This window comes from Somniosus microcephalus, chromosome 14 (genome assembly GCF_052327205.1).
Source record: "Somniosus microcephalus isolate GS21.2 chromosome 14, FLI_Smic_1.0, whole genome shotgun sequence".
NCBI lineage: Eukaryota > Metazoa > Chordata > Chondrichthyes > Squaliformes > Somniosidae > Somniosus > Somniosus microcephalus.
Genome location: NC_141000.1, coordinates 80,758,355 through 80,830,443, shown reverse-complemented (window position 1 = coordinate 80,830,443; position 72,089 = coordinate 80,758,355).

Genomic DNA, 72,089 nt, shown 5'->3' with positions numbered 1-72,089 from the left:
ACTTTATACAATGGCATGCCATATTATTAAAAGTATATGTGCTGTAAAATTAGTTAAAATCTGTTTCATTCAAACACAATTCTTTATAACAAAAAGAATTGCTGCCTCTATACTCAAAACAATTTTACATTTTTTTTTCAAACAATCAGTTTATGACTAAACTGTGTACTTATTCTTGAAAGACCGAAGAAGTGTTAGGAAGTCACCCAATCCTATCTGCGGCCCCATGTGAGGACGGCTCTTGTATGCATTGGGAATTATGATCCGGAGCAGACTGACCAGTAGAACCACCCAACAGGATAGGTGTATTAGTCAGGCTGAAGGATGTGGATGGTGACAGTGAGTCTGGCTTTGGGGGTGCCAAATAAAATTCATGGTTTAGTGCTTGCTTGGTTTTCAATTAAGCTGCAGAGCATGACGCGGGAAGTCAAAGGCGACGTACTCGTGGTTCTCAACAAAGTTGAAATTGTTCTGTAATTGTACTCTTCATATTGTGCTCTCGGAAGTCAAACTTCAGCTTCAGAGCTAGAGAACACACATTTTAATCAACTGGTGCCAGGAAGTTTGAATTTATTTGAAGATCAGCACAACGCAACACCATTTCTTATCCCCTCCCTCTTTTAGCACTCCGCAGAGAGATTTATGGCTAGAAATTTGATTTCCCCCGAAAACGGTCGTGGGGCTTGTGATGCGGGATTAACCCCGTGCCCGTTCAAAGTAATACAGGCAGCATGCTAACTTCGTGCTGCCTGCTGATTAACAAGATTGTGGCCTGCAGCTCCATGCTGAACGCACTGCTGAGTGGCTGTACGCTCGGAAGGAAGCCCAAGTTTGTGTGAGGCTAGCACCAATTAAAGCTAGCCTGCACTTATAGAGTCATAGATAGAGTCATAGAGTTATACAGCACAGAAAGAGGCCCTTCGGCCCATCGTGTTCACGCCAGCCATTAAGTCCTGTCCATTCTAATCCCATTTTCCAGCACTTGGTCCGTAGCCTTGTATGCTATGGCGTTTCAAGTGCTCATCTAAATGCTTCTTGAATGTTGTGAGGGTTCCTGCCTCTACCACCCTTTCAGGCAGTGAGTTCCAGATTCCAGCCACCCTCTGGGTGAAAAAGTTTTTCCTCAAATCCCCTCTAAACCTCCTGCCCCTTTCCTTGACACTATGCCCCCTGGTTATTGACTTCTCTACTAAGGGGAAAAGTTCCTTTCTATCTACCCTGGCTACGCCCCTCATAATTTTGTACACCTCAATCAGGTCCCCAATCAGCCTTCTCTGCTCTAAGGAAAACAACCCCAGCCTGTCCAGTCTCTCTTCATTGCTGAAGCGCTCCAGCCCAGGTAACATCCTGGTGAATCTCTTCTGCAATGCAATCACATCCTTCCTATAGTGTGGCGACCAGAACTGCACACAGTATTCCAGCTGTGGCCTAACTAGCATTTTGTACAGCTCCATCATAACCTCCCTGCTCTTATATTCTATGCCTCGGCTAATGAAGGCAACTTCTTAAAGGCATTCTGCACCTCTTAAAGGCGAGGTGCATTATGCCTGCAGCAGGTGATGGAACTGGCTGGGGAACAGAGCATGAGTAGGACAACAGGGGAGAGAGAGCGTGTTCTGAGGTTCTCGGATGCAGCACTGGAGGCCTTGCTGCAGGAGGTGAACAGGGGGGAAGAGAGGTCCTGTTTCACAGGACCACGAGGAATGTGGAAAAAGCAATAGGAGCAGATAGCCATCGTGGTCAATGCCAGCAGTGTAGCCCCGAGGACCTTGACGCAGTGCAGGAAGAAGTTTAATGACCTCACACAAGTGGTCAAGGTCAGTGAATTTATCTTCAAATGCCATATCCCACCATCTGCAGCACTAGCCTCGCACACTGCTCAATGCACCACACCCCTGTCATTCACCTACCAACAATCTCTACCAAACACAACTCATACCTCACATTCATATCTTCACCTCACCCTCAGACACTTACCACTGCTGCAAGCCTCACATCCACATGTCGCAGCTTGCACACATTATCAGCTATTCAATGACGACAGGCATATCACCCAAACACATTGCACCACACTCACTGACACACTTCCCTTTCTCTTGCAGGACAAGCTGGCTCACAACTGGAGGCAGCAGAACGTAACTGGCAGAGGACAGGCGCACCTACATAACCTGACCCCGATAGAGGAGACGATGCTAGCCATTATAGGGAGGGCCATTGCTGAGGCTGAAACAATATACGATGACGGTATTATTATGTCCGTGAATGATTGAGACACGGACAGCAGGAGTTGAACAAAACAAGTCTTTACTGATGGAAGTCAATAGTGAAACTGAAAACAACAGAGGCTCACGAGCGCCTTTTATACAGGGGTGGTCACTGCCGGTACTGCAGTCTGAGACCAGTTATTCTCTTAAAGGTACATACACAACAATTCCTCCCCTTTTAGATAAACAGTACATAACATTCATTTAACAACTAAATGATAGCTAATTACAATCACAATTATGGTTGCTAGATACATTGGTTAAGTTTAAGCAATTATAAGTTCAGTCTTTGAGGAGGCTTCCTGATTCTGTCTGGATAACGCCTCTCTGGGGTATCAGGTTCTTCTGGCAATGTTGAGTCGGGATCAATGTCGTTGTTTCGTTCATCTGCTTCCAATATCACCGGTTCTGCGGTAGCTGCAATTGGTACGTCGATTTCATTGCCAGGTGTATCAGATCGTGGTGTGGAGTTGACGTTTTCCAGTGACTCTAGAATCTGGTCAGCATGGCGTCTTACAATGCTCTCTCCAACGTCCACGGTATACATGAGAGGTCCTTGCCGTGTACAAATCGTTCCTGGCTGCCATTTCTCAGTGCGGTAGTCCCGGGCCAAAACTGGTTGACCTTTCTTAAAACTCCTAGTCGGCCTTTCATTCATATTCTGAAACTGCCTGCTCTCCACATCTCTTCGGACGTTTGGCTTAACCAAATCCAAGCGGCATCGTAGTCTTCGATTGAAGAACATCATGGCTGGAGTTTGGTTGGTAACCGCATGTGTCGCATTCCGGTAGGCAAACAAGAAGTTGTCCACCTTGTATTGTAGGGGTATATCTTCATTACACATTGCCTTGATAGCTTTCTTGAATGTTTGGACAAACCTCTCAGCCAATCCATTAGTGGCTGGATGATATGGGGCAGATGTGTAATGCTTAACACCATTGTTCTTTAAGAACCTCCGGAACTCTTCAGACACAAACTGTGGTCCATTGTCAGAGCAAATCTGTTCAGGCAGCCCATTCCTGGTGAATATGGTTCGTAAAACTGTGATAGTTTTTTCCGTGGTGGTTGAGGACATTTTTATTACCTCTGGCCACTTTGAATGTGCATCCACCGCAATTAAAAACATCGAGTCCTTGAAGGGACCAGCAAAATCAATGTGCACCCTTTGCCATGGAGATGAGGGCCACTCCCATGGATGCAGAGGGGCTTGTGGTGGGGCGTTTTGGACCTTCTGGCATCCTGCACAGCTCTTGGTCATCTCTTCGATTTCTCTATCGATTCCCGGCCACCACACAAATGCTCTGGCTAAGTTCTTCATTTTTACCCCTCCCAGATGACCCTCATGAAGCTCATTGAGCACTCTATCCGTCAACTTAGGTGGAATTACTACTCTGGATCCACACATCAAGGTTCCTCTGCACACTGACAGCTGTTCTCTTCTCGGCGAGAATGCTGGCAGCAGTGGTTCGCCATGTGCTGGCCATCCCTTCACCGTTAAATCATAGACCCGTGATAGTGTCGGGTCATTCCGTGTTTCCTTTTCTATGTTTGCATTCGTCACAGGGAGACATTCGACTATGGTCGAGTGGAATAACTCCATTGGATCCACTGCAAGGTCTTCTTCTTCCACCGTCAGCAACGGTAGGCGTGACAATCCATCAGCATTCCCATGCTGTTTAGTTCCTTTGTACTCGATGTCATATTGGTGTGCCCCTAGGAAAAGGGACCACCTCTGCAGCCGTTGTGCTATCATTATTGGTACGCCCTTCTGAGGGTTGAAAATGAAGACAAGAGGTTGATGATCGGTTAGTAGAGTAAATTTTTGACCGTGCAGGTAGTGATTGAACTTCTTCACCCCCCACACTAGGCTGAGGGCCTCTCTGTCAATCTGGGCGTAGTTACGCTCGGCAGAAGTTAACGAGCGTGACGCAAAAGCTATCGGCCTCTCTAAACCATCAAGGAATTTATGTGACAGTACCGCCCCAATGCCGTAGGGAGACGCATCACACGCCAGCCTGATCGGCAGTGCTGGGTTGTAGTGAGCCAATACTTCCCTTGAAGTGATTAAGTCCTTACTCTTCTGAAAGGCCCGCTTACAATCATCGCTCCATTTCCATGCTACCCCTGTTCGTAGCAGGGCGTTCAGTGGGTGCAGAATTGTCGACAAATTCGGCAAAAACTTATGGTAGTAATTCACCAATCCGAGGAATGACCTCAGTTGCGACACATTTTCAGGTGCTGGGGCCTTAACAACCGCTTCAATTTTGTCAGGGGACTTATGTAACCCCTCTTCACCAATCACGTGGCCACAATACGATATCTGTTTCTTAAAAAACTCGCACTTGGGGCGGTTGGCTCGTAGCCCATGTTCCCGTAGTCTAGTGAGCACCTGTTCTAGGTTGTTAAGGTGTTCACTGTCATCTTCACCTATCACAAGGATGTCGTCCAAGTAACACTGAGTCCCCGGAATCCCTTGCAGGACTTGTTCCATCGCTCTTTGCCATATCGCCGGAGCCGATGCTACTCCGAATACCAATCGATGATACTGGTAAAGACCTTTGTGAGTGTTTATCGTGAGATACTTCCTAGAGGACTCTTCAACCTCCATCTGCAAATATGCTTGTGCTAGGTCAATTTTTGTAAAACGCTTCCCTCCAGACAGTGAGGCGAAGATGTCTTCTATCCTTGGAAGAGGATATTGTACTGTGTGAAGGAATGGGTTCACCGTCACCTTGAAATTCCCACAGATGCGAATCTTCCTTGGCTCCCCGGACTTATTGCTTAACATTTTCTTCATGACAGGAACGATGGGTGTCGCCCACTCGCTCCAGTCGACCTTAGACTACACGCCTGCCTTCTCCAGATTCTCCAGCTCTGCCTCGACGGCTGGGCGAATTGCATATGGTACCGGTCTTGCTTTGAAAAACTTGGGAATTGCATTCTCTTCTATTTTTATCGAGGCGGTTACGCCTTTAAGCGTGCCCAGTTCTTGTTGCAATACCTCTTTGGCGTTAGCTAAGATTGTTGACAATCGTCCAGGAGTGACGTCTTCATCTTTTTTACCGTCCACCGTCATTGCATGAATGGAGTGCCAATCTAAGTTTATCTTCCTGATCCATTCACGTCCCAATAATGGTGGCCCACCATTTGGCAGTATGTAGAGATGCAATTTCCGTATTTTCTTGCTGTTGTATTCGACAGGCACCCTTATTTTTCCTCTGGGGTATACTTTTTGCCCCGTATACGTCGTCAAGATGATGGATGTCTCTCTCAAGGGTATGTGTGAGAATAGCCGCTCGTAGTCTCGTCGATTCATGACGGTTAGCGCTGATCCTGTATCCAATTCCATTTTAACTTGGGACCCTGCTATTGTGAGGGTGACCCAAATGGTTCGGTGATCCTCTTTTACGATTACATTGTGAAGTTTGAGACAGCTTAGTCTCCTGTTCCCGGATTCACTATCGCTCATCTGGTCTTCGGAACTACTGTCCGTCATCTTTTGTACTTTCTTGTACGGTCCCTTAGTAGCCTTTTTGTTGTCGCTGGTCTTCTTCCCAGACCTGCAAACTCGTGCAATGTGTCCCATCTTTCCGCATTGCCTGCATATTTTGTCTTTGGACCAGCAGTCCTTCTGGTCATGGTTAGCTCTGCCGCAGCGATAACATTTTGCAAATCCCCGTGTCATTTCGTGGGTGCCGTATTCCTGTGGCTTTTGTTGAATTTCTGCAGCTCCCCTGGCTGCTGCTTCATACGATACTGCCACGCTGAAAGCCTTATCTAGTGTCAGCTCTTTCTCTGATAGTAACTTCTTCTGTGTTCCTTCACTCAGGAGTCCACAGACAAATTTGTCCCGTAGGGTAACTGCCAGTCCTTCTCCGAACTGGCAGTGCTTTGATAGCTTGCGTAGTTCCGTAAGGTACTCAGCATTGCTCTCATCTTTATGCTGAGTTCTCCTGTGGAATTTAAATCTTTCTGCTATCAACAGCGGTGCAGGGTTTAGGTGTTCCTGTAGGACAGCAACAATTTTGTTAAAACTCTTCGCCTTCGGTTTGGCTGGAGTAATCAGGTCCCGCAATAGGCCGTACGTTCTAGCGCCCATTACGTTTAGCAATACCGATGCCTTTTTCTCATCAGCTATTTCGTTTGCCTCGAAATATACCTCGACTCTTTCCACATACGTGGTCCAGTCCTCTATTGTATTATCAAAAGCAGTGATACAGCCAGTCTTCGGCATCTTGCAAATCTAAAATGGCGCCTCCCGCGCTTTGCCTTCTTCCCCGATTTAACAAAATGGCGCCTCCCGCGCTTTGCCTTCTTCCCCGCTGATTAAGATGGCGCCTCCCGTGCTTTGCCTTCTTCCCCGCTGTTGCTAGCGCTGCTTTCCGCGGTTCCCGTTGCAACCTGCAGCTCCTCGCGGTTTCTTGTGCATTTAATATTTCTTTTTTTTTAAAATTCTTTTCCCGTCGTGGAACAACCCTGTGGGACTCTTGCCTCCCTCTTCTCGGGTCTATACGCAGCTCGGCTTCATAGCACCGGCCGCGCCGTGTGCGCCACCCTCTCTCTCTCTTCTTCCCGACAACGCTGCTCGGCCCCGTTGCAAACCACCCGCTCGAGTTTGCGACCGCCACAGCCCAGGAAGGATCAGTGTACTACCTGCCATCAGCCCGATTAGCTGAAGCACCGTCGACAGGAACCAGGCCCCGCTTCCGACAGCTTCTCCAGCAATCTTCAACTCCGCTAACACAGGGGCGGATGCCCACGGTTGACGCCCGCTTCTACTGCCTCTTACTTTCTTTTCTTTCTGGCCTCGACCTCTGCTCACTTCGCTGTAGGAATGGATCCCAGGAGGTGGTGCAGACTGTAGGTAGGTTCGTATCTGCTCGTCGCCAGTATTATGTCCGTGAATGATTGAGACATGGACAGCAGGAGTTGAACAAAACAAGTCTTTACTGATGGAGGTCAATCGTGAAACTGAAAACAACAGAGGCTCACTAGCGCCTTTTATACAGGGGTGGTCACTGCCGGTACTGCAGTCTGAGACCAGTTATTCTCTTAAAGGTACATACACAACAGGTATCCTCGTATGTAATTCTCCTTCTCACATCCCACTTCCCCCTCATTCGACAATCTGTTCTGATTTACAAGCTGCACATGTTGTAAGCATGCACCTCTTGCTCGAGGTCACCCTGCAAAGCCATCTGCAGTCTCCCCCACTGAAAGTCAGCAGCCTTCCACCAGCCATGCTGCAGCCACTGGGGTAGCACTGCATAGGAGCATTAGGACAGGCAAAGGCACACGGAAGACAGGCCCAAAGGGAATGCACAAGGGTGATTAGTTGACTTTGTTATGTTATATTGGATGGATTGATGGATAAAGTTGGTTTGGAATGTTTCTTTTGTGGTGGCTTTTATTTCAGCATTGTGGCCAAGAGGATGCTGTGATGGTCCTGAACAGAGGGGATGGTAAGGTGTGTGATTGTTGTACAATGGCGATTTGGGGTCATGTTCAGTGGAACCGTAGTCGAATGAGGTGATCACGGACAGTCTGGCTGGAGACAGGATGTGCTGGTTGCCTCTACCCTTCCTCCTCCTCCTCCCCTCCCTCTGCAAGCAGCTTGTCCTCTTCTTTGCTGCCTCTGCTCCATCTCCTTGTCATGCTGTGATCCAAGGAGGATGGCAACTACAGCAGCCATGACTGGGTCTGAACCAAGGCCTTCTCCACTTGCAGCCCCATGCCCTGTAACCTCAGCAACTTTAAGCAACTCTGGAAATCACCAAACACTTCCACAAACATACACCGAGCCAGTAGAAATTAATCCGCAACTAACCTGAGACTGGTTGCTGATCCCTTTAAGTAGCGCTGGCGAGGGGTCCGCGCTGGCGAGGGGGCCGCGCTGGCGAGGGGTCCGCGCTGCTGCTGAACGCATATTCAGCTGTGCGAGGTTAAGACAGGGCATTGGCTCCAGTGTTGAGGACAAAAATGGCAGCGCTGGCGTCAAATCAGTGTTGCACGCTGATTCACGTCACGATCTGTCTACTCTGCACACTTCCGATGCACGCTTCTAATGCCTGCCCGTACCAAAATGGCATCCAGCGCAGCCTGCACCAGAAGTGTACACGCCATTTTTGATACAAAACGGCACCCAATCGCCAAAAAATCGAGCACTATGGAGCCGAATTTCTAGTCCATTAAATTCAGCTGTCAACACATGCAAATTCAAATGATAGGGAATTCTTCTGAGCTAAAGCACACATCCTTCTTGGCAGGAGTTAACCACTTCACAGGATTGAGCTGCCTGAACTGTCTACTTTGTAATCTAATTCTTATGCCTTTGTCCCACTTGTAATGAAATGGAACTTTACTACAAGTATAGCAAGCCTAATATACAATACAAGCCAAATTTTTCTTGTGTGCAAGAATAAAATGATAAGGCTTTCAGCTGCTGCAGAATATTCCATAGGCTCACAGCTGCCATCCAGGAAAAAATGGGTCAAGAATTTTGAGAAAAAGGCTCAGCAAAGAAAAACTATAAATAATTATAAATAATAGAGACAATCAGAGGAATTGAAAATATCAAGCAAAAAGAAAAATATAGCCATCTAGAGAGGGCTGTGAAAGAAAAATAGCAACAAATAAAAGCAAAAAAAGGGGAATAAAGCAGAGTAAAAGGAAAAGGTAGCCAGAAAAGGATAACACAAATGTCACCCAGCACACAGAGATACTCTCAACTTTCATTTTATGATTAAAAATGTAGCATTTTTATTTGTCTAGATTTGTCAGAGTGACTGTCCCTTTAAATCTAATCACAATAGCTAGGGAACTTAAAGCTAATTACAGTAAAGGAAACATACCCTTATAGGAATGTCTAGTTCCTATCAAGAGACTGATGTCAACTCAGGCGATCAAACAAACGATGTTTAATGAAAAACTAACAGAGTTTAACAACAAAATGCAAGAGAACTACGTATACAGGTCTAGTCAGTTCGGAGGCTCCACGAGGACTGCTAGGGCGGTCCCATGGGTGGCGTCATGACGTCATCACGTTTTTCCCGCTCTGTACATGCAAACAGCAAAAACAAAGATACAGACTCAGGCTGTAGCTAACATATTGTTAAAGGGAATTATATACAGTTGGTGTGAGTCCCTAAGTGGCTCCGCCACATGCGCCCCCCCAGAATTGTCTTTAACAGAAAAAGTGAAATGGCGAGGAGGCCTGACAAGCCTGTCAGAGCGACTTCTGTATGTTTGAAGTGGAAGCTGTTGGACGGCGGGCGGGTTGGCGGGCGGTTGCGCTTGATCTGGCACGGCGACTGTGGGCGGTCGGCCACGTTTTGGCGGCTGTGCGGTCTCGACCGGGCGGTCGAGGTCCAAGTGAGCCGGCTTCAACCGGTCAACCGAAATGTGGTCCGGTTTACCCCCGATGTCCAATGAGAAAGTTTTGTCTCCCGGCTCTAGCACGCGGAAAAGACCAGTGTAAGGGGCCTTGAGCGGATCCCGATGAGCGTCGTGGCGGATGAACACAAATTTGGCGTTCTTCAGCTCTGCTGGGACGTGGGAGCTCTGAAAGCCATGATGTGACATTGGTACTGGTGCAAAACACCTGGCAGCCTCCTGGTGGCTGATGAGTTGCTTGGATGCGGACCATGACTCTGTTGGAGTCGGAAGTGTTATGTTCATTAATAACTAGTCGTTTTTATTACTAACAGCTAGCTTTTGCTAGACACTTTATTGAGCACATGTGGACTAGGTACAGTATCTGTAGAGGCCTCCATCTTGACTGCTGCCTTGTGGGTAGCCTAGTGCATCGTGGGTAGCCCACTCTTATATACATACAGCACCACCTAGTGTACCATTCCAGAACATTCCTTTTCAATCTGGGCGTATCGACACTCAGCATCAGTCATAGACCTGGAGGCATAGGCAACAGGCTTCCAATCTTCACCCTCTGCTTGTAGCAAGACCGCACCTAGCCCATCTTTTGATGCATCCGTTGACACTTTGATTCTTTTTGTTGGGTCAAAGAAGGTGAGTACAGGTGTGGTTGTCAGCACTGTTTTGAGGTTTATCCACTCTTGTTCATGTCTTTCTGTCCATGCGAACTCATTTGTTTTACGTAGCAGGTCTCGCAGACAGGCTGTCTTGGCTGACAAGTTAGGAATGAACTTTCCAATGAAGTTTATCATCCCCATGATGTGTAGCACTCCTTTTTTGTCAGTGGGTCGGGGCATTTTGAGTATGGCGTTTACTTTTTCCATATCTGGCTCTATTCCTTTACCAGATAGATTATCTCCTAGGAAAGTGACTGCCTGGATGCCAAACTGACACTTGGCTTTGTTGAGCTTCAGTCCATTCCGGCGTATGCTCTGTAGCACTTTAGTCAGTCTCTCATTGTGTTCTTTCAGTGTGGAGCCCCAGATGATGATGTCATCAACATAGACCCGAACTCCTTCCAGACCTTCAATTATGTGTTCCATCGCTCTATGAAAGATTTCAGATGCAGATATTATCCCGAAAGGCATTCTGAGGAAACAATACCTGCCAAATGGTGTGTTGAAGGTACAGTATTTGGTGCTCTCTTCATCCAGTTTTAGTTGCCAAAACCCTTGTGAGGCATCGAGCTTTGTAAAGTATCTGGCACCTGACATTTCACTGGTGATTTCTTCTTGCTTGGGAATCTGGTAGTGTTCACGCTTTATGTTTGCATTTAAGTCCTTTGGATCCATGCATATTCTTAGATCATTGTTCTTTTTCTTTACACATACCATGGAGTTAACCCAGTCTGTTGGCTCTTCGACTTTCCTGATGACTCCTAGTGTGGTCATTCTGTCCAGTTCATTCTTGAGCCGGTCACGCAGGGGTGCTCGAACTCTTCATGGTGCATGTACCACTGGCTGAGCATCCTCCTTTAGCTGGATCTTGTAAGTGAATGGTAGAACTCCAAATCCTTTGAACACATCCTGGAAATTATTCACTACAGAATCCACTGAGTCATCTGGTCTGCTTATGGCACAGTTTATATGGTAGACTCTCTTGACCAGTTCTAAGTCCTCACAAGCTTTGTCACCCAGTAGTGAATCAAGTCCTTCAGCCACAACAGAAAACATGAGATGATGCACTTTGTCTTTGACTGTCACTTTAAGTCTGCATACACCTAAGCTATCTATTTTCTGTCCATTATAGTCCTTCAGTAGTACTGACTTTTTCTGTATTTTTTGATATTGTCACATGACACCATTCCTACAAAACATGTCTCACTTAAATCAGTGTCCTCAATTACATTAACTCGTTGCCCTTTTTTAGTTTTTACTTTTGAAAAGCATTGTTTGGCAAAGTGATTCTTTCCATGACATTTTGTGCACATTTTTCCAAACGCTGGACATTGTTTTAACTGGTGTTTGTAACCACAGCATTTACAATTAAAAATTCCTTCCTCCGATTGCTTTTCACTTCTGTTCTGCCCATGTTTCTTCCCCTTGTAGGACACAGCACTGACAGCAGCACTTACTGCAATCGCATCATCATTGATTTCACTGAAAGTCTTGGCATGCTTTTGAGCTAGCTCGCTAGCTTGGCATATTTTCACAGCAATTTCCAATGTTAGTTCGGTTTCTCTCAACAGATGTTCCCTGACTTTTTTATCATGAATACCAAACACAATCTGGTCACGAACCATGGTTGCTTTCAGCTCAGAGAAATTACATGTCTGTGCTTTCAGTTTCAGATCAGTCAAAAAGCTATCAAAAGTCTCATTTTGCTGCTGTGTCCGAGAACGGAAGATGTACCTCTCATAGGTTTCATTCTTTTTGGGAGAACAATGTGTATCAAACTTCTTTAGCACATCGTCTAATTTTTCTCTGTTCTCCTCTGGATTAAATACAAATGTATTAAATACCTCTATCGCCTGTGGGCCTGCAACCGTGAGCAGCAACGCTATTTTCCTTGCGTCTGGCTTCGTACCGTACCCGATGGCAGCAATGTAGAGTTTGAATTGTTGTTTAAAAGTCTGCCAATTGTAGTCGACATTTCCTGTGAGTTTCAAATGCTCTGGTGGCTTCAAATTCTCCATGTCGCATTGCACAATATTCAGCAGATCTTACCATGTTATGTTCATTAATAACTAGTCGTTTTTATTAAGAACAGCTAGCTTTTGCTAGACACTTTATTGAGCACATGTGGACTAGGTACAGTATCTGTAGAGGCCTCCATCTTGACTGCTGCCTTGTGGGTAGCCGAGTGCATCGTGGATAGCCCACTCTTATATACATACAGCACCACCTAGTGTACCATTCCAGAATGACAGGTTACTGATCATTACAGGAAGGAAATCTCCTGGCACGCGGAGCGGCTGGCCATAGACGAGCTCTGCCGAGGACGAGCGAAGATCTTCCTTGGGTGCCATGCAAAGACCCAACATGACCCATGGTAACCTGTCCACCCAACCAGCGCCTTGGAGGCTGGCCCTCAGTGCGGCTTTGAGCGACCTGTGAAATCGCTCGCACAGGCCATTTGCCTGTGGGTGGTAGGCTGTGGTGCGATGTAGCTTGATGCCGAGCCCTTGAGCCACTGCGTTCCAGAGCTCAGAGGAAAACTGCGGCCCATGATCGGAAGAGATGTCCGCCGGTACCACGAAACGGGCGACCCAAGAGGAGATGAATGCCCTGGCTACGTCCGCGGAAGTGGTGGATGACAAAGGAACTGCCTCTGGCCATCTAGTGGTGCGGTCCACCATCGTAAGAAGATGAGTAAACCCATGCGAAGGTGGAAGTGGCCCCACCAGGTCCACATGCACGTGATCGAACCTACGTTCCGGAACAGTGAAGGTGGCCAATGGAGCCTTGACGTGACGCTGCACCTTGGCCTTTTGGCAGACCACGCAGGTGTTGGCCCAGTCGTGGACATGCATGTGCATGCCCCACCACACGAATTTGGACGACATCAGCCGTTGTGAGGCCTTCATGCCCGGGTGTGACAACCCGTGTATGGCGTCAAAGACTTATCGGCGCCAGGCGACCGGCACGATAGGGCGAGGATCTCCTACGGAGACGTCGCAAAGTAGTGTGGTGCCCGCAGCATGGAATTGGACATCGGCCGCTTGGAGGCTGGAGGGGCTGGTCTGGTAAGCTTGCACCTCTGGATCCGAGGCTTGATCTGCAGCCATGAGGGCATAGTCGATGCCGAGCTGGACTGCATGAACGGTCGCGTGGGAGAGGCAATCTGCCACCAGGTTGTCCTTACCGGCCACGTGCTGAATGTCAGTGGTGAACTCCGAAATAAACGTAAGGTGACGTTGTTGTTAGGCTGACCACGGTTCGGCAGTCTTGGCCATGGCGAACATCAGGGGCTTATGGTCTACGAAAGCAGTGAAGGGACGTCCTTCCAGCAAGAACTGGAAATGGCGGATGGCCAGGAAAAGAGCTAGCAACTCCCGGTCAAAAGTACTGTATTTTCGCTCGTTGCACCGTAGTTGACGGCTGAAGAATGCCAGCGGTTGCCACATACCATTTACCCACTGTTCTTGCACTGCGCCGATGGCGTAGTCTGACGCGTCGGTGGTGAGGGCGATGGTGGCACCTGGCAGCGGGTGCGCCAGCATGGTCGCATTGGCGAGTGCGCCTTTCATGTCCACGAATGCCCGGTCCATGTTGACCGTCCAGCAAACCGGATTCTTTCCAGACTTGCCCTTGAGGGCCTCGTACAGGGGCTGCATGAGCAAAGCTGCCTTGGGCACAAAGCAGTGATAAAAATTTACCATCCCGAGGAATTCCTGCAGGGCCTTGATGGTCTGTGGGCACGGGAAGGACATCACCGCCGCTACCTTTGCTTGTAAAGGCACTGCTCCCTCCGGTGTAATGCGATGCCCCAGGAAATCGATGTGCGGTAGACCAAACTGACACTTGGCCGGGTTGAGAATCAGGCCGTGTTGGCTGAGGCGACGAAAGAGAGTGCGCAATGTGTTCCTCCTTGTTCCGACTGGCCACGAGGATGTCGTCTAAATAGACAAAAATGAATTTGAGGTCCCGCAGCACAGAGTCCATGAGACGCTGGAAGGCCTGGGCAGCATTCTTCAAACCAAAGGGCATCCGCAGGAATTCAAACAGGCCGAATGGGGTGATGACTACAGTCTTCTGCACGTTCTGCGGGTGTACCGGGACCTGGTGGTATCCTCGGACCAGATCCACCTTTGAAAACACGGTGTTCCCAGCCAAATTGGCAGAGAAATCCTGAATGTGGGGGATCGGGTATCGATCAGGAGTGGTAGCGTCGTTAAGCCATCGATAGTCGCCACATGGCTGCCATCCACCGCCAGGTTTCGGTACAATGTGGAGAGGCGAAGACCAGGGACTATTGGACCGGTGAATTATTCCCAGGTGTTCCATCGTAGCGAACTCCGCCTTCACGACCGCCAGTTTGCCGGGTTCGAGGCGCCGGGCCCGCGCATGGACCGGGGGGTCGGTGGTGGTGATGTGGTGTTCAACACCATGCTTCGTGGCCGTAGAGGAGAACGTGGGCCTGGTCAAGTCCGGAAATTCTCCGAGCAGGCGAGTGAACTCGTCCGGAGTTGGGAAACCACAGGAGACGGTGCGCGACATTGTGTTGCCCCGGTGACAGGGAATGGAGTGAAACGTGGCCGCGTTGACCAGCCGCCGGTTCCGCACATCAACCAGGAGGTCGTTGGCGCACTGGAAATCCGCGCCGAGGATGGCTTGTGAAACCCTGGCTGTAACAAATTCCCAAACAAATCGCTGGCTGCCGAAACACACCTGGACCCGCCGTTTGTTGAAGGTCCGGATAGCACTGCCATTAGCCGCTTTGAGTGAGATACCGTGCCTCCCAGATTGAACATCCATAGTTAACGTGGGAATAATGCTGCACTGTGCGCCGGTGTCGCATAGGAATCGTCGACCAGAGATGGACTCGGTGATGAACAACAGCTTGCCAGAATTTCCGATTGCCATCGCAGCCGCGGGGCACCCGTCAGACCCGCTCTTCTGTCGCCGGGGTTGCAGTTGGAGATTTTTTTTTTTCTTGGGAGCGAAGTTGAGGGAGGGCGGCAACATCGGGCTTTCGCGCCAAACCGCGCGTGGTAGAAGCACAGCCCCGCAGGTTGAGGGGCTGGGGCGGCGCCTGTGGGGGATGGTCCCCTCGTGGCAGCGCAGTACTGCTGCGTCACCGCAAAAATTTTATCCGCTTCGGCTGCAAGCTCAGCGCAGTCTGTGACTTCAGACCTGGCCAGGGCAGCCTGTAGATGCTCCAGTAGCTGACTGAGGAATAGCTCCCTGAAGAGGAAGCATTGCTGTTCGGAGCCAAGGAGCATGAGCATTTGGCTCATGAGTTCCGACGGCTTGGAGTCCCCGAGGCCAGGCATAGCGAGCAGTCGGCGGGCGCGCTCCGACTTCATGAGCCCGAAGACCTGCAGCAACCACGCCTTGATCGTTTCATACTTGCCGTCGTCCGGGGGGTTTTCGAGCAGGCTGACGATCCGCGAGGCAGTGGAGCTGTCAAGCGCGGAGACCACGTAAAAGTAACAGGTCTGATCCGCAACGATGTTTCGTAGTGCGAACTGGGCTTCGACCTGGATGAACCACGAGGCCGCTTGTTGTTCCCAGAATTGCAGTAGCTTCAATTCAACGGCGTTTGTTTCCATGCTTTGCTCCTTCTGCGAAAAACGTTCGCAAAAGTCGGGGTCACCAATGTAGGAATGTCTAGTTCCTATTAAGAGACTGAGGTTGACTCAGGCGATCAAACAAACGATGTTTAATGAAAATCTAACAGAGTTTAACAACAAAATGCAAGAGAACTACGTATACAGGTCTAGTCAGTTCGGAGGCTCCACGAGGACTGCTAGGGCGGTCCCATGGGTGGCGTCATGACGTCATCACTTTTTCCCGCCGGTGGGGGATCACGTGCTGAACGACGTGACGTCATCACGTTTGCCCGTGCTCTTAAAGGGACCGCGCTCTGTACATGCAAACAGTAAAAACAAAGATACAGACTCAGGCTGTAGCTAACATATTGGTAAAGGGAATTATATACAGTTGGTTTGAGTCCCTTAGTGGCTCCGCCACATCCTAGTCAAATTCAATACAAATGTTGTGAGGACTATTCAAACTGGTTTTGAAATGGTAGGCTTGAGGGGAGAAAGCAAGTTACTTTTGAACAAACATAGAGGGGGAAAAATTCGTGTTCACCAGCAAAGTTGCCGGTGTTACTGGCAACTGCAGTTAATGGCCGCAATGCTAACTGAGTAAAATTGTTCTGGGGGTCATGAAGGTAGGTGGCGCAGCGCTCCCCGTCCGTGCAACGTCGTCCTGGTGGCGTCGCTGGAGGGATCCGGGATGAGGTTTCTGTCCAGGTCCGGCGTTGCAGCCTCCCACAGCCTCTGTGAGCGAAGCTGTGGAGCTCGCAGGGAATTGTGGGCAATGAAGAGGTCTGAGAATTAAATGGGCCATGAAGCAATATAAAATAAAATGCAGTGAATCAATAAATTTATCAGCCTATTCTGCCTTTTAAGAAATATTCAATGGCCTAGAAATTCAGTGGGCTGCGCCACCCGTTAGCACCTTAAGAGGGCACTTAGTGGGTTGGACGCCACTGGCCATGCCTCCCGCTAAATTTAGTGGTACGCTAATGGCAGTGCCAGCCGTTAGTGCTGCGCCGCTACCGATGATGTCATCGGTGTGCGCAGCACCCCGCTACCGCCCCGGTCGTGAAATTTAGTTGCGCCCCCTGCTTTAACGCCAGTCGCTATTTGCGACCGGTTCAGGGGGGCCTACCTGCAGTGGTAGAGGCGCTGAGGTGCGGGGCAGCCATTTCTTTTGCTGGCCGCCTGCCAGCACCTCTCCGCGCCACCATCCCCGGCCTCCTGAGCACCCCCCTGCGGAGTGCCGGCTGTGTTCCAAGAGCCCGGCACTTCTCCTCGGTGCCGGGCTCTTTTGCCGGCACTCGCGATCTTTGATCGCACTGTAGCAGGCCCCTCCCCTTTAAGAAGGGGAGGAAGGCCTGCAGTACCACAGCGCGCCGTGCCGCAGCATGTGGCGCTGCGGCACGTTGCGCAGCAATATTGAGTTGCGGTGCACCTCCAGTAGCGCCGCGCTTCCCTCTGGGGCGCGCAAAGTCAAATTCCGGCGGGCGGCCGCGACTACTTCCGGGGTGCTACTTTTAGCGCCCTGGTGAGGCTGGCGCCCCAAACGGGGCGCCACTGAATTTCTAGGCCAATATTTCTGAGAAGATCCCAATGTGAATATTCAGCTGTTAAAGCTGAATTACCTTCCTAACCTCAACAAATGGAAAACTGCCTCAACACTAACACAAATGGCTCAGCAAGCACTGAGGGGCTCTCATGCAGCACTCCAGCTTTGTGCAGGGGGTCAACACTGCAAGAGCAGCCCTCTACCCACAGGGGCCAGGAGGCCCTCCATAAAGAACTATGTGGGAGTACATCACTAAGGCTGTCACTGCCAGATGTGTCACCCCCACCACCTAGTTCCAGTGACCGCAGACCACCGGTCAAGGTCAGTGATTGCATCTTCAAAAGCCGTCTCCTACCAACTGCACCATGAGCCTCACACACTGCTCAATGCATAAACCCCAATCACTCACCTATGAACAATCTGCACCAATGATGAGGCACATCTCCCATTCCTACCTCACCTCACCCCCTTGGAGGAGAAGGTGCAGGTCATTCTTGGCAGGGGCATGGTTGAGCCTTTGACTAGTGGCGGGGCTGAAAGGATACAAAATGCGGGGGGGTATTGTAGGATTCGCAAAATCCAGGAAAATACAGCCTACATTTTAAAACCCCTGAAATGGCCACATTTTTAAGAGCACAAGATGGAGTCGGCAGATCACATGACTCATTTCAGAAGGACATACCACGGCAATACCTTAAAGAAACCTGAGTTACCACCGATTGAAAAATTCCAGACTGACTGCAATTGATATGGTAATAAAGGTAGCAGCAGTGACAAAGTCAAAAACAAAGGACTTGCACTTGAAAAGGTCATGTTAATCGCCAGATAAACGTAAACCCATCACTGAAATCACAGAGCACAGACAAGACCCATTATCTGCATCAAACTCAGCGGGACACGGGACATAACCCATCAGTTTGGTTTTGGCCACGATTAAAGTCGTTAAACTAAAGTACCAGCTTTTGTCAAAGTAGCCAGCCCAAAACTTTGACAAAAGAAAACCCCTGATTTGGCGCCAAAGATAAGGGCAAGGAAACGGTATAACTGTTGGGGGAAAATCGACGGGCAGAAGGTACGATCGGAGGCAGAGAACAACGAGAGGTTAAGGTTAAGTTGAACGGTTCGAGTGGAGAGGTCCGATTAGGAGGTTCGATTACGGTTCGAGGAGCACGGAGGTTCTACAAGTTCGAGCAGTAGAGCAGGTTCAGGAGCCCGTCCCAGAAGGAAGATCAATCGGGAATCCCGGAAGCTACAGGAGCACCAAGGTCGAGGACAGTTTTAAAACCCTGGTGAGCATAGAGGCCCAACTCCACCTAGCTGACCTAGTAGAGGGATACTTTAGAGACGGGAGGGTTTTAATATTAAGGGCTTTGTAATCGGGAGTGTTATTTATCCTTCGTTGTACCGCGCGCTTTCCCCACCCCCATTTTATTATACCGCAGCTAATGAATTGATGTATTTCAAGATAGTCAAAGTAATTCTTGTGTGTTAAGTTTTAGTTCCCATTGGGAGGCGTGTTAATGATTTTGTCTGTGTTGTTTCTTTGTTCCGTGTTTTTATTCTCCTTATAAATAAAGAAACCATTAATTTTAAAACTTATCTTGTCTCACCTGATCCATTTGTCTTCCGAGTCACAAGTTGGGCCAACACATCAAGGTAGCCTGGCAATAAGTCCAGTGTCTAGAATCAGTGAGGGGAGAGCGCTTCGAAACCGCTCACGAGCAGTGTGAAATCAAGAATCGATCTCGCACACCACAAGCTCGTTAAAAAGACCCCTTACAGAATGGTGACCGCAGCAGGACACTGGCTACAGACCCCTTGTGTGGTGGACAAAGACTCGGGTGAGACAGATGTGATGGAGGACAGGTTATCCTCCTACGTGTGTGGTAAAGTAAATGTTGCAAAAAAATGGGTATGCGACCTGTTAGGGGCCGAGCGTCCCCTAGAGGCAGCCGCCCAGTGGACGGCTAGTAAAGAGCGCCGCAAGGGCATTGAAAAAGCGGTATGGCTTATGTGTTATAAAAAGCAGGTTCTGATACTGGACCAAGCAGTGGCCAGTAAGGAAACTAAAATAAGGCATTTGTCCCAGGAGCTGCAGGAAAAAGTTGCAGCGGAAGGGAAGGTGCTAGTGGCCCTGGAGGCTGTAAGCCAGGAGAGGGCAGCGATGGTCCGGGACCATCGGGGGAAGGTAGAGCACATGGAAAGCCAGGCCGCTGAAGTGCTGCGTGATCACCAGGCCAGGGTAGAAAGGCTGGAGGGCAAGATAGCTGAGCTGGAGGGGAGCGCTAGGTTCAGGGCAGAACACGTAGAATATCAGGCAAGAGAATCCAGGGAGAAAGAGAGGAGATTAAAGACGGAGATTAGCTGCCTCACGGGGGAACTGAAGGCACAGGAGGAAAAGGTAGGCGAAGTAAAAGCAGCCTATAAGCTGGCCTGCGCTCGGGGGTTTGAGGAGGCAGACCACGGCCCCTGTAGGCAGGAAATAGAAAGCCTGAATATGGCGTTGGCCAGGGCAAAGGGGATGATATGCCTCATTAGCCCCAAGGTCGGCCAGGCTGAATTCAACAGCAACCCAAGCAGGGAAGTCCCGCAGGCAGCCCCCAGAGCAACACGGGTTAGGGAACCAAAGGTTTCACAGCTACCACCCATAGCCCCTAGTTTTCCAGAGGTCTGGGATAAGGAGGGGGTGGAGGATGAAGACTTCAAGGTAGACCAGGATAGCCCGAGAGAGAATCAGGGACCGGGACCGGTGTACCCCATGACACAATGAAGGTACGGACCACCTGGTGAGGACGGGGAACCTGGGGACCTCCAGAACCAATTCCTGGTGCCACACAGTGCGCAACAGTTGCGCTCCATGGTGAGCTACATCCCCAAGCTCACCATGAAGGGGGACCCTTCTCTTCACTTTAGGGAGATAGAACAGGCGGCCTGTGTTAACAACTGCGACGAGGCAGAGCAGGCCAAGATGCTGTTGTTCTCCCTGGGTAGCGATCTCCTCCAGACGCTACCCGATGGGTGTAAGAGGGGTCAGGAAAATTATGAGGGGCTGAGGGACGAGATCCTGGAGGCCATGGGGATGAACGAGGGGAGTCCGTTCACCTGGGTGGAGAAAACAGTCCAGCTCCCCGGGGAATCCCCGCAGGCGTTCGCGGACAGGCTGTGGCCAGTCTACCGGGGTGCGTGCCCGGGAATGCCAGCGTGAGAGCACCTGAACAGGGACCAGTTAGTCCACTGGCTCAGGTGCCTGATGAATAACTCCCTGCCCCGCGTTCGAACGCAGGCAATGGCCTGGTTCGACCCCCGAAACCCTCAGACCACGGAGGGGACGGTGATCTGCCAACTCACCATCACCTTTAGAAACAGGAGGGATAGTGAGACACCCCAGCAAAAAGGGAAGGTTTGTGAGGTCAGGCCTGGTGACCAGCCCCGTAAAGAGTGGCGCCAGTAAGGGAGCCGTCCCAACCAAGGCAGACAGACGTGCTACGGTTGCGGGAAGGAGGGGCATTGGCGCAGGGACTGTAAGAATCCCTGGAAGGACACAAGGGGAAAGGTCCCCACAGCCCCAGCCCAAGCCCAGGCCACATCCCCGACCCCTGCCCCAGAGAGAGAGATGGATTCAACTGTGCCTCCAGAGCTGCTGGAGGCGCTGCTGGCTTCGGTGAGATCGTTTGTCCTCACCAAGGGAAAAGTAGCAGCTACCACCGGTCCGGCGGTTCCCCCAACCCCTTCCCAAAGTGGCCAGCAATGACTGGAGCCTGCGCAGCCCGTCTACCTATGTGCGCTTCGGTACGACGGATGGGAGTTAAAAACTGCAGGGGGGCTGCAGCCGCAGGTCACACAGGCAGGACGAGCAGTCTGCGTGAGGGGAGGAGTTGTCCCGTCCACACGGGAGACTCGCCCATTGTTCTGGGACCCAGAAGGGGAGGAGCCAGAGGTCCTAGGTCCTGTCCCTGGTCACAGGAGAGGGGAGGAGCCGGAGGTCCTAGGTCCTGCCCCTGGTCACAGGAGAGGGGAGGAGCCAGAGGTCATAGGTCCTGTCCCTGGTCACAGGAGAGGGGAGGAGCAGTAGGTCCTGTCCCTGGTCACGGGAGAGGGGGAGAGCCAGCAAGGTTAGGTCCCGCCCCAGTTTTTAGGAAGGAAGCCGAGTCGGAGGACGAAGGTCCCGCCCCCGACTGCGGTGAAGGGGAGGAGCCGGAGGTCTTAGGTCTTGCCCCTGAGTACAGCATCAGAGAGGTGGCGTCTGGGGGCGGAGACTCTCGACCTGGAGTCCCAGGTAGCGGAGAGGTGCTTGCCGCTGACCCAGAGCCTAGGGAGGCGGAGCCTGCGGGAGGAAGCCCACAGCCGGCAGTCGTGGGGAAGCCACGGGCTGCAGCCAGGGCCAAAGCTCCAGCCAAGGGTCCGACCCACAAGGAAGCCTCACATGTGGTGACCCTCAGACGGTCAAATAGGAAACCGCAACTGAGGAAGGTTTGGTCGCCGGCTTCCACAAAAGGGACCCCCCAGAAGAAAGCTGCGGGAAGTTTAAACGGTCCACAGCCAGCAGCCACGGGCGGCCAGGGACCAGCAGCTGAGACCGATGTGGGAACGCAGCAGGGGGAGGCCTGCGACGGTCCCCGCAGGTTATAAGCTGGCCGTCCGGAGACGGGCGGCAGATGTATATATATATATATAGTTTTGGGGTAATAAGGTTAGTTTAATTGTAAGTGGTCTTCTGGAAATATGGTAGCACTTTGGAGCGATAGAATGTGGCAAGTTTTAGGTGAGCTAGGGTCACGGGACCCACTCACCCCGCACCCAAGCCGAGGAGCCCAGGGAGCCCGGCTCGAAACCTTTTTTTATCTCTCCGCCAGATAGTAACAAGATGATGCCAGTAGGAGGCATCATCCTCGCGGTCCTGGTGGGCCTCAACGTCGCCTGGAGGGGAGAGACGGAGGATCACCGTATCTTTGGCTGCTCCGGGGAAACTGCGCCTCTGGCCCACGACGGGCAGGACCTGCGCGAAGCAGAGGAAGTCGCTGGGTACACCCACGAGGGCAACTGGCCCGGATGGCTGGGGTCGAACTCCACGAAATATTCGAGCGAGACCGGCTTCGCCTACGGAGAGGTCTCTCTGTCGTGTCCTCGGATCAAGATCCAGGCCACGCGGATTAGTGTGACCGTGGGGAAGCGTATTTGCCTAACCTGCAGGGGGAACGTCCCCCTGGATAGGTGGTGGTGGCTCAGGAAACTGAGCAGGAACATGGGGAACCCCAGAGTAAAGTGGGAAAGGTTAGGGAACGACACTCACCGGACTATCACAGGGACCCAGGGAGGGTTGACAGTGTGCTGGGATAAATGGTGGGAACACGATCAGGGGATTTATGTGTGTATGTGGGGTTCAGAGAAAGTCTGCCCCACAGGTGTTTCCATCATTTTCCACAGCCAGTGGCAAGATAACGGGAGGGGGATAGACTGGGAATCGCGCTTGGATGCATGCGCGGTCCCCTACTCCCCAATCGCGGTTAATGCCACTGAGCTAGTGACCCGCCCCCGACAGCCCCTGCCCACGACCCAGACACCACGGACGGTAGCAGAGGGATGCCCCACCACCACCAAGGGACCAGGGAACGGGTTAGTATTAGATCCCACTGACCAAATGACCTATCAGGGGGTCCATTACGCGGTGGCCTCGGTCATCCTCAACCTGACCGAGGTGCACCTGCCGGAATGGTGCCCCATAGAAACGGCAAGGCTGTATCAGGCCCTGCTGAAAGAGACCCTGCAGAAGTTTTACAAGTTTGACTTCGCGGGGGTCAATAGAACCGAACTCTACACCGAGGGCCACAAGGAATGGGAGCAAGTGGGGAGACAAAGAAGGGGCGCCGTGAATGACTGGTTCACAGGGTTCAACACTGGGTTGTCCATCATAAATAGTATGGACGACATTGAATTACAACGGCAGGTTAACGGGTTAAAGACCCAGTTGAAGGGGATCCTCATGGACGAAAACCGGGTGGTGGGTTCGGAGCTCCATGAGGATCAGGCTATGACTCTCCATTTAAAGGAGATCATAGCAGAGCTGGAGAAGCAGGCTCGGACGGTCAACACTCTCATTAGGGAGGACAGGAACGCCTCAGATCAGGCTGCCCAGAATGAGGTGTGCATACTGTACGGGGCATGGTTGCTGGGCGAGGGCCGCAGCAATCTGGAGGACTTAAAACAGGGTTTGGTCCCCTCCTGGATCAGCAACAAGCACCTCGCAGCCCTCCACCCCTTTGAGAACGCGTTGAGTCCGTGCCAGCTCCGGCTCGCTTCTGAGGCCTACCCAGTCCCTGTGGACTGTGGTCGCTCCAATCACACCATCATGGGGGTCGTCGTGCGGATCCCAGTAATGAGTAGGGCGGCCCGACCTGCGCCGGTGTATAGGGTGGTGAACATTGGAGTCATTCGGGGGGGAGCACACGTCCGTTTCGCAGCGGTCCCACCCTACGTCATTAAGTGGGAGCATGCTATGACAGGTACTGACCTCTCGGGGTGCTGTAGCCGGGGAGCACACATAATCCTGTGTCCCCAGCACTTGAATGCCTATTCAACACCACAGTGCGGGTTCAGTTCTGCTGACGCTAACCCTATCAATTGCACCATGGAAGCCATGGCACAGGGCCATGTTCCCCCACAGGTGGCATACATAGGAGGTGGGACATACTGTGTCGCCACCGCAGCGTCCCACTACCGGCACGGACAGCACGGCTGGTGCGCGGTCAGTGACAGCAGCTTCTGTTTCAAACCCAAGGCAGTAGTTCAAGTGGCACAGCTGCGGATTATCCCGATCCCTGAGCCATCCACTGTTCACCTCACTGTCAAGGAGAACTTCATCAATCTCCAGAAGTATGTGGCCCACTTTGGTTTCATAATTCCCCCTCTCCCAGAACATCTAACCGAACTGCTGAAAGCAGTTACTGTCTCCCAAAAGCACTTCTATACTTTAGAGCAGAAGACCATCGACATAGGGGCAAAAATCCTAGACACACTGGTTCCACCATGGTGGGACCTCTTTGATAATATAGAGATCCCATCATGGGTCAGACTGGCTTCCCACGTTTTAGTGGTGTGCCAGATAGGGATCGTTCTGTACCTGGTCTGTGTCCAGTGCAGGAGGAAGGGACACGACAGGGAGTTCCCTAGTCAGCAGACTTGACGGGACCACTATGTCAGCATAAACGGGGACTCGCCTGTGTAACTACCTTATTTTCCCATCTGGTTTTTTTGTGTATTATAATAAAGATTGTGTTGCGTCGGGTTATGACTCTAATGCGAGTCTGCACGTAGTATAAATGTTTCTCCGGTGGGGGATATCTACTCAACTCCATTTTCGGGATGAGGAAAGTGCGTGTGCAAGGTACACTCCATAGTCAGGTAAACTACGGGGAAGGTCAGCTGGGGAGGGAACGGATTTATGCTCACCCTAAAACATTCATGATACAATGGACATCTCGAATCGTCTTTTTGTATCACAGGGGGGACTGTAGGATTCGCAAAATCCAGGAAAATACAGCCTACATTTTAAAACCCCTGAAATGGCCACATTTTTAAGAGCACAAGATGGAGTCGGCAGATCACATGACTCATTTCAGAAGGACATACCACTGCAATACCTTAAAGAAACCTGAGTCACCACTGATTGGAAAATTCCAGACTGACTGCAATTGATATGGTAATAAAGGTAGCAGCAGTAACGAAGTCAAAAACAAAGGACTTGCACTTGAAAAGGTCATGTTAATTGCCAGATAAACGTAAACCCATCACTGAAATCACAGAGCACAGACAAGACCCATTATCTGCATCAAACTCAGCGGGACACGGGACATAACCCATCAGTTTGGTTTCGGCCACGATTAAAGTCGTTAAACTAAAGTACCAGCTTTTGTCAAAGCAGCCGGCCCAAAACTTTGACAAAAGAAAACCCCTGATTTGGCGCCAAAGATAAGGGCAAGGAAACGGTATAACTGTTGGGGGAAAATCGACGGGCAGAAGGTACGATCGGAGGCAGAGAACAACGAGAGGTTAAGGTTAAGTTGAACGGTTTGAGTGGAGAGGTCCGATTAGAAGGTTCGATTACGGTTCGAGGAGCACGGAGGTTCTACAAGTTCGAGCAGAAGAGCAGGTTCAGGAGCCCGTCCCAGAAGGAAGATCAATCGGGAATCCCGGAAGCTACAGGAGCACCAAGGTCGAGGACAGTTTTAAAACCCTGGTGAGCATAGAGGCCCAACTCCACCTAGCTGACCTAGTAGAGGGATACTTTAGAGACGGGAGGGTTTTAATATTAAGGGCTTTGTAATCGGGAGTGTTATTTATCCTTCGTTGTACCGCGCGCTTTCCCCACCCCCGTTTTATTATACCGCAGCTAATGAATTGATGTATTTTAAGATAGTCAAAGTAATTCTTGTGTGTTAAATTTTAGTTCCCATTGGGAGGCGTGTTAATGATTTTGTCTGTGTTGTTTCTTTGTTCTCTGTGCTTTTATTATCCTTATAAATAAAGAAACCATTAATTTTAAAACTTACCTTGTCTCACCTGATCCATTTGTCTTCCGAATCACAAGTTGGGCCAACACATCAAGGTAGTCTGGCAATAAGTCCAGTATCTAGAATCAGTGAGGGGGGAGCGCTTCGAAACCGCTCACGAGCAGTGTGAAATCAAGAATCGATCTCGCACACCACAAGCTCGTTAAAAAGATCCCTTACAGTATCCTCGTATGTTATCCTCCTTCTGGCATACACCTCTTGCTTTCCCACCCTCCCATCAGCACAACTCCACCCTTGTGCCTTCCTCATTTCACACACCCAAGAAATGCAGCTAACCCAGTCAGTGGGTCAACAAGAAGAGGCAGCCTGCCCAGCCAGTGGGACTACAGACAGATGATTCCATCCCGGATATCCCAGCCACAAAGGGGCTGTCTGGGATGCATCCTTCCATCTGATTCCTCCTCTTCTGCATCTTCCTCTTCTGCATCTTTCTCTTCCCTCTGCAAGCAGATGCTGCAAATGTGAAATGACCGCATAAAATGCTGGAAATACTCAATTGCTCAGGCAGCATGTCGACCTGCGACGTGAACTCTGTTCTTCTCTCCACGGATATTGCGTGACCTGCTGAGTATTCGCAGCATGTTCTGTCTTCCCAAAGACCTTCATTTACTATCCGAGCCCTTGCAAGCATCCAGCAGCACTCCCTACACACTTAAAGAAAACTTTTCACATCTATTGCAGCAAGCCACTACTTCAATAAAATCAAAAACAAAGTCCAAGCCCTTAAATTCAAATTTCCTTAAATGATGTGTGTGTCCCTTTAACAGCTGCAGACATTGCCACTGTCGGCCTGCTTGCACGCCAGGTTAACCTGATGTGCTTAGGACCCAGCTAGGGTCGAAGTTCACATTGGTGACGTTAAGTCAGCATTGCATGCCGATTGACGTCACCACACCACCGTTTTTTTCTAGGTCGGTGCCAGTTACCGGCAACACCGAGAGAGAGCATTTCAAGGCGCTATGGAGTGGCGGTAAGTACATGAATTTCTAGCCCAATGTGGGTTGTTCAGTTAAATGTATGACAGATGGCTCTTTTTGAATCTGAGTGACAGTTCTGAAAATCCAAACAAGCCATGGTAATGGGTGAAGGGTATATAAGTTGAGATATTTTTGTGGTGTTGGTTGAGGGATAAGTGCTAACCAGGAGACATGTGGAATTCCCTTGCTCTTCTTTGAAAAGTGTCAAAGGATCTTTTAAGTCTACCAAAACAGATGGACGGGCCTTTGTTTAATCCCCCACCTGAGAGATAGCACTGCTGAAAATGCAGCACTCCCTCAGCACTGTACTGGAGTGTGGCTGGAACCCATGACTTGTTGACTCGGAAGCAAGCATGCTGTCACTCAGCCAAGTTAACACTTAAATTGTCTCATGGCACACCAATCTTGGAGAGGGGGCTTCAAAGAGGCATTGGGCCCCTTATTTACATATGCAAAGTGCCTAATGGCTGCTTCAGGCAGGGGTAGAGGACGCCTCTTATTTTTCCTTACCCAATATGTCGGGCGACGCATTTCTGGCTGGAAAGTTGCTGTCAGTGATACCCTGCTCCTCCTCAGGTTACTCTGTTGTAGTCTTCACCAATGGAATCTGCACAGAGGTTGCTGATATGTCATGAACTTTAGGCTAATTACCCACTATTCTCGTTCTAAAAACAGCTGAAAATGTTAGACCTTGAACAATCAGGAGTAACTGAGTTTTTAATGGCGTAGTAAGTGATAATTACTGCTGAACAACCTCTCTGTCCCCCTCAAATTAATTTTACAAGTGAGAAGTCTCATTCCCTCAGAAGAAATTTAATGTTGCAGATTTTTTTTTAAAACCTTTTTTTTAGTATTTTTGTTTTGCTCTTATGTCTTTCTTTTAATCTCATGTGTATGTCCCAATCTTTATTTCACTTCCAGTACAATGATTTAAATGTAATTTATATTTCTTGTTTTTTACTTCCTGCTTTACAGTCTGCGTGTCTCAGTGGGGATTCTTAAATCTGATTGGTTGAAAAGCCTCCCTGCTGCTTTCCTGCTCACAGACGCCAGATTCCCTGTAGAGGGTGCCGAATTCAAACAGATGCCAGATGTCTGGAAGTCTCCGCTGACAAGCCTGTTAAAAGTCTGTGGGCAACTGCACATGAGGTGAATGGCAAAAGCCATTCCTTCGCCACTCACAGCAAAATCTGGGCTATTATCAACTCCCATTCTCTGTAAATGATGCTTGTTGAACTCGGAGGAAACAAATCTTCTAAGTAATTGCTAGTATTCGTTTATTGTAGTTTTTCTACAAAGTAAAACTTTTTATTTACCTCACCCATTTCCATTTACCATGGAAAAACTACATTTGCAATGTTCTACTTATTGCTAATACTTCATAACCAAATGCACCCCAGTGAATTGTAGAAGTATAGCAAAGTAAAAGACAAATAAGATTTGCAAAGTGAATTGTGTTTTCTTAAATCTAATAAGGAAAATAAAATGAGTACTTTTACCACAGCAGAAATTTAAACTATTTAGTACAAGGGTTTAATTTCAGCTGCAGCTAAAGTCATTAAAATTCAACTTTTCTACACTGTTGCTCCTCAGTTTCAATTTGTTTTGTCCCTATTACTGCTAGTCTTCCAATGTATGCAAATAGCAGGCAGTCACCTTATAGAAACCAGAAAGATTTAATGGTATGGGAAAGGAAATTACACACTCATCCTGTAGGCAGTGCTCCTCTGAGGTTCTGATTAACAGACATTGTTAAGGCACAGTAGAAAGATTTATATCTGGCTGGTGTTATCACAACCACTACCAATTAACTGCAACCGCTTGCCCCTGGCCATAGCTTGGGAAAATAAATATTATAACTGTAAATGAGCCAGCAAGCCAGGCAGAAACAAGGTACAAGAATAGCAGACAACTTTTAACACCATTTTGTCTAACATATATATCAGGCTATGCCACTAATCTGTACCCACTTTATATAATGTGCATTTCACAAGAAATTGTGTTTACACTGCAGTCACCATTGTCCTAAGCACCCTAGGATAGAAATCCCATAGATCCATTTGAGGTGGCAAAAGTGCAGTGGAATGGTACTTCTGCCTGCCACTTTAAACTACGCCTGCCCTCTTCCCAAAGCCCAAGGATGGGGTCATTTACTTAATTGGCCAGGTGCCATTGCCTGTACTGCCATAACAGTGGTGTCCAACCCATGGAAACGGTGGATCTTGGAGTAGTATCCTGTCGCTCTAAGCGAGGGAACCTAAGGCCTACTTCAGCCTGAAGACAAAGGACAGCAAAACATATAGATCTCATAGCAATGGCAGTCGTAGGTATGTGCCTCAGAACAGGAACTATGCCTGCACTTAGGGTCAGCACGATCTATGTCTGCTATCAGAGGCATGGAATTCCTGGATAGTCCATGGACATCCCAGACATACTCCCAAAGTTGTTCTACACAAACAAAAGAAGCGTACACCCCTAGAATGCAATTTCTTCAATATTTATCAAAGGGGTGAAAACCTGTCAGATCCATTCAAAATTATGGCCCTTCCAGCAGAATCGTGTTCCATCTGAGCTCCCCACTTCACCTCCCACTCACACTGCAGAATGCTGCCTCTTCTGCTGGGGGGTACCCTATATATGTCCCCCATGCACCAAAGGCCCGCTTTTCTTGACCCCTTCCGCATGACCCCATGAACTTCAGCAGGATAAGCAGTGAACCTCATAGGCAGGCTCACTCCGGCACTTTCACCAGGATGTGAACCTCCTGCAGATTTTCATGGCCAATATTTCCACCTCTGTTCCATAACTCCAAATTAAGTTATCTAAGTGATGGTTCTAGGTGTATAGTAAAATCTATTTAGTATTTTATGTTGGAACAATTTGGTTGTGGCCTCTTGAAATGAAGTGTGCACACTCTTCTAATATAGACTTCACTCACTGGTGATAATGCGCACATTCTCAGATTTTCTGCCAATATAAGTTCGCCCATAGCATAGCTGACAGTGAGTCAGGGGTTACACTGTTACACAAGGGTGTTATGGTGCACAAGAGGGGTGCATAGTATCACTGAAAGAATTTGGAAAGAAGTTTGTGAAAGATCAACTCAAACTGTGCTTTTGATTGGTTCCTAGAAAATAAATAAATAAGGAGACTCCACTCCCAGTACAGAGCCTCACTTGAATAGAGCATGGATTGGAGAGTTGGGTGTGGAAATTGGTGTTCCCAACTTGTGATGGTTCTAATTTTTTGGTTATTAAAATTCATGTTGTATAGTGTTCTTACCCACTGAAGGTGGATAAATAAGTACATGTGTTCCCTTCACATCAAGTCACCTGCTGAAAACTGGTCCCCAGTTAAAATTGGTGCCAAAGTCTTTCATCATTCTAATTTGATTATTTTAAAAAAAACACAAGCGTGGGGGAAGCCGGAGTGATTGGAGGAGGGAATGGGAAGGGAGCCACTAAGGGCCACATTTTCCCTGCACCATCCCAAATGCAGACTGCAGCCATTAATGGCTTCTCTCCCCAATCCACGCCACCTAGCACCTCCCTCCGAAAGAAAAGAAAAAGAGAGTGAAGCAGCAAAAAGAGAGAAGCATAAGCAGAAGTGGATCGACAGAGAGAACAAAGACAGCAAGGACAGGTATGAGAGTAATCATGCTTTCGGACTTATTGTGTGCAACACCAAATAGTGGCCTAGAAACTGGTGAGCGCCACAAAAGCTGCCGGTGCCGCTGCATCCGGGTGTTAAGGGCCGCTGAAAATGGTGGCGCTGGCAGGACAGAAAAATTGGCACTGGGAACTAACTAATATTAGCCCAGCAACTCATGGCGTTGGTCCCAGCAGGAGGCCCCAGTGTAACGTGGCTAAAGCGTCATTGCAGCTAAAACAGCCTGCTCTGAAAGCAAGGATGTCATTTCAATCAATGAAAAAAAATTAAATGATGTAAAAATATGTCATTTTAGCTCTTACATCTCAACTGCCTTCTGAAAAAAAATCAACATTAAAAAGAATTCCCAAATGGCAGCCTTCATCTCTTAAAGCTGAATTCTCTTCCAGGGCTAATACAAATGGCTCAGCAAGCCAGATAAGGGACAGCCAGAGTCTCGCACTCCAGCATTGTGCAGGGGGTCAACTCTACAAGAGAGGTCTTCTACCCACAGGGGCCAGGAACCCATCCAGAAAGAAGGATGCGGGATCACATCACCAAGGCCGACACTGCCAGCAGTGTCTCCCCCACGACCTGGCTCCAGTGCCCAAAGAAGCTTCATGACCTCAGACCAGTGGTCAAGAATGCATCTTCAAAAGCCATCTCCCACCAACTGCACCACTAGCCTCACACACTGCTCAATGCATGACTCCCCACCCCCACCACTCCCGAGCCCACCCAATTATTCACCCACTGACAATCTCTACCAAACACAAGGCACACCTCCCATTCCTAGCTTCACCTCACCCCCTTGGAGGAGAGGGTGCTGGCCATTCTTGGCAGGTGCATGGCTGAGCCCTTGGCCAGCGGTGGGGCTGAATGGATACAAGATGCTGGTATTCTCATACGTTATCCTCCTTCTCACATGCACCTCTTGCTCCCCTCACCACAACTCCACCCTTATGCCTTCCTCATTTCACACACCCAAGAAATGCAGCCTGCCCAGCCGGTGGTTGACCAAGAAGAGGGAAAGGAGAATGAAGAAGAAGAAGAAGAAGACCACCGTCACTTGATTCGACACTCCCAGCCACCAGCTCCTCAAGGTCAACCTGCAAGGCTATTTGCAGTGTCCCCCACTGAAAGTCAGCAGCCTTCCACCAGCCATGCTGCAGCCACTGGGGTAGCACTGCATGACATTAGTAGAATAGGCAACGACACACACAACTGTCACTGAGTGAATGCATAAGGGTGATGAGTTGATTTCTTGATGTCATATTGGATGGATAGATGTATAAAGTTGGATTGGAAAGTTTGCTTTGTGGTGGTTATATTTCAGTATTGTGGTCAGGAGGATGTTCTGATGGTCAGTAACAGAGGGAAGGTAAGGTGTGGGACAAATGGTGAAAGGGGAATTGGGGTTGTGATCACTGGGACCACAGGAAGATGATTCCATCCCGGATATCCCAGCCAGAAAGGGGCTGTCTTCTGCTTCCTCCTCTTCTGCATCTTCCTCTTCTGTGTCTTCCTCTTCCCTCTGCAAGTGGATGCTGTAAATCTGAAATAAAAGCATAAAATGCCCAGCAGGTCAGGCAGCATCTTGAACTGAGATGTAAACTCTGTTTCTCTCTCCACGAATGCTGCCTGACCTGCTGAATATTTCCAGCACCTGCATCACCTTCTGTGCAATTTGAACTAAGAATGTATAGAATGGGAGAGAATAGCAAAATACTGCGTATGAACATAAGAACATAAGAAATAGGAGCAGGAGTAGGCCAATCGGCCCCTCGAGCCTGCTCCGCCATTCAATAAGATCATGGCTGATCTGATCCTAACCACCAATCCACTATCACAGAACCATCTCCTGAATCTAACAGAATTAGACACACGAAATAGGAGCAGGATCAGGCTACACGGCCCCTGGGCCCGCTCCGCTACCCACAGGGCCATGACCGATCCGAACCTAGACTCATGTCCAAATTCCTGCCCGCTCCCCGTAACCCTTAATTCCCTTTACTTCTAGGAAACTGTCTATTTCTGTTTTAAATTTATGTAATGTAGCTTCTACAGCTTTTTGGGGCAGCATATTCCATGGACCTACCACCCTCTGAGTGAAGTAGTTCCTCCTCATCTCAGTTTTGAAAGAGCAGCCCCTTATTCTAAGACTATGCCCCCTAGTTCTAGTTTCACCCATCATCGGGAACATCTTCCCCGCATCCACCCGATCCAACCCCTTCACAATCTTATATGTTTCAATAAGATCGCCTCTCATTCTTCTGAACTCCAATGAGTAGAGTCCCAATCTACTCAACCTCTCCTTATATGTCCATCCCCTCATCCCCGGGATTAACCGAGTGAACCTTCTTTGTACTGACTCGAGAGCAAGTATGTCCTTTCTTAAGTATGGACACCAAAACTGTACGCAGTATTCCAGGTGCGGTCTCACCAATACGTTGTACAACTGAAGCAATACCTCCCTATTTTTATATTCTATCCCCCTAGCAATGAAAGCCAACATTCCATTGGCCTTCTTAATCACTTGCTGCACCTGCATACTAACCTTTTGAGTTTCGTGCACCAGGACCCCCAGATCCCTTTGTACTTCAGTACTTTCCAGTTTCTTGCCATTAAGATAATAACTTGCTCTATGATTTTTCCTGCCAAAGTGCATAACCTCACACTTTCCAGTATTGTATTCCATCTGCCAAATCTCTGCCCACTTACTTAGCCTGTCGATGTCCCCTTGCAGGTTTTTTATGTCCTCCTCACTCACTACTTTCCCTCCCATCTTAGTATCATCTGCAAACTTTGATATGTTACACTCGGTCCCCTCCTCCAAATCGTTAACATAGATTGTAAAGAGTTGGGGACCCAGCACTGACCCCTGCGGAACACCACTAGTTACTGATTGCCAGTCTGAGAATGAACCATTTATCCCAACTCTCTGCCTTCTGTTAGATAGCCAATCCTCTATCCATGCCAGAATATTACCCCCAATCCTGTGATTTTTTATCTTAAGCAATAATCTTTTGTGTGGCACCTTGTCAAATGCCTTTTGGAAGTCTAAATACACTACGTCCACTGGTTCCCCTTTATCCACCCTATACGTTACTTCCTCAAAGAACTCCAGCAAATTTGTCAAACATGACTTCCCCTTCATAAAACCATGCTGACTTTGTCCTATTAAATTATGATTATCCAAATGTCCTGTTACTGTCTCCTTAATAATGGACTCCAAAATTTTACCTACCACAGATGTTAGGCTAACTGGTCTATAGTTTCCAGCCTTCTGTCTACTGCCCTTTTTAAATAAGGGTGTTACATTAGCAGTTTTCCAGTCTGCCGGGACCTTTGCCGAGTCCAGGGAGTTTTGGAAAATTATTACCAATGCATCCACAATCCCTACCGCCACTTCCCTCAAGACCCTAGGATGTAAGCCATCAGGTCCAGGTGATTTATCCGCCTTGAGTCCCATTATTTTACCGAGTACCACTTCCTTAGTGATTTTGATCGTGTTTAGCTCCTCCCCCCCTATAGCCCCCTGTTTGTCCAGTGTTGGGATATTCTTAGTGTCTTCTACTGTAAAGACTGATGTAAAATATTCATTCAGTGTTTTTGCCATCTCCATATTTCCCACCATTAATTTCCCGGTCTCATCCTCTAAGGGACCAACATTTACTTTAGCCACCCTTTTTCTTTTTATATAACTATAAAAACTCTTACTATCTGTTTTTATATTTTTTGCTAATTTACTTTCATAATCTATCTTCCCTTTCTTAATCAATCTTTTTGTTATTTTTTGCTGTCTTTTAAAGTTTTCCCAATCCTCTATCCTCCCACTAGATTTGGCTACCTTATATGCCCTTGGTTTAAGTCGAATACTATCCTTAATTTCTTTACTTAGCCACGGATGGCTGTCTTTTCTTTTACACCCTTTTCTTCTCAGTGGAATATATATTTTTTGGAAGTTGTAAAATAACTCCTTAAATGTACACCACTGATCATGTATCGTCTTACCCTTTAATCTATTTTCCCAATCCACTCTACTCAATTCCGCTCTCATACCTTCATAGTCTCCTTTATTCAAGCTTAGCACGCTTGTTTGAGATCCAACCTTCTCACCCTCTAATTGAATATGGAATTCAACCATGTTATGGTCACTCATTCCAAGGGGATCCTTTACTAGGACCTTTTTAATTAATCCCGTCTCGTTACACAGGACCAGATCTAAGGTTGCTTGCCCCCTGGTCGGTTCAGTTACATACTGCTCAAGAAACCCATCCCTAATACACTCAATGAACTCATCCTCAAGGCAGCCCTGCCCAATTTGATTTGTCCAATTAATATGATAGTTAAAATCCCCCATAATTATATATGCTCCCTTATTACAAGCCTCAACTATTTCCTGATTGATACTCCGTCCAACAGAATTGCCACTGTTTGGAGGCCTATAGACTACGCCCACTAGTGTTTTTTTCCCCTTATTATTCCTTACCTCCACCCAAACTGTTTCATTATCCTGATCTTTTGACCCAATATCATTTTTCTGTATTACAGTGATTCCTTCCTTTATTAACATAGCCACCCCACCTCCCCTTCCTTCCTGCCTGTCCTTCCTGATCGTTAAATAACCTGGTATGTTTAATTCCCAGGCATTGTCACCCTGCAGCCATGTTTCTGTAATGGCCACAAGATCATACCCATATGTAGCTATTTGTGCCATTAACTCGTCTATTTTGTTACGAATGCTACGTGCATTCAGATAGAGAAATTTCAAATATGTTTTGTGACACTTAGTTCCTGCTTTTGCCCTTTTTATTATTTTACCTTTTACTCCATACCTTCTGCCCCTTCCTGACACGCTCTGGTTTTTAATTTCCCCACTGCTACCTAAGTCTATGACCTTCTCTGTTGTCATTTTTATTATTTGCTCTCTAGGAACCTCCCCCCCACTAGTTAGTTTAAAGCCCTCTCTACAGCCCTAGTTATATGATCCGCCAGGACTCTAGTCCCAGCACTGGCCAAGTGAAGCCCGTCCCAACGGAACAGCTCCCTCCTGCCCCAGTACTGGTGCCAGTGTCCCAGGAAGCAAAACCCATTTCTCCCACACCAGTCTTTGAGCCACGCATTTAACTCTCTAATTTTATTTGTCCTAGCCAAATTCGCTCGTGGCTCAGGCAATAATCCAGAGATTATTACCCTTGTGGTTCTGCTTTTGAATTTGGCCCCTAGCTGCTCAAACTCCCTCAGCAGAACCTCCTTCCTTGTCCTATCTATGTCGTTGGTACCAACATGGACCACGACAACTGGATCCGCCCCCTCCCACTCCAAGTTTCTCTCCAGTCCAGAGGAGATGTCCTTAACCCTGGCACCGGACAGGCAACACAGCCTTCGGGACTCTCGCTCTCGGCTGCAAAGAACTCTATCTATCCCCCTAACGATACTATCCCCTACCACTATCCCCTACCACTACAACATTCCTTTTAACTCCCCCCACTTGAATGGCCCCCTGCTCCACGGTGCTGTGGTCAGGTTGCTCATCCTCCCCGCAGTCCCTGTTCCCATCCTCACAGGGAGTAAGAGCCTCGAACCTGTTGGACAAGTGCAAGGGCTGCGGCTCCTCCAACACTACCTCCTGGATCCCCGTACCTGCCTCACTTCTAGTCACACCATCCTGACCCTGGCCACGGACTACATCTGAATTAATTAATCTAATTGGTGTGACTACCTCATGATACACAGAGTCCAGGTAACTCTCCCCCTCCCTGATGTGTCTCAGTGTTTGAAGCTCGGACTCCAGCTCTTCAACACGGAGCCGGAGTTCCTCGAGCAGCCAACACTTACTGCAAATCCGAAATAACAACAGAAGACACTGGAAAAACTCAGCAGGCCAGGCAACATCCATGGAGCGAGAAACAGAGTTAACGTTTCAGGTCAAAACCCTTCTTCAGAACTGAGAAAAAAAAGCAGGAAATGAGACAGATTAAAAAGTGGGTTTGGGGGGCTGGGAAATGGGGGAGGGGATGAAAGAACAAAAGGGAAGGTCTGTGAGGTGAAGAGACATTAAGAGATATTCAAGGCGAGACGAGATGGTAATAGGACAGGTAAAGAGACAAAGAATGGCTCTAGATGAAGTGTGAAATGCGCTGGCAGAATGAAAGACAGCTGCCATGTGGGAGAGAAAAAGAAAAGGAAAAGGCAGAAACCAAAAGTGTGGATAAAAAACATATAAAAATATAATAGGGGCTGAGGTTATGATCTGAAATTGTTGAACTCGATATTGAGTCCGGAAGGCTGTAAAGTGCCTAATCGGAAGATGAGGTGCTGTTCCTCGAGTTTACGCTGAGCTTCCGTGGAACAATGCAAGAGGCCGCAGACGGTGAGGTCTGAGTGGGAATGGAGCGGTGAATTGAAATGACAGGCGACCGGAAGCTTGGGGTCACCCTTACGGACTGAACGGAGGTGTTCTGCAAAGCGGTCACCCAATCTGCGTTTGGTCTCCCCAATGTAGAGGAGACCACATCGTGAGCAGCGAATACAGTATACTAGATTGCAAGTACAACAAGTAAATCGTTGTTTCACCTGGAAGGGGTGTTTGGGGCCCTGGACAGTGGGAAGCGGGGAGGTATAAGGGCAGATGTTGCATCTCCTGCGCTTGCATGGGAAGATGCCGAGTGAAGGGGAAGGGGTGCTGGGGGTGATAGAGGAGTGGACTAGGGTGTCTCGGAGGGAGCAGTCCCTACGGAATGCTGAAAGGGGAGGGGAGGGGAAGATGCGTTTGGTGGTGGGATCATGTTGGAGGTGGCGGAAATGGCGGAGGATGATCCGTTGAACGTGGTGGCTGGTGGGGTGAAAGGTGAGGACAAGGGGAACCCTATCGTGGTTCCGGGAGGGAGGGGCAGGGGTGAGGGCAGAAGTGCGGGAGATAGAACGGACATGGTCGAGGGCCGTGTCAACCACAGTAGAGGGGAATCCTCGGTTGAGGAAAAAGGAAGACATGTCGGAAGCACTGGTGTGGAAGGTGGCATCGTCGGAGCAGATGCGGCGGAGATGGAGAAACTGGGAGAATGGAATAGAGTCCTTACAGGAGGCGGGGTGGGAGGAAGTGTAGTCCAGGTAGCTGTGGGAGTCAGTGGGCTTGTAGTGAATGTTGGTCAATAACCTATCCCCAGAGATGGAGACGGAGAAGTCAAGGTAGTGAAGGGAAGAGTCAGCGATGGACCACGTGAAGGTGAGGGAAGGGTGGAAATTGGAGGCAAAGTGAATGAAATTGTCTAGTTCAGGGCGAGAGCAGGAAACGGCACCGATACAGTCATCAATGTACCGGAAAAAGAGGTGAGGGCAGGGACCCAAGTAGAACTGGAACAAAGAGTGTTCCACATATCCCACGAAAAGGCAGGCATAGCTAGGACCCATGCGGGTACCCATAGCAACACCTTTAATTTGGAGGAAATGGGTGGAGTCAAAGGAGAAGTTGTTCAATGTGAGAACAAGTTCAGTCAGGCGGAGGAGGGTGGTGGTGGATGGGGACTGTTTGGGCTTCTGTTCAAGGAAGAAGCGGAGCGCCCTCAGGCCATCCTGGTGGGGGATGGAGGTGTAGAGGGATTGTACGTCCATGGTGAAAAGGAGACGGTTGAGGCCAGGAAACTGGAAACTGTTAAAGTGGCGGAGGGCGTCAGAAGAGTCGCGGATGTAGGTGGGAAGAGATTGGACAAGGGTAGTAAAGATAGAGTCGAGATAGGAAGAGATAAGTTCCGTGGGGCAAGAACAGGCTGAAATGATGGGTCTACCAGCGCAGTCCTGTTTGTGGATCTTGGGAAGGAGGTAGAAGCGGGCTGTGCAGGGTTGGGGAACTATGAGGTTGGTGGCCGTGGGGGGAAGATCTCCAGAGGAGATGAGGTCAGTGACAGTATTGGAAACGGTGGTTTGATGTTCGGTAGTGGGGTCATGGTCCAGGTGGAGGTAGGAGGAGGTGTCGGACAGTTGGCGTTCAGCTTCCGCTAGGTAGAGGTCGGTTCGCCAAACAACAACAGCACCACCCTTGTCAGCAGGTTTAATAACAATGTCGGGGTTGGATCTGAGAGAATGGAGTGCTGTAAGTTCAGAGGGAGGTAGGTTGGAGTGAGTGAGGGGAGCAGAGAAATGGAGATGGCCGATGTCACGGTGGCAGTTAGCAGTGAAAAGATCTAGAGAGGGTAAGAGGCCAGGGGGAGGGGTCCAGGTAGAATGTGAATTCTGAAAGCGGGAGAAAGGGTCAGCCGTGCGGGGGGAAGACTCCTGGCCAAAGAAGTGGGCACGGAGACGAAGGCGGCGGAAAAAGAGCTCAGCATCGTGCCGAGCTCGAAATTCGATCTGCTTTTCATTCTGTCTCATTTCCTGCTTTTTTTTCCTCAGTTCTGAAGAAGGGTTTCGACCTGAAACATTAACTCTGTTTCTCTCTCCACGGATGTTGCCTGGCCTGCTGAGTTTTTCCAGCGTTTTCTGTTGTTATATAGAATGGGAGATCACTGTGACAGAGAACTCTTTGTAAAGGATAAAGGTCCATCCAACTAAAAGGGCCCTAGTCAAAAATAGCAGTGCAAGAGCAAGTAATTCCATTCCATCAGCTGAGTTCACTTGAGCTTTTCAATACCAAGGACAAGGCAGCTGCCAGGACCCTCCTGTCACACAACAGCTGCAAATAAGTAGTGAATTTATGATGTTGTCCAGAATGCTGAACCCCAGCATGATCTGGGCAAATAACATCCATAATGCCTTTGTGTAAGTGATTAGATAGGACATTTACAAGGAACTCATATTCTACAGTCAATGATGGAGCTGGCCTGTAACGAACACACAGTTCTGAGCTTTGCCCTGGTTTGTTTATCAAGGTAACTGGAGCTAACATCTTGTTTCATAGCCCTTTTAATGTCAATTTCCCAAAAAGTATTCATGAGTAAAGAAGTTATTTTCTTATGACATTCCTTGTAGAATTCAACTGAAAAACAATCCTATGCAGAAGGCTTCCAATGTGCAAATTAAATTATAGTTTGGCAAATCATTTTTTACCTTCCAAGAGTGCATAAAGCCTCTCTCTTCTGGCAGATTTGGGGAAGATTTGGATTGGAGAAGAACCTGTGCATTCTTGCTTTTACAATTTATTTTGAAATGTGTATTGCTTGGAATAGAAAAGAAAGCCTCACGAATCTTCCCTCCAACTGCGACTGACTAACCATCCTCACACATGCTTGAATTAAAGTACGGCTTTCTGTCTTTCTCATAATCTGTGCTTACAGTTTCCTGTGCCTTTATTCCCCTTTGATTATAAAAATGTAAGCTGGACCCAATAGCAAAAATTCTGCCTTTTCACTTCTAAGAATGTTGTTTCTTTTTATTCAAGAGGCTGCTCAGAAAGGTACACCCCATTTTCTTCAGTTGATGTTCTAAATCAGAGTTTCTGTATCCAGCGTCTGAAGCTATTTTTCTATTGCCTTATGATGCCAGCTGGCAAAAGAGATGACTAGTCCTCTCAGGAATAAGGCATACCGCAGAATCTGAACATTGCTATGCAGGCCCTTATTCAGTTGTAGTTCAAAACTAACCATCTTGGTGAATGCTTTCTCCTGCATCAGGCTGGTGTTCAAATGCCATCTAGAGCATTTAACAGGTAAGCCATTCACACATGGCAACGATAAGACAATAATACAAAAGCAAAATACTGCGATGCTGGAAATCTGAAATAAAAAGAGAAAATGCTGGAAATACTCAGCAGGTCAGGCAGCATCTGTGGAGAGAGAAACAGAGTTAACGTTTCAGGTCGATGACCTTTCGTTTGAACCATCTGGGAAATGATGACTTGATGTTCGGTGGTGGAGTCATGTTTCAGGCGAGATAGGAGGAGGTGTTGGAGAGTTGGCGATCAGCTTCCGCAAACAACAAAAGCACCACCCTTGTCAGCAGGTTTAATGACAATGTCAGGCTTGGACTTGGTGCAAACATACGAACATACAAATTAGGAGCAGGAGTAGGCCACTCGGCCCCTCTAGCCTGCTCCGCCATTCAATAAGATCATGGCTGATCCGATTACTCCACATTCCCACCTACCCCCAATAACTTTTCACCCCCTTGCTTACCAAGAATCTATCTACCTCTGCCTTAAAAATATTCAAAGACTCTGCTTTCACTGCCCTGAGGAAGAGAGTTCCAAAGACTCACGACCATCTGTGAGAAAAAATTCTCTTCATCTCTGTCTTAAATGGGCGACCCCTTATTTTTAAACAGTGACCCCTAGTTCTAGATTCTCCAACAAGAGGAAACATCCTCTCCACATCCACCCTGCCCAGACCCCTCAGGATCTTATATGTTTCAATCAAGTCACCTCTTACTCTTCTAAACTCCAGCAGATACAAGCCTAGCCTGTCCAACCTTTCCTCATAAGAAAACCCACCCATTCCAGGTATTAGTCCTTCTCTGAACTGCTTCCAACGCATTTACATCCTTCCTCAAATAAGGAGACCAGACTGTACACAGTACTCCAGATGTGGTCTCACCAATGCCCTGTATAACTGAAGCATAACCTCCCTACTTTTGTATTCAATTCCCCTCGCAATAAACAATAACATTCTATTAGCTTTCCTAATTACTTGCTGTACCTGTATAGTAACCTTTTGCGATTCATGCACTAGGACACCCAGATCCCTCTGCATCTCAGAGCTCTGCAATCTCTCACCATTTAGATAATATGCTTCTTTTTTATTCTTCCTGCCAAAATGGACAACTTCACATTTTCCCACATTATACTCCATTTGCCAGATCTTTGCCCACTCACTTAACTTATCTGTAGCCCTTTATAGCCTCCTTATGTCCTCTTCACAATTTACTTTCCTACCTATCTTTGTGTCATCAGCAAATTTAGCAACCAGACCTTCGGTCCCTTCATCCAAGTCATTTATATAAATTGTAAAAAGTTGAGGTCCCAGCACTGATCCCTGTGGCACACCACTCATTACATCTTGCCAATCAGAAACTGACCCATTTATGTAGTGGGGAAAATGCTAGAGTCCATTATAAAAGATGTAATAGCAGAGAACTTGGAAAACAGTGACAGGATCGGACAAAGTCAACATGGATTTACAAAAGGTAAATCGTGCTTGACTAATCTACTGGAATTTTTTGAGGATGTAACTGGTAGAATAGATAAGGGAGAACCAGTGGATGTGGTGTATTTGGACTTTCAGAAGGCTTTCGATAAGGTCCCACATAAGAGATTCATGGGATTGGGGATAAGGTACTGACTTGGATCGTGATCTCCACACTACTGCCCAGAAAGGACACCCCAGCCTATATAATCCACAACACCAACAGGGAGATCGACACGAGATGTTCTGTCCTCCCCAACGTCTCCCTGGCCCATCATCCAAACATCAACACAAGGGACCTCTATGACGAAATACATCTACTCAAACAGCGGATGTGGGTCTTCGCAAGAAACCTCATAAACACTGCCAAAAGACGCAGCCCTCCCACCCCCTCTACCATTGGGAGCCCAAACAGGACCACCAATGTCCCCCACCCCCCTTTACAAAACCAACAACAGAACCGTGCTTTTATACCTGACCCAAGACCCCCCTCTAGACCACAGACTGTAGACCAAGAACTGAGAAAGATCATGACGATGCTGAACAGCCTGATAGAAAGCCGGAGAAATTATTAATATTGTTATTTATCATTATCATTATTGTTATCTTATCAGTATTATTACTATTATTAGATAGATATATGTGCATGCCTCATGAAATTTATACTAAATCATCATTTAGCATTATAGAAAATAGTGTTTCCACACTCATCCCACAAAATAGGTCCATTTTATTTCGTTTTATTGAACTATATAAATGCGTTCTTTCCACATAAGCTGCTGGAATATCCAGGGCCTCCGCTCCTCAACTTTTGGGATGAAGAGTACAGACCCTGAATTCCTAAAAGCTATAAAAGACATTGATATAATTGTGTTAACAGAAACATGGTGCCAAAAGGACATGCCGACCCACTGTCCTCCAATGTACCATGAAATCATTGTGCCCTCAGTAAAGAACACTAAAACACGCAAGGGCAGAACCTCCGGGGGAATATTGGTGTGGTATAAGGGAGAACTGGACAAACACATCTCACCGGTAAAACAGGGGAAATCACACGTATGGCTAAAACTAGATAAAAATATAGGAATAGCAAAAAAAGATGTTTACTTATGTGCGATCTACATACCTCCAATAGATTCGCCATATTTCGAAGAGGAGTTATTTGATACTCTCCACATGGAAATCAGCCATTTCCAGGCCCAAGGAAAGGTGATAATATGTGGGGACCTAAATGCAAGGACTGGTTGTGAACCTGACTTCATAGACCCACAGGGAAACAACCATGTGTTTGGCCAGACCCCTTTAGATGTCACACCAGCCATCGCAAATCGGAACAACCTTGATCGTGAAATAAATAAAAGCGGTAGGGAGGTAGTGCAACTCTGCCGAGCCTTAGGCCTGTACATAGTTAATGGTAGGTTCAGAGGGGACTCCCAAGGGAGACTCACATACTCCTCAACTCTTGGGTCTAGTGTGGTGGACTATACAATCACTGACCTGGACCCCTGCGATATCAACGCATTCACTGTCAGGCAGCAATCCCCCCTCTCAGACCATAACCAAATAAATGTGTACCTTAAACTTTCTGCCCAAACTACAGACACAAAAAAGGAACACAGTAAGCTACATAAAATAAACCAGACATACAGATGGGCCCCAGACAGTGGAGATAAATTCATCACAGCACTAAATTCACCTGATCTCACAAGTAAAATTTCAAAATTTAAAGAAAATCTATATGAGATCACCAGAGATGGTGTAAACACGGCCATAGAGGATATAAATATGATCTTCCATGAGGCAGCTGTAAAAGCCGACCTCGTGAAACAGAAGAGGAAGCGTCACAAAAGACAAAATAAAAATATGAAATGGTTTGACCACGAATGCAAAAATGCCAGAAAAGACCTGAGAAAAATATCAAACCAAAAGCATCGGCAACCAAACAATCCGGACCTACGTACTAGATACAATGAAACCCTCAAAAGATATAAACACACCATTAGGAACAAAACACAAAACTATACCCACAAAATACTCGAAGAAATTGAAAACTCCACCAATCCAAAACAATTCTGGGAAATGTGGAATAACCTGAGTACAACACAATTGCAAGCATTACCAATCCAAGATGGCGACATCTGGAGAACACATTTTGAAAACCTCTACAAAGACATCCCAATAAACAAAACAAACCCAAGTCAACATCAGGTCACAGAAAAACTCCACACATTAGAAGCAACAATTAAAGACAACCAAAACCCTCTAGACTCCCCAATCACATGGAAAGAACTGGCCACAAAAACAAAATCTCTCCACCTAAAGAAAGCCTGTGGCCCAGACAACATCAAAAATGAAATGCTAAAGTTCAGCAATATGGAGATGCAGGGTGCGATACTCAAACTATTCAACATCATATTACGCTCAGGCTGTTTTCCCGATATCTGGTGCCAAGGACTAATCTCCCCCATATATAAAAGTGGAAACAAATCAGACCCAAATAACTACCGCGGCATCTGTGTCAACAGTTGTCTAGGGAAGTTATTCTGCAGTATTCTAAATAGTAGATTACTTGATTTTCTTAACAAACATAATATCCTCAGAAAAAACCAAATAGGCTTTCTTCCAAAACACCGCACCGCCGACCATATCTATACCCTTCACACCCTCATTGAAAAACATAAACACCAAACAAAAAATGGGAAAATATTCGCCTGTTTCATCGACTTCAAGAAAGCCTTTGACTCTATATGGCACGAAGGGCTCTATTATAAACTTCTTCAGTGTGGAATAGGGGGCAAAGTCTATGACCTTATTAAATCAATGTATCTGAAAAACAAATGCGGGGTCAAAATTGGAGACAAACACACCGATTTCTTCACCCAGAGAAGAGGCGTCCGGCAGGGCTGCAATTTGAGCCCGACCCTGTTCAACATATACATAAATGAATTAGCAGACATGCTGGAGCAAAGCGGGTCACCAGGTCTCCGTCTCCTGGATGGAGAAGTGAAGTCCCTGTTCTATGCGGACGACCTGGTTCTGCTGTCTCCCACAGAACAGGGATTACAGCAACAACTAGACCTACTCGACAAATACTGCCAAAATTGGGCTCTAACAGTAAATCTAAAGAAAACCAACATCATGATTTTTCAGAAAAGACCCAGATGTCAGGAAAACAAATACCAGTTTACCCTCAGTGATACCACTATAGGACACACTATGAGCTACACCTACCTTGGTCTAACTATTACAGCATCAGGGAGCTTCAGCATAGCAGTGAATGCACTAAAAGAAAAAGCCCGAAGAGCCCTATATGCAATAAAAAGAAAATTCTACAACATCCAAATCCCAATCAAAATCTGGCTCAAAATATTTGACAGCATAATCCTGCCCATTGCACTGTACGGTAGTGAAGTATGGGGCCCGCTAAATCACCAAAGCTACACTAAATGGGAAAAACACACAATAGAAGCCCTACATGCAGAATTCTGCCGAAGCATCCTTCGCACCCAAAGAAAAACGCCAACAAATGCAGGCAGAGCCGAACTAGGCAGATACCCACTGATAATAAACATCCAAAAACGAGCACTAAACTTCCTAAATCACCTCAAATCTAGCTCCCCAGACACCCTTCATTTCAAAGCCTTTCAGACCCAAGAGCTAAACCCAGAAAAGAGTCCCCTGAGTCAGCTGCTACTGAAACTAAGTACTCAGCCGGACCCTGACCAGCCCCAGACCAACACAGCCGTCCAAACACCAATCCGAGTGAACCAAATCATTAAAAAATGCAAAGAAACCTACCTGGAACATTGGAACAAAATAACCGAAAGCCAAAGCAGATTAGAATGTTACCGGGCCCTAAAAAGAGAATATAAACTGGCAGACTACCTCACGACCATCAGAGACACAAAACAGAGACAGACCCTCACCAGGTACAGACTAAGCGACCACCAACTGGAAATTGAAAAAGGCAGATACAAGAAATCCTGGCAGCCTAGAGAGAATAGAATATGCGATCAATGTCTGGCTGGCGAGGTTGAAACAGAAATGCATTTCCTCCTAAAATGCGAAAAATTCAACACATCAAGAAACATATTATTCAACAAGCTAAGCCAAACAACCCCAGATTTCAAGGAATTGGATGATCTGTCAAAATTGAGATTAGTCCTAGGAGAAGGAGACAGACCATACCTTGGGGCCAAATATGTAACAACATGTCACAACCTGAGGACTGTTTAAAAGTAAGACTGTTTAAAATTAATATTGAACGTACCAAATGAAGTAGAAAGACTGTTTAAAATTAATATTGTTTAAAAGTAATATTGTATGTACCCAACAAATGTCAAATCGATTGACACCTACAGAATGTTGGAAAACTGTACCTTTTTGCTATGTAAGCTTTGGCAATATGGTTCTCTGTAAACTTTCATGCCAATAAAGCATTTGAACTGAACTGAACTGAACTGAACTGGTTGGCAGACAGGAAGCAAAGAGTTGGAATAAACGGGTCTTTTTCCGAGTGGCAGGCAGTGACTAGTGGGGTACCGCAGGGATCGGTGCTAGGACCCCAGCTATTCACAATATATATTAATGATCTAGACGAGGGAACTAGATGTAATATCTCCAAGTTTGCAGATGACACAAAGCTGGGTGGGCGTGTGTGCTGTGAGGAAGATGCCGGGAAACTCCAGGATGATTTGGACAGGTTGGGTGATTATACTGCATTTGCCATGCATCTGCCCAATGTGGATAAATGCGAGGTTATCCACTTCGGTGGCAAAAACAGGAAGGCAATTATCTGAACAGCAATAGATTGGGAGAAGGGGAAGTGAAACGAGACCTGGGTGTCCTTGTGCACCAGTTGCTGAAGGTAAGCATGCAGGTGCAGCAGGTGGTTAAGAAGGCAAATGTGTAAGATTCGCAAAATTTCCACATTTCCCCCAAGGTTATTATTAATAAAAGGGACCTTGCATGGACATTTAAAAAAAATAAGGGTACCCAAAGATGGCGTCCGCACCTCGTGACCAAAAGCCTGCAAGATTTTAAAAGCTTGGACTCTGTGGCACAAGCAGCTGTTGGGGAAATCGAAACCTAAAATGCAGTTTCTGTGAAGAAGGACTTTGTATTTTGAAAAGCAGACAGAACTCTGAATATGCATCAAGCCAATTCGTAGACAGACCAAAACCAGTTAGGCCTATACTTGAGGCCATCAAGTTGTTTGCATAAATAATCGGAAACAGCTTAAGGAAGCCATCGAGGCTGGACAGGCTGATGAAGATGCATTAATAACAATACAGCTCAGACATCAGGCCATTAGGTGCGATCAACGGCCATCTAAAAAAGTTAGTTTAGATTGCTACAATTATTTAAACTAGCCCGCCAAGATTGGGACAGTGAACTAACCTGATTTGGCGTGCAGATAAGAGCCATCCGAAGGAGTATAATTGTAGGCCCACCGGCAACCGACATTCTCTTGCTCTTGCTCCTTGCCCTCGTGGCTGCTGCTCCTTTTTTCCCTCCCGCGCTTGCCACCTGGCCACTGCCTGTGTCTTTCCCCGCCCCATCAGGAATGCCCGACATTGCACCAGGCAAACATGGGCAAACCAGGCCAGGCGAGGCGGGACGAGACGAGGCAAGGTGAGGTGAGATGAGATGAGACGAGACGAATTGGGAGAAGATTGAAGAATGCTTCGAATAATCGGGCCTTCAATTCAGCCGACCTACGACTGTCTTCATGCAAACTCCAACTGCCGCTCGAGGAAGAGGAACCATCATCCCTGCGAGGTAAAGTACCCAAGTAAAGACTTTAACCTTGGGGTACTTTTACCTGGACGATGCCCTTGCAGTGCCCCAAGACCACGTGATGACGGCAGGCCCCAGAGAGCACAAAGAGCGAACCCCAAGCCCTACCATTGTTTGAGCTCAGCAGATTTTGACTCAGTGAGCATGAATTCTGGCCCCTCATAGCTTAATCTAGTTAGGTATAAGGGGTGGGATAAGGATAAGGGGATTGTTAATATAGTTTGTTTTCCCTCGATGTGACGTGTGTTCCCCATTCCCTGTATAAGTTTAGTTATATTGTATTTGCCTGTAATTTTATACTAGTGACTCCTCATAAGATTGTGTTAATTTCTATTTCAATAAAATCTTGGTTTTCTTACATCCAAACCACCTGTCTACTCGAGTCTTTTCTGTATCGCCGTCTGTACCTAAGTCCGGTGCCTAGAACCCAGGGACGTGGGAGCGATTCGAACCGCTCACAAACAGTCAGGGGCATATCTGACTGGGCGCACGCGCCAACCATACCACCCCTACAGAAATGGCGACCGCGGCAGGACACCGGCAACAGGGTTGCGATACATTAGACAATGGTTCGGATGAGCAAACCATGATGGAGGAAAGGATTTCTGAATATGTGTTTAGCAAGGTGACTATCACTAAGCAATGGATCACCACTCTGTTAAAGGCTGGGCGTCCGGTAGATGCAGCAGCTAAGTGGACAGAGAGAAAGGAACACAAGAAGTCCCTAGAGAAGGCAGTTTGGCTGATGTGTTTCAAAAAGCAGGTCCAGCTTTTGGACAGGCTCATTGCAGCACAGGCAACTGAGTTAAGGGAGTCAGCCCTGGAGATCCAGGATAAGGCTCTTGCAGGGGAGAAGTTATTAGTAGCTTTGCAGGCCCTGAATCAGGAGAGAGTGCATTTAATGGGAGAACACAAGGCCCAGTTGGAATACCTACGGTGCCAAGTCACCGAGGCCAAGGGAAATGAGTTAAGGTTGTGGGAGAAGAACGCCTGCTTGGCAAGGCAGATTAGGGAACAGGAAGAGAAAGTACAGGAGGTAAAGGCAGCGTACAAGCTAGCGAGCGAACAGGGGTTTGAGGAGGCAGACCACAGCCCCTGTAAAGAGAAGATAGAAAATCTGAGCCGGGCCCTCCGGAAGGCAAAAGGCATGGTATGCCTCATAAGGCCAAAGGCAGGCCAGGCTGATTTTATGGGGAACAAGGGGAGGACAGTTCCAACGTCACCGGTAGTGCCTAGGGACGACCCTAGGTTGAGAGAGAGGAGATCTCACGACCACCACCCGTAGCGCCAAGTTTCAGCGAGGTTTGGCAGCAAGGGGGGGTGGAGCCAGAGGTGGAGGCGGAGGTGGAGCAACCCCCGCCAGAGAGGTCGGAGCCGGGACCAATGTGCCCAGCACGGCATCGGAGGTTTGGCCCGCCCGCCAATGGCGACAATGAGCGACCCCTCCAAAACCAGTTCGTATTACCCTTTAACACCCAACAGCTTAGGGCTATGGTCAACCATATCCCGAGGCTCTCCAAAAAGGGAGACCCCTCGATCCACTTCAGGGAAGTAGAGCAGGCAGCCAGCGTCAACGACTGCGATGACGCTGAGAAGGCCAAGATGCTGCTATTCTCCCTGGAGAGTAGTCTCCTCCAATCCCTCTCTGACAAGTGTAAAAGTGGGCAGAGCGGGTATGAGGAGCTTAGCGATGCGGTTCTGGAGGCCATGGGGATGAATGGGGGATGTCCTTTCTCCCGTGTGGAGAAGGCAGTCCAGCTCCCAGGAGAGACCCCGCAGGCTTTTGCAGACCGGCTGTGGCTGGTGTACCGGAGAGCCTGTCCGGGGACGCCGGACCAAGTGTTCCTGAACGGGGATCTCCTGGCCCATTGGCTCCGGTGCCTGGTGGCGAACAGCTTGCCACAGGTCCTGGTTCGACCCCAAAAATCCCCAGACCACCGAACTCACGGTGATTAGGCAGCTCACTCTGGCCTATGAAAACGGTAGGGGAGCTGATGCACACCCACCCAAGGGAAAGGTGCATGAGGTAAAACCTGGACCAGGTAGGAAAGAGTGGCACCAGGAATGGAGTAACCCCCAACACAAAGACCAATTGTTACGGGTGTGGGAAGGATGGTCACTGGCGGAAGGAGTGCAAAAACCCTTGGAAGGATAACAAGGGAAAGCATTCCACAGCCCCAGCCCAAAAGGCGGGGGCAGGGATCCCTTCCGCAGAGGTTGAGTCACTTTTGGACACCATGAGGTCCTTATTGACTGGCCAGGGGAGAGTAGCAGCCGCCACCAGTGCTCTCACCCCATCAGCCCCATCCAACCCACAGCCATGACTAGAGCCAGCGCAGCCTGTTTACCTGTGTTCTCTCCGTATGATGCGTGGAAAAGACCCCTTTTGGAGATGGAGGTAGAAAAGGTGACAGGGACCTATCTGTTAGACATGGGGCATCATGCACCGTGGTCTACTCAGCTAACCCCACCACCTCGCCTCTCTCTAACGGGGTCCCATACAGTCTATCGGGGTTCACAGGTAAAGAACAGGCTGGCTCATTTTCCATCCCGCTCGCCATTCGGTTAGGACCGCTCCGCTCCAAGTGGACCTGTGTCCTGATGAAATGGGAAGTGGAGGGTGGAAGAGGGGTCTTGGGGGCCGACTTTATTGTGGGCCACGGGATCCTAGTAGATTTGAGGAATCATTGCTTATGGGGAGCAGGTACAGTAAAGAACAGTGAGATCGTAGTGATCCCAGGAAAGGAAGGGAAGGGGACCCTATGCACCATGAAACCCAAAGAGGGTTATAACCTCGAGCTTATGGTCAGCAACACCCCACAGGAGTTCCAGGCATTTGTGTAGGCCCACCTGGCCACATTTGCCACTCACAAACACGACTGCGGGAGGGTCAACGGGTTTGAGGTCAGCGTAGGCGGGGACCCCATGACCCGACCACAGAAACAGTATAACTTCCCTAGGGAAGCAGAGCCAGACATGGAAGCAGCCATGTCCTCGTTAGTGCAGCAGGGAGTTCTGAGACCGATAGCTACCCACGTGAATTCTCCATTATGGCCGGTTAGAAAGCCGGACAATTCCTGGAGGGCCACGGTGGACTATCGAGTACTCAATAGTAACATCCCAGCCTGTGCACCCACAGTAGCAGCAGTTGCCGACCTCATCGGGAGTATTCCAGCATCCGCGACCACTTTCACGGTGCTGGATATTTCCAATGGGTTTTGGTCCATCCCTTTAAGGAGGGAGGATCAGTACAAGCTTGCCTTTACGTTTAAAGGGCAACAGTACGCGTGGAACAGCTTGCCTCAGGGCTTCCACTACAGCCCCAGCATTTTCCATCAGTGCATGGCCAACAGTTTGAAGGATTTTAGCCAGCCTAGACAATTGGTCCAATGTGGATGACCTGCTCCTGTTCACTGATTCGAAAGAGGAGCATGGCCCACTATTGGCCGAACTGCTGGAGCTGCTAGGGCAGAAGGGTTTCAAAGTAAACCCCAAGAAAGCACAGATCAGCCAGCAGGAGGTGAAATTCCTCGGCCTGACCGTGCGCGCTGGAGAAAGGGCCATAGATAAGGCTAGGAGGGAGGTGGTACAAGAACTACCGGTCCCCAACACAGTAACGGGTGTGAGGTTGTTTCTAGGGCTAACCAGGTACTGTAGAGACTTTATTGAGGACTATGCAGCCACCGCAGCCCCTCTGCTCCGGCTCCTACACAAGGGAGTGGAGTGGCTTTGGGATGAGGGTTGCCAGGCAGCATTTGTCAGGCTCAAGAAAGACTTGCAGATTGCGTCAGCTCTAGGGGCCATAGACGGGGGGAAAGAGTTTTTCCTGGAGGTAGCAGCCAGCAGGGACAGCCTGAGTGCTGTGCTGCTCCAAGAGCGGCACGGCCGGCTGAGGCCGGTGGTCTACTCCTCCAGGATACTCACAGATGTAGAGAGTAGCTACTCCAACTGTGAGCGGCACCTCTTGGCCACACATTGGGCTGTGAAAAGATCACTGATCTTCACAGGCACCTCTCCCATCACCCTCCTCACCCATCACACACCCACCCAGATGCTTCTGGATGGGAGGATCAAGGATGGAACAGTGAGCAGTGCCCGCATTGCCCGCTGGACCTTGCTCCTCTCATAGATGGATCTGAAGGTGAAGGGTCTCTGTGAGCCAAAGCTCACAGCCAACCTGGTATATCCTGGAACAGCCCACCGGTGTTCCATTGAAGGGGTTTGGGAAGTAAACATAGGTTTACGGGCCGGGATACATCCCACGGGCCACGAAATCTATGTAGACGGTTCCAGCACGGTATCTGCTGGCGAGCGTCTCACGGGGTGTGGAGTTTATGACCCAGCGGCAAACATTGTCCTGGCGATTAAGCTCCCCAGCACCATGAGCGCCCAGCAGGCTGAACTGTCCGCAGTGGTGTACGTTGTTACACACCCCAAAATCTTCCCCACCCCCTACACGATTTGCTCGGACAGCATGTTCATGTGCAATTCGTGTACGGAGTACCTGGCCATCTGGTCCCGCCGCGGATACACCTCCGCTGACGGGAGACCCCTCACAGTAAAACCCCTGCTGGAAAAGATCCTGGCAGCAGTGGGGGAGGAAGGGGAGGTTTTCATCCACAAGGTGAAAGCCCATTCCTCCACAGAACCCCGCGGCCAGGGCAACCAGCAGGCTGACTTGCTCGCCAAGGAGGGTGCCCGCACAGGCACTTTCTGGGACCCATTTGGGTCCAGGCCCATGGCGGCGGTCAGAGGTAGGGACGGGACCCAAGGGTGTGTAGGGGTAGCGTTAGCCCTGGACCTTAAGACGGTCCAAGCCCAAGATCCCGTCCTCAAAGCAGTCCTCAGCGCTGTAGCTGAGGGAAAGGGAGTAGAGGGTCCGTATGGCGCAGCGACCCTCTGTTAAAGAGGGTATGCTGTTCCGGGGGGAACAATGGGTTGTGCCACAGCAGCACTGGAGGGAATTCCTTCAACTGGCCCATGAGGGTCCAGGAGCGGGACACCCTGGGCCTGAGACCACCTGGCAGCGGGTGGAACAGGTGGGATGGTGGCCGGGACTCAGGGACGATGTCCGCGAGTTCTGTGCAGGCTGTCTTGTGTGCGCTGCAAATAACCCCGAACCCCCACAAAAGGAAGGTACCTATGGGACACGTCAGGAGGGTAGAGGGACCATGGCAGTCGATACAAGTTGACTACATCGGGCCCCTGCCCACCGCCCAGGGAGGCTATAATACTGCCTAGTCCTGGTGGACGTGTTTACCAAATGGGTAGAGGCCTTTCCCTGCAGAACAGCCACAGCTCTGGGTACTGCCAGGATCCTGGTCCGGGAAGTGTTCTCGAGGTGGGGAGTCCGATCAAGGGAGTCACTTCACCGGACAGGTGATGCAGAACACCCTCATGCTGTTAGACATCGAGGGGAAATGGGACGTGGCCCACAACCCCCAGTCATCAGGGATTGTGGAACGCATGAATCGGACCCTAAAGGAAAGGGTAAGGAAGGAGACGGTAGACTCGCCCCGTAAATGGGCCGAGGTCCTACCGCTGGTTTTGATGGGGATCCAGGCCAGCCAGTCTAAAAGCACAGGGTACTCCCCGTATGAGCTAATGACCGGCAGCGTTATGCGGACCCCCACCCATGTCCGAGCCCCGGTGCTCACAGAGGGTCAGCTCAGGGAGGTCAACCGGGACAGGTTTGCCCGAAATCTCTTTGAGCACCTGAAGCAGGTCCATGAGCAGGCGGCTGAGAACATGGGAAGGCAGCATCGGAGTAACCGATTGCTGCTCGAACCAAGAAAGCACTACGAGTGGGCGGTAGGAGATCAGGTCATGGTGAGAAACTATGCCCGAGTGGGGAGTTTGGAACCATTGTACATGGGGCCCTACAGCATTGTAGATAAAGCCAGCCCCATGGTATACGCCGTGAAGATGCCCTGGCGTACAAAATGATTTCATATCAACCAGTGTAAGCTGTTTACACCTGAAAGGGGAAAACAGTCAGTTGGGGTAAGTTCTGAGGATAAAGATCCTCAGCCTGCAGCAGGAGTGAGGTCACAGACTGCACAGGCAGGCACTGTGGCTTGCTTAAAGGGAGGGGCCATCCCGCCCATCAATTGGGACACTCCCCCACTCTTCTGGGATCCAGACGAGGGGGAGGGACCTGAGGGCGAAAACCCCGCCCCTAACCCAGGTGTAGAGAGGGAGGAACCTGAGGTCAAAAACCCCGCCCCGGACCCAGCCATGGGACCTGGGGGCGGAGACTCTCAGCTCGCAACAGCAGGCTGCGAAGAGTTACCTGCCCCTAGCCCAGGTTCGGGAGAGGTCAAGCCTGAGGGAGCAGCGGTTCGGGTTAAAGGCCCAGCGGCCAAGAAAGCCCCACCCGCCAAAGTCCCTAGAAGGTCCCCACGGACGCCCCAGCCGAGAAAGCCATGATCACCAGCCCTCCAGTTACCAAGGGCTGCCCCTCGAGTCAGGGAGAGGTCGAAGGACAGAGGTCCTCAGCCAGCAGCCACGGGCTGCGAGGGACCAACAGTACAGGACAGTGCGGCCACGCCGGAGGTAGCGGTGAGCCACAGTCCAACCAGGAATTAGCCTGGCCGCCTGGAGATGGGCGGCGGATGTACATAGTTTAGGTAGTTTAAGTTAGGTATTTAGCAGTTTATGTATTTTAGCTTAAGTTTGGGTGATTTAGTTTAAGTTAAGTAAGGTAGTTTTAAGTAAGGAACCTGCTAAGAGTGTATATATTGGGGTCGAGGTCACGGGATCCGATCATGCTTCACCAAGCCAGAGAATCTCTTGGGGACCTGGCTGCATGTTTTGTATCTTTTTGCAGAAAGACTTTCAGGATGAAGGGGATCGTAATCCTATTCGCCCTGATGGGACTGAGCCTGGGAAGGCGGGGTGATGTGCAAGATTCCCACATCTACGGGTGCTCGGGAGACAGGGCGCCTATAGCGACCGACGGAAGCGGTGAACGGGATGCGGAGGAGACCACTGTCTACATCCACAAGGGAAGGTGGCCAGGATGGCTGGGGTCCAATTCATCTCAGTACTCCAACCAAACCGGATTCACGTATGGGGAGACCTCCCTCCTGTGCCCCAGGGTACGGGTTGTGTGGTGAAATAAGTCATAAGTATATACCTTATTCTACCCGTGTATAGTTTCCTATTGTAATCTATTGTAACCCTGCGGATTTCTTGGTTGGCCAGGAATGCTGATGTACTGTATACCACTCTGCTGTGCCGTTGATTGTCCTGATACTGTTACTTCGCCCCTGGCTCCGCCTCCTGGCAGTTCTGAGAACCTGGTCTGTGAGCTAACATGTGTGTTCTGTTCTGTCCAGTTCTAAGCTAATAAAAGCCAACTGTTTGAGTTATAACTACCAGTCTCTGTAGTTATTTAAGGTATATCAATTTTATTAGCTTATTACTTCCAGGGATGGACAGATTCCTGAAGCCGGAGCGTCTGGACAGTGATCCACATTCGGCGGACACATTGAAGAAATTCGCACATTGGCTCCGGTGTTTCGAACATTTCATTGCATCGCTCGATGATGAGGCCAACAAACTGGGCCTACTGACTAACCTAGTAAGTCATCGGACCTACTCGCTAATCGAGGACGCTCCTACATACGAGGATGCACTCGCGACTCTCAAGGCCCAATACCTGAAGCCTGTTAACGAGGTGTATGCCAGGCATCTCTTGGCTACCCGCAGGCAACTACCGGAGGAATCGCTGGATGATTTTCTACAGAATCTAAAGGCCCTGGCGAAGGACTGCAACTACAAGGCTGTGACGGTCATTTTGTACCAGGAAGAAGCGGTTCGCGATTCGTTTATATCGGGCCTTCGATCGAATTACATTAGGCAGAGGTTGCTTGAAAGGGACACTCTGGATCTAAAGACGGCCGTGGCTACAGCTCGATCGCTGGATGTGGCGCAGAAGAACTCCGAGACCTATGCGTCAGGCCATGCGGCCCTCTCAGCCTCGTGCGCGCCGAGCGAGGAGGCGCCATCCTCTCTGCCTGGGCCTCGGACCAGCCCTACACCACGGGAGTCTCCACCCAGCCCCACCACTGCAGCGATGTCCTGCGGACCAAGATGCTACTTCTGCGGCCAGCTCAAGCACCCCAGACACCGATGTCCTGCGAAAGACGCCACATGTTTCAAGTGCAAGAAACGGGGACATTTCAGCAAGGTATGTAAGGGGAATCCCGTACCTGATACAGTCTCCGCGGCCCTACACGTGGTCCCAGAATCTGATACCATCTCAGCGGCCGCCTACGGATCTATGATAGCCTCAGTCACGATTGACCAGTCCAGACCGCATCCAATATCAAAGTCTATGATGGACGTTAAGGTAAACGGACACCCGACGAAGTGTTTAATCGATTGCGGGAGTACGGAGAGTTTTATTCACCCTAGCCTCATCAAACTGTACTCACTAAAGGTGTACCCTACCCGGAGCAAAGTCGCAATGGCATCTAAGTCCCTCACTTCGGAGGTAAGCGGTTTCTGTAAAGTAACACTGACTGTTAAGGGCATAGAGTATAAAGATTTTAAACTCCTTGTGTTGCCACAGCTCTGCGTGAAACTAATTCTAGGCCTAGATTTCCAGTGCCACCACGAGAGCGTCACACTTGCATATGGCGGATCCCAGCCCCCGCTCACAGTTTGCGGCCTCTCCACTTTAAAGATAAGCCCGCCATCTCTGTTTGCGAACCTCGCCCCAAACTGTAGACCTATCGCGACCAAAAGTCGACGGTACAGTTCGGATGATAAAAATTTATAAAAGAAGAAGTAGAGAGGCTACAGCGGGAGGGTATCATCGAAAATAGTAATAGCCCGTGGCGTGCTCAGGTAGTGGTGGTTAAAACTAACGAAAAGAAACGGCTCGTGGTCGACTACAGCCAGACCATCAACATATATACGCAACTAGACGCTAATCCCTTGCCTCGCATCTCCGAAATGGTGAACCAGATTGCCCAGTATCGTGTGTTTTCCACTATTGACTTAAAGTCTGCCTATCACCAGCTCCCCATAAAAGTAGATGACCGTCCTTATACGGCTTTTGAAGCAAATGGGCGCCTGTACCAATTCCTTAGGGTACCCTTCAGGGTCACGAATGGAGTTTCCGTTTTCCAACGGGAAATGGACCGTATGGTAGATGAGAATGCGTTGGAGGCAACATTTTCGTACCTGGACAATGTTACTACCTGTGGACGCGACCAACAGGAGCATGACCGGAATCTCGCTAAATTTCTGGAGACTGCCCAAAAGCTAAACCTGACCTATAACGAGCACAAATGTACTTTCAACACTACTCGTCTGTATATTCTCGGCTGTGTGGTAGAGAATGGGGTAATTGGGCAAGACCCTGAACGATTACGCCCGCTTAAAGAACTACCACTGCCACAAAACCCTAAGGCCTTAAGAAGGTGTCTGGGATTCTTCTCTTATTATGCTCAGTGGGTGGCCAACTACTCGGACAAAGCCCGAGCCCTTATCAAGTCGACGTCCTTCCCTCTATCAGTAGAAGCGCAGGAGGCATTCACCAACATCAAACGGGACATTGAAAAGGCCGTGGTATGTGCTGTAGATGAGAGGATACCCTTCCAGGTAGAGAGCGATGCTTCTGATTTCGCGTTGGCTGCAACCCTCAACCAGGCCGGGAGACCGGTAGCCTTCTTTTCCCGTACACTACAGGGTCCTGAAGTCAGGCATTCTTCCGTTGAGAAGGAAGCACAAGCAATTATCGAGGCGGTCAGACATTGGAGACATTATCTCGCCGGCAAACGTTTCACACTCCTCACTGACCAGCAGTCTGTGGCCTTCATGTTTAACACGAAGCAGAGAGGCAAGATAAAAAATGACAAGATCCTAAGATGGCGGATAGAACTGTCCACTTACGACTACGATATTATGTACAGGCCAGGAGCACTCAACGAGCCACCCGATGCCCTATCTCGAGGGGTATGTGCCAGCCTTAGTACTGACAAGCTCCAAAGTCTCCACGACGCACTCTGCCACCCAGGAATCACCCGATTGAATCACTTCATCAAGTCTCGCAACTTACCCTACTCCATTGAGGAGGTCCGAACGATGACCAGAGCCTGCCGCGTTTGTGTGGAATGCAAACCCCACTTCTACAGGCCCGAACAAGCTCACCTCATCAAGGCAACTCGGCCATTCGAGCGCCTAAGCCTTGATTTCAAAGGTCCTCTCCCATCGGCTGATAGTAATGTCTATTTCCTCAACGTTATAGACGAATACTCTCGTTTCCCCTTTGCCATTCCCTGCCCGGACATGACCAGTGCTACGGTAATCAAAAGCCTCTGCAACTTATTCTGTCTGTTCGGTATGCCCAACTATATCCATAGCGACAGAGGAACGTCGTTTATGAGTGATGAGTTACGCCGGTTCTTACTATCAAAAGGGATTGCTACTAGTAGAACCACTAGCTACAACCCCCGGGGTAATGGGCAGGTTGAGAGGGAGAATGCGACAGTGTGGAAGGCAGTCGTCCTGTCTTTAAACTCGAAAGGCCTACCGACCTCTCGCTGGCAGGAAGTTCTCCCCGATGTACTGCATTCCATAAGGTCTCTGCTGTGCACCACAACAAATGCTACTCATGAGAGGATGTTCGGTTTCCCCAGGAAATCTTCCTCAGGTATTTCACTACCCGGGTGGTTGATGTCCCCGGGCACTGTACTGTTATGAAAACATGAGAGAGGTCATAAGACTGATCCCCTAGTGGAGGAAGTACAGCTCCTCCACGCCAATCCTCAGTACGCATATATCCAATACCCTGATGGACGTGAGGATACTGTTTCAATAAAGGACCTGGCTCCGGCAGGAGAAGAGAGAGAGAGTGATGCTGCTAGCGAAGATGCGGGTGTGGAGCACCGTGATGCGCCGCCTGTGGGGGTGGGATGCCCGGAGGTACAAGACGTACAAAACGTCGTTTTGGAAAACCCAGCAGACGCCAGGACGGTGGAGGAACCTGAGCAAGTTCCCCAGGAGGTTCCTCGGCCGACGTTACGTCGCTCACTATGAACTGTAAAACCCCCGGTCAGACTTAACTTATAGGAGGGGTGAATGTGGTGAAATAAGTCATAAGTATATACCTTATTCTACCTGTGTATAGTTTCCTATTGTAATCTATTGTAACCCTGCGGCTTTCTTGGTTGGCCAGGAATGCTGATGTACTGTATACCACTCTGCTGTGCCATTGATTGTCCTGATACTGTTACTTCGCCCCTGGCTCCGCCTCCTGGCAGTTCTGAGAAGCTGGTCTGTGAGCTAACATGTGTGTTCTGTTCTGTCCAGTTCTAAGCTAATAAAAGCCAACTGTTTGAGTTATAACTACCAGTCTCTGTAGTTATTTAAGGTATATCAGGTTGTTACCACGAGGGTCAGCGTCACCGTTGGAAAGCGAATATGTTTAACATGTAAAGGACACATTCCTCTGGATAGGTGGTGGTGGCTCAGAAAACTGAGCAAAGATATGAGGAACCCTGAAGTCGAGTGGGAACGGTGGGGGAACAACACCCACCGGACGATTACAGGGACTCATGGAGGATTAAGTTTGTGTTGGGAGAAGTGGTGGGAACCGGACCAAGGGATTTATATCTGTATGTGGGGGTCAGAGACGGTCTGCCCCGCAGGCATATCCATCGTTTTCCACCGGCAGTGGCAAGACACCGGGGAGGGGATGAAGTGGGATACCAGCCTGAAGGTGTGTGCGGCCCCATACGCCCCGATCCCAGTCAATGCCACTGAGCTTGTGCCCCGCCCACGGCACAGGTGGCGAGGTTATCCAGGGAAGGTTGCCCCACCACCACCAAGGGACCAGGGAATGGGTTGGTACTAGTCCCCACCGATCAGATGCTGTACCAGGGGGTACACTATGCGGTAGCCTCCGTGATTTTAAATCTCACCGAGGTACATTTGCCGGAGTGGTGTCCCAAAGAGACAGAGCAGCTATACCAGGCCCTATTAAAGGACATGCTCAAGAAGTTTTATGATTTCGATTTCGCCCATGTGGACAAAACCGAACTGTACACCACAAACCGAGAGTTTTTGGGTAATGCAGGGGGGCAAAGAAGGGGAGTATGGAATGATGTTTTTACTGCATTTAATACTGGGTCCTCTGTCATCAACAGTTTGGATGACATCGAGCTGCAGACCCAGATAAACGGTTTAAAAACACAGTTAAAGAAGATATTACTGGATGAGAACAAGGTAGTGGGCTCGGAGTTGCATGAGGACCAGGCCATGATGGTCCATTTAAAAGAAATCATAGCGTAGTTGAAAAAGCATGCGAAGGCGGTAAATGCTCTCATAAGGGAGGACAGAAATGCTTCTGACCAGGCTGCGCAGAATGAGGTGTGCGTGCTGTACGGGGCGTGGTTACTGGGCGAGGGCCGCAGAAATCTGGAGGATTTAAAACAGGGTTTAGTCCCCTCCTGGATAGGCAACAAGTACCTCACAGCCCTTCACCTGTTTGAGAATGCATTAAGCCCGTGCCAACTCCGGCTAGCTTCCGAAGCCTACCCAGTCCCGTGGATTGTGGACGGTCCAACCACACAATCATGGGAGTAGTAGTCAGGATGCCGGTCATGGGTAGGACAGCCCGACCCGCGCCGGTATACAGGGTAGAGAACATTGGAGTCATTCAAAGGGGTACACACATTTGTTTCACAGCGGTCCCACCTTACGTCATAAAGTGGGAGCACGCTATGACAGGTGCTGATCTCTCAGGGTGCCGGAGAGCACACATAATCCTGTGTCCCCAGCACTTGAATGCCTATTCAAAACCGCAGTGTGGGTTCAGAGCTGCTGGTGCGAAATCTACAAATTGTACCATGGAGGCAATGGCACAAGGCCATGTTCCCCCGCAGGTAGCATATATAGGTGGGACATATTGTGTCATCACCGGCGCGTCCCACTACCAGCATGGACAGCATAGCTGGTGTCCGGTCAGTGACAGCAGTTTCTGTTTTAAACCCGAGGCAGAAGTTCAGGTGGCCCAGGAGCGAATTGTCCCCATTCCTGAACCCTCCACTGTTCACCTCACTGTGAAGGAGAATTTTACCAATTTGCAGAAGTACGTAGCGAACTTTGGCTATGAAATTCCCCCTCTCCCTGAACACCTTACCAAAATACTCAAAGCCGTTATAGTTTCGCAGAAACATTTTTACACTCTAGAGCAGAAAACAGTAGAGATAGGGACTAAGATATTGGATATTGTGATTCCACCCTGGTGGGACATTTTCAATAACATAGAGGTCCCTTCGTGGATCAGACTGGCTTCCCATATTCTCGTGGTTTGTCAGTTAGGGATAGTGTTGTATCTAGTTTGGATTCAATGTAAGGGAAAAGGTCAGTTGTTAGAGTTCCGAAACCAGAAGATCTGGAAGGAACATTATGTGAAGGTGGAGGGAGATATGCCTGTTTAAGTCTTTTTCCTTGTATTTCTGCTTAAAGATTGTTGTTTTTTTGTGTTTGTTGTTTTTAATAAAGGTTTTTCTTTTGTTTTTTTGCGACGCGTTTAATAAAGATGTATGTGTACCAAGTGGTGCAGGGGTGTTGGACCCCTCCATGCTTGGATGTGTGTACAAGTCTGTAATTTATCCTATGTATGCTGATGTACACTACATTTTCATGGAATGGGAAGTGCATGTGTTGTGGATATATTAGATAGGTAATTACAGGGGAAGGTTGACTATGGAGGGTCAGAAAAATTTTGCTCACCTTGAAAGAATGATACTTCAAGCAAGTTTTAGTATCACAGGGGGAGTGTAAGATTCGCAAAATTTCCACATTTCCCCCAAGGTTAATATTAATAAAAGGGACCCTGCATGGACATTTAAAAAAAATAAGGGTACCCAAAGATGGCGTCCGCACCTCGTGACCAAAAGCCTGCAAGATTTTAAAAGCTTGGACTCTGTGGCACAAGCAGCTTTTGGGGAAATCGAAACCTAAAATGCAGTTTCTGTGAAGAAGGACTTTGTATTTTGAAAAGCAGACAGAACTCTGAATATGCATCAAGCCAATTCGTAGACAGACCAAAACCAGTTAGGCCTATACTTGAGGCCATCAAGTTGTTTGCATAAATAATCGGAAACAGCTTAAGGAAGCCATCGAGGCTGGACAGGCCGATTAAGATGCATTAATAACAATACAGCTCAGACATCAGGCCATTAGGTGCGATCAACGGCCATCTAAAAAAGTTAGTTTAGATTGCTACAATTATTTAAACTAGCCCGCCAAGATTGGGACAATGAACTAAACTGATTTGGCGCGCAGATAAGGGCCATCCGAAGGAGTATAATTGTAGGCCCACCGGCAACTGACATTCTCTTGCTCTTGCTCCTTGCCCTCGTGGCTGCTGCTCCTTTTTTCCCTCCCGTGCTTGCCGCCTGGCCACTGCCCGTGTCTTTCCCCACCCCATCAGGAACGCCTGGCATTGCACCAGGCGAACATGGGCAAACCAGGCCAGGCGAGGCGGGATGAGACAAGGTGAGGTGAGGTGAGATGAGATAAGACGAGACGAATTGGGAGAAGATTGAAGAATGCTTCGAATAATCGGGCCTTCAATTCAGCCGACCTACGACTGTCTTCATGCAAACTCCAACTGCCGCCCAAGGAAGAGGAACCATCATCCCTGCGAGGTAAAGTACCCAAGTAAAGACTTTAACCTTGGGGTACTTTTACCTGGACGACGCCCTTGCAGCGCCCCGAGACCACGTGATGACGGCAGGCCCCAGAGAGCACAAAGAGCGAACCCAAAGCCCTACCGTTGTTTGAGCTCAGCAGATTTTGACTCAGTGAGCATGAATTCTGGCCCCTCATAGCTTAATCTAGTTAGGTATAAGGGGTGGGATAAGGATAAGGGGATTGTTAATATAGTTTGTTTTCCCTCAATGTGCCGTGTGTTCCCCATTCCCTGTATAAGTATAATAGTTATTTTGTATTTGCCTGTAATTTTTAACTAGTGACTCCTCATAAGATTGTGTTAATTGCTATTTCAATAAAATCTTGGTTTTCTTACATCCAAACCACCTGTTTACTCGAGTCTTTTCTGTATCGCCGCCTGTACCTAAGTCCGGTGTCTAGAACCCAGTGGCGTGGGAGCGATTCGAACCGCTCACAAACAGTTAGGGGCATAACTGACTGGCCGCACGCGCCAACCACACCACCCCCTACAAATGGTATGTTGGCCTTCGTAACGAGAGGTTTCGAGTACAGGAGCAAGGATGTCTTGCTGTAGTTGTACAGGGCCTTGGTGAGACCACACCTTGAGTATTGTATGCAGTTTTGGTCGCCTTATCTGAGGAAGGATGTTCTTGCCATGGAGGGAGTGCAGCGAAGATTCACCAGACTGATACCTGGGATGGCAGGAATGACGTATGAGGAGAGATTGGGTCGATTGGACTTATATTTGCTGGAGTTTAAAAGAATGAGAGGGGATCTCATTGAAACTTATAAAATTCTAACAGGACTAGACAGACTAGATGCAGGAAGGATGTTCCTGATGGCGGGGGAATCCAGAACCAGGGGTCACAGTCTAAAGATAAGGGGTAAGCCATTTAGGACAGAGATGGGGAGGAATTTCTTCACCCAGAGAATGGTGAACCTGTGTAATTCTCTCCCACAGAAGGCTGTTGAGGCCAATTCATTAAATATATTCAAGAAGGAGTTAGATATATTTTTTATGGCTAAAGGGATCAAGGGATATGGGGAGAAAGCAGGGATAGGGTACTGAATTTGGATGATCAGCCATGATTTCATTAAATGGTGGAGCAGGCTCGAGAGGCTGAATGGCCTACTCCTGCTCCTATCTTCTATGTTTCTATGTTTACTCTTTGTTTCCTGTTAGCTAGCCAATCTTCTATCCATGCCAATATGTTACCCCCTACACCATGAGCTTTTATTTTCTGCAATAACCTTTGATGTGGCACCTTATCAAATACCTTCTGGAAATCTAAGTACAGTACATCCAGCGGTTCCCCTTTATCCACAGCACATGTTTCTTCCTCAAAGGACTACAATAAATTGGTTAAACATGATTTCCCTTGCACAAAACCATGTTGACTCTGCCTGATTACTTTGAACTTTTCTAAGTGCCCTGCTATAACATCTTTAATAATAGCTTCTAACATCTTCCCTATGACAGATGTTAAGCTAACTGGCCTGTAGTTTCCTGCTTTCTGTCTTCCTCCCTTTTTGAATAAAGGAGTTACATTCGCTATTTTCCAATCTAATGGAACCTTCCCCGAATCTAGGGAATTTTGGAAAATTAAAACCAACGCATCAATTATCTCACTAGCCACTTCTTTTAAGGCCCTAGGATGAAGTCCATCAGGACCCGGGGACTTGTCAGCCCGCAGCTCCAACAATTTGCTCAGTACCACTTCCCTGGTGATTGTAATTTTCTTGAGTTCCTCCCTCCCATTTCCTGATTTACAGCTATTCCTGGGATGTTACTTGTATCGTCTATAGTGAAGACCGATGCAAAATACCTGCCATCTCATTATTTTCCATTATTAATTCCCCAGACTCACTTTTTATAGGACCATGCTCACTTTGTTAACACTTTTCTTTTTTAAATATCTATAGAAACTCTTACTATCTGTTTTTATATTTCTAGCTAGCTTTCTCTCGCACTCTAATTTTTCTCTCCTTTTTGTCATTTTAGTCATTCTTTGCTGTTTTTTATATTCTGTCCAATCTTCTGACCTGCCATCCATCTTTGCGCAATTATATGCTTTTTCTTTAAGTTTAATACTATCTTTAACTTTTTTAGTTGACCATGGATGGGGTGTCCTCCCCTTGGAATTTTTCTTTCTTGTTGGAATGTATTTATTCTGTGTATTTTGAAATATCCCCTTAAATGTCTGCCACTGCAACTCTATTGACCTATCCCTTAACCTAATTTGCCAGTTCACTTTAGCTAGCTCTGCTTTCATGCCCTCATAATTGCCCTTATTTAAGTTTAAAATGCTAGTCTTGGACCCACTCTTCTCCCTCTCAAACTGAATGTAAAATTCAATCATATTATGATTGCTGCTACCTAGGGGCGCCTTCACTATGAGGTCATTAATTAATCCTATCTCGTTGCACAATACCAGGTCTAGTATAGCCTGCTCTCTGGTTGGCTACAGAACAAAGCCAAGTTTAATGTTTTTAATGTTGTCAGAGTGCCAAATGTACCCTCAACATTGTCATGACAACATTTTTACCAGTATTCAGGTGCAGGTATACACAGTATCTATGGACAGAGAGATGTGGGAGCTAGCAGTGTAACTCAGCTCTGTTGCCCCATGTTGCTCTCAGTAACAACCCGAGATGGGCACCTGTAGGACAACTACACTTTCAGGCTATGGAAATCAAGGTTTGTCTTGTTTTTTAAAATTAATTGACGGGATGGGCGTCGCTGGCAAGGCTAACATTTATTGTCCATCCCTAATTGCCCGTGAGAAGGTGGTGGTGTGTCACCTTCTTGAGCCGCTGCAGTCCGTGGAGTGAAGGGACTCCCACAGTGCTGTTAGGTAGGGAGTTCCAGGATTTTGATCCAGCGACGATGAAGGATCGGCGATATATTTCCAAGTCAGGATGGTGTGTGACTTGGAGGAGAACTTGGAGGTGGTGGTGTTCCCATGCGCCTGCTGCCCTTGTTCTTCTAGGTGGTAGAGGTCACGGGTTTGGGAGGTGCTGTTGAAGAAGCCTTGGCGAATTGCTGCAGTGCATCTTGTAGATGGTACACACTGCAGCCACGGTACGCCGGTGGTGGAGGGAGTGAATGTTTGAGGTGGTGAATGGGGTGCCAATCAAACGGGCTGCTTTGTCCTGGATGGTGTTGAGCTTCTTGAGTATTGTTTGAGCTGCACTCATCCAGGCAAGTGGAGAGTATTCCATCACATTCCTTACTTGTGCCTTGTAGATGATGGAAAGGCTTTGGGGAGTCAGGAGGTGAGACACTCACCACAAAATACCCAGCCTCTGACCTGCTCTTGCAGGCACAGTATTTATGTGGCTAGTCCAGTTAAGTTTCTGGTCAATGGTGACCCCCCAGGATGTTGATTGTGGGGGATTTGGTGATGGTAATATTGTTGAATATCAAGAGGCAGAGGTTAGACCCTCTCTTTTTTGAGATAGTCATGTGTGGCACGAATGTTATTTGCCAACTATCAGCCCAACCCTGAATGTTGTCCAGGTATACGGGCATGGACTGCTTCATTATCTGAGGAGTTGTGAATGGAACTGAACACTGTGCAATCATCAGCAAACATCCCCACTTCTGACCTTATGTTGGAGGGAAGGTCATTAATGAAGCAGCTGAAGATGGTTGGGTCTAGGATACTGCCCTGAGGAACTTCTGCAGTCAGGTCCTGGGACTGAGATGATTGACCTCCAATGACCACAACTACCTTCCTCTGTGCTAGGTATGACTCCAGCTAGTGGAGAGTTTCCCCCCTGATTGCCATTGAGCATTTAAGAATAATACAGCCCAGCAGACATTACACCACCCCCACCGCCCCCCCCCCCCATAGAATATGCAGGCAGCACAGGTCATATGAGGACCTTACTGAAGAGCTGTGTAAAAGAGTGTGCTTCACCAACGAGGCTATAAGTCAGCTGCCACCTGTAGCATGGTGATGTCCAACCATACTCATCTGCAAGCACTGCTCTCTCTGTGGCTGCAACTTTTAGGGCAGAGAGACTTCAGAGATTCGCATGGGATCTCTGTAATATCAACCAGGCTACAATACATGCAATCGTCAAGCCACTGGTGCACTTTACAAGAGAGCAAATAGCTGAAATCTGCTGTGCTCTTTACAACTTCACCAGTCAAAAGGAGCTGGAATTTGACATTGCGAGTGGGAAGGCCATGTTTCCATTAGAACCAGAACTACATGGAGGAGAGCATCACAATGATGTGCTTTCAGAGGACTCCTCAGTGACTGTTGTAAGGGACATCAAAGCACACCTTATCACTGAAGTTTTCTCTTCTGTGTAACACAGACAACCTCTGACACAACACTTACCTCTTTCGCCCTCATTTTCCAATAAAGAGACATGCCCTCAAACCACTACCCAATCCTACAAAATGACAACTCATCAGCCCTTACATGAGTGTACCAATAACTATCACCTGAGTGAATAAGTCAGCACCAAATAAGTGTACCCTTTCTGGTATGACTCTAGCTTCTGTGAATAACAAATCACAATATCAAAGTGCTCTTTTAATACAATGAAATCCAAGATGAACACAAGCCAATCTACGCTTTACTAAATCCATGCTTCTCCTGGGTGGCTACACCTGCCTTTCTCTCACTAGTTCTAGTGCTTCTTCTAGGTGCAACCTGAGGGACAGTATCGTGGGATGTGATTGGCTGCTCACGCTCTACAAAACCGTATGGGACTGAGGTGGTCCTCCTCTCACGCAGCTTGCTCCTCGAATCATGATCATGTGCCGTAAGTTCAGCCGAAGATCCATGGAAACCCTGGAGAAACAATGCCTATGCCTTTTCTCTGTAGTTTCCATAGATCTTCTGCCAAAGTTACAGCTGGCAATCAGTGAAAACCCGGCAGAAATTTAACCCCCACAAGTCACAGTCCAGATCCATGCAACACCATTGGACACTTGCTAGCTTGTATATGTTTTTGTATAGAGTAAACTATGTAACACAACTTGTAAATAAATAAAATCTGAATATATCCAATAACAACCATTGCGAGCTCTGAGAAGTTCTGGCTGATATTCTGATTGCCGAGAGCCTGCATAGTGAGCATGCTGAAATAGGACTGTCCTCAATCAAAATAGAAAACGCACATGAAAGTTGACTAGCATTACAAAGCTTAAAACTGCAATTAAAAAAAAAATCTGATCTGCTTGTGATTTTGTGGTATTGAGACTCCTCAGATTCCTAAGATTGCTGATCCATTTCCTATGTAACATTGACACTATAGAGGGGGGAAGGCTTCTGAGAAATAAAGGGCTATCCAGATACTGTCATTAGTTTCTGCCATGAACACATATGCTGTTGTACAACAAAGCAAAAAACATAGCCAATCTAAATAAATTCTGTTAGAATACAAAAATGTTTGATTACAGAATACACACTATTCTCTTCTCACATGGAAGTAAACGGTTTCATATGGGATGAAAATTGCAACCACTTGAGATTCAGGCAATATGCCCGTCATTGAGGTTAATGTATAATCTATTTCAGAACATTTTGTGACTGCATTAATCTGGATTTAATTCAGCTCTTCACTATCTTAAAATTATTTCACTATCAGTTACTTCAAAGTCTGCAAATTGGAGGTAAAAGAAGAGTGGAAAATTAATTATACTTTGTTAAACCTGCTTCTAAATCATGTTAGCTTCTCAAATCTTGTGAGAACAATTGTGCCTGCTTAGAGTGCCTTGGCCCAAGATAACATTCTGTCTCATCTGCTGCTTTCCATACAACTTGGAATAATATCTCACTCCTCTCATAATGCAAAATTATGGCTACCACAATTTACCTCATGCAGACCTGACCTCCTCCAACCCATATCGATACCACCCAACGCCACTGTTTGTGAAGGAATAATCCATAAAACCTATTCAGAAAAAGACACCATTCTATGAAAGAATTCTGGCTTTATTAAAACATGACAAACTGGGTCTGGAAATCTCGAAACCGAACGATCAAAAAGCTGGGATAGCATTCCGGCTACTGAGATAAGATAGTTGTTGACCTGTTTCAATAAGGTTATTGATTCAGTAAGGTTAAAGGCTCCAGTAGGCTGACCTTTCGGAATAAGACAATGGTTCACCCTGTACAAGGTGTTCTAATGTACACTTTGTAAAGAAGCACAAACATCTGCCTTCGTAAAAATGACATCAAGTAAAACACACCTGCCGTTACACCGTTTTTTATGGTAAACTTAGAACACCTAGAGAAGAGGCATAATTCTGTAATGCTATCAGCTGAGGTGACTGTAAGAATTGCAGGGGTCAGCAGAAAAATGACTAGAGATAATGGGGGAAAAATTCAGTATCGCCCCGTTTGGGGCGCCATTATCGGCCGTGCGCAAAGTTTAGCGCCTGGCACTAATTATCACCTCCGACAGCAAACTTGGCTTTTATCGCCCCTGGAGGTGATTGGAGCGCTAAATCAGGCACTTCACACCTGTCTTAAGGCACAAAGGCCGAGGAGCGAGGCGCTACCTCAGAGCGCTGGCGAAGCAAGGAAGGGCAAATCAAAATAAAGCTGCAAAGTGCTGCTCAGTGCTCAAAACTGCTTCACACAACGTTGAATCTCTCCAGAAGTCTCTTTCTCTCAATGCGTGGTGCAAAAATGTCACTGACAAAAAAAGGCAGGAAACGGTCGCCTTTAAATAGCGCTCCCCCAGTCCCTTTCTGACTGCAAAATGCTCCCCCCAACTTGTCGTTGCTAGCGGCAGGCGGTAAGGCAGAGGGCGCCACTCAAAATCTGGTCCGGTGCGCTAATGGGGCGTTGCGCACTCGACTGACTTCACGTTCTGCCGGCACAGGAGATCATGGCGGTAGTGTTTAGCGCTGCCGCAAAATATCTAGTTAATCTCGCAAGCGGCACAAACATCGCCGCGCCCGGGCGCTAGATGCTTTGCACCCCATTAGCGCCCTCTTAAGGTGCAAACAACTGAATTTTTCCCCCAATTAGCTTACATCAGCAGAAAACCTTAAAGGAAATACCACTGGAAAAGGTTATAAATATTGAACTCTCAAATGGGATAGTAGACTCGCTTAAAGGGGCAAAGCAATTCTCGGCTTCAGAGGCGGCTCTGCAAGTCTCCAACTCTTTGTACCTCGAGGATCAAAGGTATTTGATTTTGGTGGATATCCTGTAGAAAGCTTTAAGGGGGAAAAATTCAGTTGTTTGCATCTCCCGCTAGCGCCTTAAGAGGGCGCTAATGGGGCACAAAGCATCTAGCACCCGGGCATGGCGATGTTTGCGCCGCTCGCGAGATTAACTAGACATTTTGCAGTGGCGCTAAACACGACCGCCATGATCTCCTGCGCCGGCAGATCGTGACGTCAGTCGAGTGCGCAACGCCCCGTTAGCAACCCGGACCGGGTTTTGAGTGGCGCCCCCTGCCTTACCGCCTGCCACTAGCAACGACAAGTTGAGGGGAGCGTTTTGCAGTCAGAAAGGGACTGGGGGAGCGCTATTTAAAGGCGACCGCTTACTGCCTTTTTTTGTTGGTGACATTTTTTCACCACGCATTCTAAGAGAGAGAGAGAGAGAGAGACTTCTGGAGAGATTCAACGCTGTGTGAAGGAGTTTTGAGTACTGAGCAGCACTTTGCAGGTTTATTTTGATTTGCCCTTCCTTGCTTCGCCAGAGTTCTGCGGTAGCGCCTCGCTCCTCGCCCTTTGCGCCTTAAGACAGGTGTGAAGCGCCTGATTTAGCGCTCCAATCACCTCCAGGGGCAATAAAAGCTAAGTTTGCCATCGGAGGTGATAATTAACACTAGGCGCTAAACTTTGTGCGCGGCCGATAATGGCGCCCAACGGGAATTTTCCCCCCTCAGAACTGTAAAACCGTAGCGAAGTTAAGATTTGAAAGTAAGGTTCTCTGATAATAGGATTGTAAGTTTACTCTTTTTGGAACTGTTAATGTTGCGATTGACTCACCAGCTGTAAATTACATGTCGGTTCTTTAATAAATCTATATATTTTTAGAATTGTCTCACATAAGACTTCTGTATCAAACTCGCAAACTCAATCTCTGTACACTCTTTGGTGAGGAGTTGCAGAATTCTGGGGGAGTTTTCCGGACCCTCATAATATCCGGAACGTTACAGTCTAGTTAAACTTATTAAAAGTGCTATCTGGAGGACGGTAACATTTTCAGGTTGTTCCTTTCCTTTAGGGAGAGATAGTCCGGACCTCTAGACCCAATTAAGCATCTTTAGGATTTGGCTACCTCAAACTTTAGTTGAAAGTGAACGTCTGAGAAATACGCCTGATCTGGGGAAGCCCTAAAGGGACTAGGACTAGTAATTATCCCTTCATTTTGAACCTGTCACCTTTCCACTAACTCATGCTGAACAGTACCAGTGTCCCAGAACTAATTCAGGAGCCAGCCGCTGTTGTGAATCTGCTTCTATTCTCAGGTATAATGGCAATACGTTTCAGACTGATCTAGAGGAACTTGTGAAGCTCAACCAAGGAGAGCATCATGATAGTGGAACGTGTTATATTATAATAGAATAAAAGCAGGAGTATTTTTAGGAACAAGAAAAGGCCTAGTAGCAAAACGTGTCTATCTCTTTTTGTTGTTCAACCGATTTACCTGTCTTCTCACTTTATTCTTCATTCACTTCTATCAGTTACAATAAGGGGAATTTTAACCCTCAAAAATGGTGGTTTTGGGTCGGGTGGTATGTTAAAATGATAAAAATCTCAAATCCGAACGCAACTCGCCTCGAACCCACCCACTTCCGGTTTCAACGGAGACGGGATGAGGGAGGGGATGGTTTGGTCATTTAAATATTAGATCGAGGCTATGTGCCTCAGATTTAATTTCCACTTTAAATTTAATTCTGTTGACCCTTCAGATCTCCCACCACACTGACCCTTTTAATCTCCCCCGAGGCCTCCAATCTCCCCACCCTTCGCGCCCATGCCTCTGATCTCCCCGACACCTGCCTCCGATTTCCCCCCACACTGACCCTTTTAATCGCCCCCCAAGATCTCCGATCTCCCCACCCTTCGCACCCGTGCCTCTGATCTCCCCAACACCTGCCTCCGATTTCCCCCCACACTGACCCTTTTAATCGCCCCTGAGGCCTCCAATCTTCCCCTCCCCCCTCCAGCGCCCGCGCCTTCGATGTCCCATCTCCCCCCGACACTGGCCTCCGATCTCCCCCTCCCCTCCACTGACCCTTTCAATCTTTCCCAAGGCCTCCGATCTCCCCCCGCCACCCCCTGTGCCCGCACCTCGGATCTCCGATCTCCCTCCGAAACTAGCCTCCGATCTCCTCCCCCACTGACCATTTTAATCACCCCTGAGGCCTCTGATCTCTACCCCACCACCCCTCGTACCCGCATCTCCGATCTCCCCCTCCGACACATAGAAACATAGAAGATAGGAGCAGGAGTAGGCCATTCGGCCCCTCGAGCCTGCTCCGCCATTCAATGCGATCATGGCTGATCATCCAAATTCAGTACCCGGTCCCTGCTTTCTCCCCATACCCCTTGATCCCTTTAGCCTTGAGAAATATATCCAACTCCTTTTTGAATATATTTAATGAATTGGCCTCTACTGCTTTCTATGGTAAAGAATTAGTTCTGGCACCTAAATGGCCTACCCCTTACCCTTAGACTGTGACCCCTGGTTCTGGACTCCCTGACCATCGGGAACATCCTTCCAGCATCTAGTCTGTCTAGTCCTGTTAGAATTTTATAAGTTTTGATGAAATCCCCTCTCATTCTTCTAAACTCCAGTGAGTACAAGCCCAATCGATCCAATCTCTCCTCATACATCAT